Genomic DNA, 72,089 nt, shown 5'->3' on the forward strand with positions numbered 1-72,089 from the left:
GTTAGACATCAATTAAAGACTAGTCTTTCAATAAAATATTAATTTTAAGTGAAAAACATTGATTTTTTGATAATCTCTCACAGAATGTTTTTTTTGTGTCTAAATTCACTAACTTCTTATCCAGCTGACCTGACAATAGGCTCTAATTTTAAAACAGTAGGCCTATATATTTCATTACTTCAGTAGATAAAGGATTGACAGGAAAAGGAAAAGAAGCCCTATTTCCAGATGGGAAGGGGCACTCGAATTTGGAAATGACAGGGATGTGCAGACAGCAAGTTGAAACTAGGTGTCTTTCAGTGAGAGAATTGACACCAAAAATAAAAGGGAGTCATTTGATGAAATCCCCCGGTCATTCTTTGAGACTGCATGGGGAATATTTTACCCAAAAAGAGGGCATGATAAAGTAGCCCAATTCCCTTTTTGGAAGACCTAATATGCAGCAAAACTTGTTTGGACAACCCCCACCCTGGGTTTTGCCCCTAAACCTAATCTATGAGGGTGTGAAAAACCAAAACACCTGTATGATGATGCAGATTTCACAGTGAAAATTGCTTGTTTTTTATAGGGCACACAAGGACGCACACGCACACGACTAGTCCCAATGGGACATTTACTCCAGGTCACTACAGCTGATACTGGCTGCTTAAAAGTTCATAGTAGTATTTATTCCACAACTCATTTTTCAAGTAAACTACACACAAACTGAATTCTATGACTGGAAACTTTAAAATCCCATTTGCTTCATAATTGTGACGTGTCATGTCAAAAGGAGACACTTTTGGGCAGGTTATCAATTTTAAGGTTTTTACATATCATAAATATAGAGATATTTTGCTCCACAATACCGTTTTCCCCAATGAAATCAGACATTCCTAAGCGAAGATATTGCGTTCGTAAGTTATGGTATTATAAAATTGGAAATTGAGATATCGGCCTTTAAAAATGTTGTTGACAATGTTGAGAGTAGGAATTACCAAGAAAAATGTCTCAAAAAATACAAGATGCCAGTTAAATTCCGGTCTGAAACTATCAGACAATATTAAAAACATTAATAACATCACAAATCCGCAACAAACCCAAATTGTGAAAAAAATCTCCCCCGGGCAGATATTTGGCTATTTCTCCATTTGCGATCCTGCCCAAAAGTGTCTCCTTTTGACATGACACGTCACAATTGTTAAATTTATAAACAGCTATAAAGAAATGTAAATTACTTATTTACACTGTACACATTGACTATTTAGACAACATGTTCCAACTATATTGATGATATTTTAATACAAATCTTCAAAAATACAAAAATCAAATCAAGTTGAAGTTTACTGGCATTTCAATTAATATTGATGACATTTTGGATTCACTATTTTAACAGGGAAGTGCCATTTAAAGTCATAATGTACAATCTAATATGAATTTGGTTAATTTTTTTTTAAACCTGATTTTTTGGCATATTTGTAATGTTTACACATGTCACAACTTGCACCTATGAATGGAATCAGGCAAATTTGTTGTGTTTGTAGGTAAACAGAGCAAAGTTCGACATAAAGTCATAATTCAAGAAATTATGACTTTATGTCCGCCCATAGAACTGCGTGTTAAACGGCCAAAATAACAAGCAGTGTTTCTTTCACGTTACCTCGTTATTTCAGCTCAAAATGGACAGAAACCATTCCCGATCATTATTACTAGTATTATTTCAGCATTTTGAGTATATAATGACAAATTTTAAATTTGAAGGAAATCGTACATTAAGCCTTTAAAGCTATAGGATTAAGGAACACTTATAAATTGTTCGATAGATTGGAGATTACCAAATGGTGTCATATTTAAAAAAAATTATATAAGTCAAAATGACTTCCCATAAAACTGCACTGCATTTTGAATTTAACCACTTGAACCTGCAAAATTGCTCTATCTGTGGTAGATGGCAAATAATACTTACCATGTAGGCATTGGCAATGAAGAGATCCGACTTGGAGTGACAGGGGTTTCTCTTTGGTGAGGCTTTTTGCGCCACGGTTGAGGACCGGGCCGAGAAGGCAACCAAAGCGAGCACTCTGAAGAAGTCAGAGGCTGCCCTGACCAAGGGGAAGGGCAGCAAGACGAAGAAGAAACGCAATAAGTCCAAGTCTTCTGGTAAGCGTTCCTCTTCGTCGGCTCCGGCTTCAGCAGGTCGGGAAGCACAAGTCTGGGAAGCGCAAGAGTAGTGGGAAGCGCAAGATTAGTGGCAAGTGCAGGATCATCAGACAAACCCCTCAAGAAGAGCAAGCGTTCTTCCAAGGGGAGCAAGTCAGATCGTTCCTGAGGGTACGGCGGTAGACAGTCCATGCCGGCGGCAAGCCATCTCTCCGGGCGCCTGGGTATTGTCGGTAGTGAGCGGGGGTTACAGACTGGAGTTCACCAGTCCCCCCCTCGTGCGCCTGCACGTTTCAGAGGTCCACAGTAGTGCCGTCAGACGGCCCCCAGCGTCGGGCACTACTATCGGAGGTCACTCAGCTTCTCACGAAGCGGGCGATTGTCCCGTCTACCCCCCTTTCCCCAAGGGGTTTTGGAGAACATTCTTCTTGGCTCCAAAGAAGACCGGCGACGGGAGGCCCATATTGAACCTCAAGCCGTTGAACGAGTTCATCAGGCCCAAGAGGTTCAGAATGGAGACTCTCGCTTCGGTGCTAGCCTGTCCCATCAAGGGTATGTGGGCGGCATCGCTAGATCTTGGCATGGATGAAGGTTCTGGGCCTTATGAGGCATATCCAACTGCACCTTCTCGCCTTTTACAGGCCCAGTCATCACCCGATATCGTTCGCGGTTCCGATGTCGGAGATCGCGCGAGAGGAACTCTGGTGGTGGACCCATCAGCCCAATTTGACCGACGCGTCAAAGCTGGGCTGGAGGGCCACATCCACGGGGACACAGTCCCACATCAACCTTCTCGAGCTACATGTATGGGCAGTGGAGAGAACTCTCCAGCACTTCGAGGAGGTGATCGTGGGATCTCATATCGTTGTCCAGATGGACAACACAGCCGTGGTGCATGGTGGCCTACCTCAACAGACAAGGGGGCACCAGGTCACCTCGGTTGTGCCTGCATGCACTGCGCCTAATAGGGTGGTGCAAGTCCAGGCATATTACGTTGAGAGCGATGTACATAGCGGGCGTCACCAACATCCTCGCGGACGATCTGTCACGAGGGAAGGTGTCGGGACCAACAGAATGGTCCCTTGCTCCGCAGGTCGTCCAGACGATCTTCGAGGTGATGTACCACCCCTCGATAGATACGTTCGCATTTCAGCGCAATCATCAACTGCCGGTGTACTGCTTGAGGGTCGCAGACCCACAAGCGTTCGCCGTGGACGCTCTGTCCGTAGACTGGGGAGGGATGACTGCATACGCTTTCCCCCGATCTCACTACTCACGAGGGTGGTGGCCAAGATCGGGAGGGAGGACTGCAACGTCGTTCTGATCGCGCCGTTCTGGCCGAAACACCTGTGGTTTTGTCCGATGGTGGATCTGCGGCACAGCCGCGATTCCCCGAGTTACCAGATCTACTCCGGATGCCCAGATGAGAGGTACCCAGTCCACCATTAAACAAATAAATCTGCCAGCCAAAAATTGACTTGCCACCCACAACCTCCTCCCCAGGGCTCATTATTACCATGCATAATGTACCATATCTGGAAGTTAAAATCTGGTGCATTGAAATTCCAGATTTCAAAGATTTTTAAACAATTTTCATTGATGTCCTCTATCCCACCATTGGAATTCCAGACTTTTTATGGAAATACAAGTAAAAATTCCAGGATTTTTTAAACATTTCCATGGATGCCCTCTATAGGCCCCTCACTAGGCCTATACATGGAATTCCTGTTATTTTTTCACGCATCGGGAAAAAATTCCATGATTATTCTGATTATTTCATGCATGCTCTCTATAGGGGTTTGATTGAATGCGCCTGGAATTCCATACTTTTTGCGGAGATTGGGTCTGGAATTCCAGATGTTTTTTCAAAAAAAGTTTGCCCTCTATAGGGGTTTGATGGAATGTGCCTGGAATTCCATACTTTTTGCAGAGATTGGGTCTGAATTCCAGATATTTTTCCAAAAAAAGTTTGCCCTCTATAGTAGTTCTATGGAATACACCTGGAATTCCATATGTTTTTGCGGAGATTGGGTCCGGAATTCAGATGCTTTTTCCAAAACAAATTTGGAATTCCAGATTTTTTTTTCAAAAAAAAAATTTGCCCTCTATAGGGGGTCCTTTATTATCTGTAATAGCCCAATGGTATAAGCTATAGGGATGTTTTAAAGGTCATTATAACAAATAAGTAAGCTAGATTTACAGAAAAAAAAAAAACTTGCAGTATGCTACCCCCACCCTAAGAATTGTGAGGGCATGAAAAAATTAATGGATTTTGTTTAAAAAAATAAGTCCTTCAAAACTGGGAGGTATAAGGCTAAACAAAGAACATGTTGCTCTTACCAATATCTTTCTCTAGAGCAACATGTTTTTTGTTTAGTCCTAAGTATCTCCATTTTGAAGGACTTATTTTTTAACAGCAAATTTTTGCTCAAATTTGAGGATTTGGGGCAGAAATGTGCCTGTGCAGTGCTATTTGGAAAATTTTCAAGTTGATAATTATGCATTTTTTATGTTAGATTCAGTTTCTACACAACATTTCACCCTAGAAAATGTTCCTTTAGGATATCTTTCACTTTAAGTTTCCACCACTCTGTCTGATCTGCCAAACGTAAGTCAAAGCTTGAACGCTGTCATAAGTTGTCAGAGAGATTGGAGATTGAAATAAGGATATGATGTCACAGAAGTCATAATGTGACACAATCTGGTCCATAGGGGCTAAAGGCGGCAAATTTGAAACTGAGATAAAGGTAAAAATATGGAGTAAAAAACAATAACATGCATAAGAAAATAAACATCAAAAATCGTCATAACTTGAAAACCGAGAATGCTAGACCTTTGGTGTTTTCAGTAAATGATAGAGTACTGTATGTATATACGAGGGTCAATTCAAAAAGTTCTACCCATGGGTCATAACTTTTGTTTTGTTAAAGGTAGCTACTTGAACATTTGCATACATATAGTTCGTAATGTCACCCACAGGTGGTGAAAAAATATGTCAAAATCAGTTTCAGATTTTTGTAGGTGACCTGAAAAACACAGTAAGATATGGTTCACCGGAAATGGTCAAAATATGTACAATATTTATAGAGGCGTCTCAAGTACAGTGTGTTGAAGATCCCATAATTATTGCATTTGGTCATGATATACTGTAAAAACTGTACAAAACACAAGAATAATCATACAATTATATGTACTAGTTAAAAGGCTGCCACAAACTGAAAATGATGGGCATTAATATGCACAATTTCTAATAGAACAAATAGCCAGTGTAATCAAAGATATTGACTTTAATAAATCATGCTGTAAAATGGTGGCATTGTGTCGCTTTCTTTGGAATAAAATACCACAATAGATCACAAAGGGAATTAAATTTACTTTTTTGACTGAAAATGTGTTATAGTAGCTTTAACTTTTGTATTTTATCTAATAGCGCAGTTAGAAAACTCACACTGTAGAGATGGACACTATGCTGAAGCTGATTATCATCACCTGAGATGTTACAAGATATCCCTCCACAAATTGGAATTCTGGGTAATTTCTGTCCATCAAAATTTAACTTTTTCAGTCACAGATGATGTTTTGGACTGTAAGGTGTATATTCATTCAAAATTTATATTGTTACTAATATGATTTGTTTGTATAAGAGGGAAGTTCGTACATTGGCTGCACGCATGTTTTCAAGTTCAATATCCAAAGATGCATCACCGTTTCCGGTGTACCATATCTTACTGTGTTTTTCAGGTCACCAACAAAATCTGAAAATGATCTTGACATAATTTTTTCACCACCTGTAGAAGACAGGTACGTACTATATGTTTGCAAATTTTTAAGTAGCTACTTTTAACAAAACAAAAGTTATGACCCAACGGGTAGAACTTATTGAATTACCCTCGTATTATGTAATAATTACAGTAAATCAATTTTCAAAAATGCCTCCTTTGCCCCCCATGGACCAGATTGTGTCACAAATTACATGCATTTCACAGAAGTCAAAATGACTTCCCAGAAATTGCATTTGAAGGTCCACATGTCCAGGACCCCAAATTAAACCACTTGGACGTGCAAACTTCATCTATATGTATATCTGCAGTAGATAGCAAATACTTTCCATGTTGTTTCCGAATGTGCTACCAGGTAGAACCACACCCTACCCCATGTATGTATTTGTGAGTATAAACAGATAGGGCCTACCCATCTCAGGATGGGACTTTCATCCTGTACCTATATGTCAATCGATCAATCAATGGAGAGTGCTATCTTGGGTTGATAGCAAGTTCACTTCACTTGTAGGCCTATTATATAGGAGTCTACAAATGTTACCAAAACTTGCAGGTTCACTACCTTCCTTTTTTATCATTACAACCACTTGACCTTAGAGTAGTCTATACTAGGCCTAGTGGTAATGGTAAATACATTGAAAACAATATTGAACACAATTCAATAAACAGACACATTATGGAGGAAAATGCTGGAAGGTGTATGGCAGCTCTTCCGTAGATATTATAAGTTACCAAACAATGAAACTTGAAACCTAAATAAAAATGCAAGACAACAACCAATTTGAGACAATGATGATGCTCAATGAGGACAAATTAACTGTGTTTTATATTCATTAACCATAACATGAGACAATGGTGCTCAATCAGGACAAATCAATACATACAAGTGAATACAAATTTGAAAGTGAGAGTAGATCTACTCTCACTTCCCAGATGCATGTTAACTCCTCTCCTACTTCTCCTCTCAGTTACTGATCATAATCAAAACAAATAGGATGGGTTTGGGTGGTGAGTAACATATGGATCCACATGGATAACTCTTCACATGGATCCACTATCCATATAGCAAGTGCCCTAAATTTTAGCCTGGCCCAGGGCCCAGAAAAACTTAAATCTAGCCAATGCTACACAAAATGTACATATTATGCTACACTCTGTGTAGATTGTGACAGTCTCCACACTGCAGTGCACACTTTATGCCATGCACCCATACATATGTATGCATGTCGCATTCGTGCACACTATGATACAGAAAAAAACCAGCAAACTGGAAAAACATTTCAAGAATTGTCCTTTGTGGTGAATTTCAAGTTATCATGTTTAATATCATTATTATAGCTTTTATTCATCATTTATTCCCCATTCCAATACACTGACTCTCCTGCATGCACAAGTGCACACATGAAGAACTACATGTCAATGTTTGTGTGAGCATAGCTCTCCGCCACATGCTTGTGCATCGGAGTCAAATGAATAGAGTTCCTTTACCGCCATGTTTACAGAAATTTATGATTTACAGAAGCTAATAGGTAAAGTATTGATAAAACTTGGATATAGTTGTCCAGATGTGCATAATTAATGATATTATTAATCATTGTGTGTAAGAAGTTGAGATGTAACCGGAAGTCTGGATATTTATACCGCCTGGTCCTGTCCAGTATTACCTTAGAAGTAGAAGGGATGTGTGGATGATGTGCATGAAATGAACATGATGAAAGGCTCTTTATTCGGAAAATTGACAAAACAATTAAATTGGATGAAATTACTAAATGTATGTTGAAATTATTATTTGTGCAGTCTGTGTGTCAATACACATGCAGACATATTTTTTCACATGATGATTTTCACATCCCAATATATTGCTCGATTCACTAAGACCACATCAAATCTCTTTTTGTACTTGATTAATTCCACCAGATCCTGGAAAAGGATCTGATTCCACAAAATTAAACCAGTTCTACATTTTTTTTGTAAATGAGAGTACTTAGCAAGTAAAAATGTCTCAGGAAATCATGGTTCATAAAACAACTTAAAACTTACATTGCATATGATTATGACATAATACATTTCTCTTTATAAATGTTTGTTGGTGCGGAATGTAGGCCCTAGTTTTATTTATTTATTAGGCCTACATCAAGAGTGTATTAATAGCAATTAACAACAAATTAATGTTTACACCAATAGTAATAGCTTTGTTTATACCCATACCCATAATGGGACCCATACAAGTATTAATTAAGTCCCAATTTCCGTACCTGATGTACCCATGGCCCGTATCCTTACCCATACTGGGACCTGTAGGCCTATCCGTACCCGTACTCGAGTCCCAATTTTCGTACCCATACCCGTACCCGTGGCTCCGTATCCGTACTCGCACCCTATTTTGGGTTCGGGCCGTACCCGTACCCATGGCTAGGGAGCCGTACCCATGGCCTGGGACCCGTACCTGTAACCATGGTCTGGGCCCGTGCCCGTACCCGTACTCATGGCTTGGGACCCATACCCGTTACATACTTTCCCATGACCAATGATACTGAGTCATCATCTTGTGTCATCTTTTTTCTAAGTAAACACTATCCACTTGAGGTATATGCATGTCTATTATAATGCTGCAATTTAATCATTGTAAAGAAAAATTAATCTGATGTTGAAACAAAACGAGTTTATATGTTTCCTCATTCCTTTCTCAACAACACAATTATGTTTCTCTTCTTCTTCCTTATAAGTGCCTCCCTCATATGCATGATTATTATCGCACGGGTACAGACAAATTGTACTTTACTCTGGAACCTAGAGTACATGAGTGTACTTTTGAAGTACAGTCAACAGTACCGGGATGATGCCCTGCACGTTTCGAATAGCCTGTGACGTTCTTTAACATTGTTTGTACTCTATGATATTGAAACTGAAGAGAATATTCATCATTCCTCTAAATTGATCAATTAAAAATCCCATTGAAATGTTTTTGAAACGGGCAAAGCACCCAGGCAAAGCAGTGCACATTGCGAATATTTATAGAATCATGACCATGCCCATGTAGCCTAGCTTGCTTGCGTAATGTATAGGCCTATGCCTTATTTGACAGGTAATAATTCGCTGTTCCCATCAACAGCTGTTTTAACTCCACAAGCGTTATTGATCCCTTCCCTCCTTCCGCTGTTCCATCTATTCCAGTCCAATTCTTCTTTCTGATTGTATATACATATTATCAACCTCTCTTTCCACAGTATTGAAAGAGAGATGACAAATGGGTAAGTGTTAAAACACTTAGTCTTCTGTCTTTCAAAGTACTTTTTCTCCACACCCATATTTCACAAAGCTTCCAGTTTCATAACATATATCCTCTTTCTGCAGTGTCCATGTCTCAGATCCATGTCAGGCTACACTCCAAACTACTGACTTTTTACAACTCGCATCTGTTTATGTCCTTCTTGTAAGCTTTGGAAAGCAGAGTTTTCTTTTGTTTGTCATGCCAATCTTTGCTCTAGTATTCGGGCTCTAGTACGACTCTTCCCATGCTGAGTTACCTGCTTTTTCTGCTGTCCATTTATGGTGATGCTTAAAATTCGGCCCTCGTCATGTCTTCACTACTTTGAACTTCTTTACATGAATTTTCATGTCATATTCTTTCAATCTTCCATTCAGGCCTTCCATCAATCTTTGTAGACCTGTACCATAGGACTACCATACTTGCTTGGCAATCTGCAAATACCACATCATCCAATAACTCCCCTCCAAAAGTACACACTCTTGTGTTCTCCCCATCCTATTTACTCTACATATCACCTATCATCAATTAATAATATAATGCAGAAGAGATCAGTTACAGTCCTGGGTTACAGTAGACACCCTTGACACACTCCTCTCCCATCTACTTGGGTTTGGAACTCCTCTGCCACTTGTCCTATGTATTGTTGGATTATTTAATATATTCTGCCACTTCAGTCAACATGGCCAACTCCAATCCCCTTCAGAATGTCAGACAATGGCTTAAAGCTACTTGTAAACATGTGCAAAGTCCCATTGTAGGCATAATACTCCTCATGGGTATACAAATGTAGATGCATAATCATGACAGGTTTTTGAAAAATATCAATATCAGACAAAACAGTTAAAAAGTTTAAGTGTTTTTATGCCTCCACCGCGAGGCATACTGTTTTTGCAATGTCCGTGCTTCCGTGCTTCCGTCCTTCCGTGCATCCAAGCTTCCGTGCTTCCGTCCGGACGCTATATCTCGGGCATGCATGGGCGGATTGACTTCAGATTTTCAGGATAGGTGGGTCATGGTCAAAAACTCTGGCTACTTTTTTTTGGGTGAGGTTCAAGGTCATATACTGAGGTTAAAGGTCATTTGAGGTCAGGGGGCCCATTTTCCTTATTTACCTTTTTCTCAGAGACTAGGGGTCGCACGTTCCTCAAACTTGGTGGGTAGGGTGCATCTTGACCCCAGGCAGAACAAGTTTGTATTGGTTAGTGGGTCAAGGTCACCTGCAGTCACCCAGGGGTCATCTGAGGTCAAATGAGCAAAAACTGTTGTATGGCCATGATACTTGGTACATACAATCAACATTTAGAGCCAAATTTTTGGAAGGTCATTTTGGGGTCACCCAGGGGTCATCTGAGGTCAAATTAGTAAAACTGTCGTATGGGAATGAAACTTGGTGGGTACAGTCAACATTTAGAGCGAAATTTTTGAAGGTCATTTTGAGGTCATCCAGGGGTCATCTGAGGTCAAATTAGTAAAAAGTAGCATATGGGCATGAAACTTGGTGGGTACAGTCAACATTTAGAGCCAAATTTTTGGAGGTCATATTGGGGTCATCTGAGGTCAAATTAGTAAAAACTGTCATACGTGCTTGAAACTTGGTGGGTACAGTCAACATTTAGAGCCAAATATTTGGAAGGTCATTTTGGGGTCATCCGGGTCACCCAGAGATCATCTGAGGTCAAATTGATACAAACTGCTTTGTATCAACTTTTGAGTGCCACATCGCTCCTTTTGGTGGAGGCATCACGGTCGACGCTGTGCGTCGAAAACCGCGACATCCGAGAACCGCGGTCCATCTAGTTTTTTCAGGTTTTTTATGTTTGAGTGGTTTGGTGTACCTTAATTTTTGTTGGTGTCCCCGTATGTTAGTGTATGTGTGCAATGAATGTGTGCGTATGTTAATGTTGGGTGTGAGGGGGCGGGGTGTAGCGCACATGTGTACTGTTTGTATATATATTGTGGTGTGTGAGGTTGGGGTATGTGAGTTTGTTGATGGGGTGTCGTAAGTTGATGGGTTGTGCAGGGTAGGGGTGTGTAATATGTAAGTCGATATCCCATTGAATTAGACCTATCAATGCATTATTTCAGTGTAACCGTAACCTTGGGGAATAATACAGAACATGAAATGCTTTATCTAATTGGTAAGACATGGTTGGGTGTGTCATTTTGGGTGCCCAGTGTTTTGTGTACACCGGTGTGTGCACAACTATATGACATGTAAGCTTGAATTTTTAAGGTTATTAACAATTTCAAACTGTTGCGATTTGGTAGTTCAAGGCATCTTGCGAATGATAGTGAACTTTGGCAAAAACTGCATTGCTCATTTCATAGCGAGCATGTAGAAGAATTCAAATATCACAGATATACTTTTGTAGGTCCTGTGGTTCTTGAGTTACGTTGTAAAGAGCGCTGAAACAACAACACTTTAGTAAAACGTACATAACTCATTAACAACAATAAATTAAGCAAGTTTGCAAAGTATGCAATTTGTAGAATGAACTTTTGCAAAACAACAAGGTATTATTTTTCAATAATATATTGATCTAGATAATGAAAATCGATTTTTAGGTTGCTTCGACCAACAATACCTCGTCTACCCTTAATCACATTAAACATACAGAGATAATTGATTAAAAAAAATGTGCCATTTTTTCAGAAATAAAAGATATCGGTACTTTAAATGATGTCTGTGTATGTGGAGTGGGGGTTGTTGTCTGTTGTGGTGACGGGTGGGATGGATGTGTGTGTGTGGGGGACTGCTCTATAATCCGACGCTTCTATAATCCGAAGGTTCTTTAGTCCGAAGGTTCGCTAGTCCGAACATGTGTTCATAGCATTCGCTAGTCCGAATTTTAAAAGAGGTTCTCTAGTCCGAAAAAAATTTAAAAGAGGTTCTTTATTCCGACGGTTCTTTATCTAGAAGGTTCTGTAGTCCGAATTTTAAAAAAAGGTTCCCTAATCCGAATATTAAAAGAGGTTCTTTAATCCGAATTTTAAAAACGGTTCTCTAGTCCGAATATGAAAATAGGCTCTATATTCCGAATTTAAAAAATGGTTCTATAGTCCGAAATTGCAAAAGGGTTCTATAGTCCGAAACGGATACCGTGTTCTTTAGTCCGAATCAGTAAAAAGGCTCTATAGTCCGAATATTTTATAACATTAACATTTACTGCACCCTCTAGCTAGATAATAGCAGAGTTTATGGTAAACGGGATGACGCTACTTTTGCCCCCCTCCCCCATCCCGTCATCATAAACAAATCCTGCGTTCGCGCCTGATATCCCCAACTTACTGTAAACAAAGATCTTAAAAATACGATATTTGCTCCAAAAATGTTGACATATTTTTTCACCATCAGAAACGAAAAGAAAAATAATGAATAGAACGAAAATATAAAGAAACCTGAAGAAGTACAAAAAAAAAACACACACACACACACCCACACAAACAGAACAAAAGAAGGAAAGACACAATGAAAGAAAATAAATGAAAGAACAAATGAAACAATTGAATAAAGACTAAAAGGAAGTCCAAAATTAAAGAACAATGAATACAAAGATAATGAACAAAATAATGAACATTAAGAAAGAACAAGGAGAAGAAAGAAAGAATATAGGCCTAATAAAGATAGAACGAAAGAAATTTGAATATAGAACAAACAAAAACGAGAAAGGGATTTTAAGAAAGAGCTAATGAAAAAAATATCGAACGAAATCAAGAAAGAATAAATGAATGATGATTTGACAATTAAACAAATGATGAAAATAAAATTCGGACTATAGAACCTGTTTACCAATTCGGACTAAAGAACACGGTATCCGTTTCGGACTATAGAACCCTTTTGCAATTTCGGACTATAGAACCTTTTTTTAAATTCGGACTATAGAGCCTAGTTCCATATTCGGACTATAGAACCTTTTTTTAAATTCGGACTATAGAGCCTATTTTCATATTCGGACTAAAGAACCGTTTTCAAAATTAGAACCTTCGAAATAAAGAACCATCGGAATAAAGAACCTTCGTAATAAAGAACCGTCGGATTAAAGAACCTTCGGACTAAAGAACCGTCGGAATAAAGAACCGTCGGACTATAGAGCTTCCACCTGTGTGTGTGTGTGTGGGGGGGGGCTGAGGTGCGACGGTGTTGGGGTGACAAGTGGGGGGAGGTGAGTGTTTTGGGCCCATATATCTGGGTATGTTTAGGGGTGCATGATGTCCCTGTGATGGTTTGTTTAAATTGCCTGAACTCATTGAGATTCAAAATTTTGAATTATATGGACTTATTTGGAATATTTGGGAATTAACATGGACTTTTAGGGACTTACGGGATATATTAGGAGTTATTTGGAATTAGTTTGAATAATACGGACTTACAGGGATTTACCGGGTTTATTTGGAGTTACTCAGAATTAGAGGATACTTGGGAATTAAGTGGACTTATATGGACTTACTGGACTTATTAGGAGTTATTTGGAATTAGTTCGGAATAATATGGAATTATAGGGACTTACCGGACTTATTTGGAGTTACTCAGAATTACAGGAATATTTGGGAATAATATGGACTTATAGGGACTTACCGGACTTATTCGGAATTAGTTGGGAATAATATGGACTTACAGGGAACATTTAGGAATTACTGGAATAATGGGAATTACACCCTGTCATGGGGCCTATGTTCGATTCAATTTGGGTTCGGATAAAGTGTTGATGACCAGAAGAATAGGTTTGGTACAATTTTCAAGCCTTCCTATTTATTTTATTATTTATTTTATATCGCGCCTTTTGTGGATGTAGGGCCTAAGGGCGAGTTTTGCAACAAAATAAATTTACCCTTTTCTAGAAACCGTTTGTTTGTTTGCATTCCTTTAGGTAACTTGACTAATGCTTTCAAAATCAAAAAAGAAAAACTGAAATCTCATTACTTTTTAAATTATGAATTTTTCGGCAAAATGACATTTTTGAGCATTTTCGAAGCTACAATGATTTTTTTTTCAAACATAGTGACCCCAAAACAGTTCCATTTGGTTTCAATAGACATATAGTTACAGATTATTAAGCCAAACAAAAAAAAAAAAAAATATTTTCCTAAATTTTTGTATTCATTAAGTTCAGATTTCCGGATCATTTTCCTAAGATTTCCCAAACGGGAAATACACGACATCTCAGAAGGGAAAGTGGTATGAAGGTCAAACAACCACCAACATGTGTATTTTTACCCACACTATAATGTCATATATCAATAACACAATTTCAGCCATTATTATGTTTTGATGAATCCAAGTGTGTGAAAATATTGGATCCAAAACATAATAATGATAAAATTGAATGCTTTACGCCCAATATTTATTGGTCTTGCTATGAGTTTTAAAATATGGGCTCAATCGATCCAGTGTTATATCAAAAGTGGATGTATTGGGGCTTTTGCAACAGAGCTCTGTAGGGTAAGATGGGGTAAGTGGGACACTTAAAGATATTATTGGATATAAAACTCATGTAAGTGAATAAAGATTGGACTCAATTGTCCCACTTACCCCAACACTTTGGAGTAGTGGGACACATAAGGGGTAGGGTTAAATTTGACACATAATTTATTATATTTATGATATTATTACATTAAAAGAACATATTTTTTTGAGCATTTGGGCATTATTAACATATAATTATAACAAAACAATAGTAATACTACTACATGAGACAAGATTTTTTTTCTTGGTTTTTGGTGACAAAACCCCCAAAAACCACGATTTGGCGGCATTATATGCAATTTTACTTAGTAAATTTGTTATTTTTGTATCAAAAATTAATTTCAAGAACCACTGTCCCACCTACCCCAAGTGGATGCGGTAAGTGGGACACCATACTAAATAGGCCCTAATTGGCTAAATTGCATGATTTCATCATGATTTTCTGCTATTGTAAAAAGTGTTCTTTTTTATGGTAAATGAAATATATTATCTCTATATTTGGTAAGAAATAAGTACCGTAAAATGGGGTACCTTCGGTCAGCGGGGTAACTTTGGTCGGTCAAATATATTTTTTTAAATGGTCATATTTTCGTACATTGTTTTTAGTCATATTTGGTGTCAATTTGTTATTTATTTGTGAGCAAGGATATGTGCTTGATTAATTTTAAAAGCTGTCAAATGTCACAAAAAACAATACAAAATGTCACCAAAAAAAACTTGCCCATATAGGCCTACAGCGAAGATCAATTTTTTTGATTTTTTTTCCTTCATGGAATGTACGGTAATACTCTGAACAAAGTTGCCCCAAATGCGGGGTAACGTTGGTCAGGCTATTTTTAACCCCTAGGGCACCCTTACAAAATTATTAAAAATCAATTTCAACTTCAAAGTGTAGTGGGGAACCCGAATGTCATAAAAAAGAGTTAATTAGGTTTTGTTTGGAAGCAGTTGTTTAAAAACTCTGAAAAGTGCCAAAAGTTACCCCCATTTTACGGTACAGTGGCTCCCGAACCGGGGGGGCCTCAATGATTTTGGCGAGGGGGCCCAAGTACCCCCCTCCCAATAATCTGAGGTAAAATTCATAATTTTGGGGTAAAATAAAAAAAAATAAGGATCAAATTCATAATTCTAAGGTAATATTCATAATTGTAGGTATAATTCAAAATGTAAGGTAGAATTCATATAGGCCTACATAAAATGTATGAATTTCAAAAACTCCCCCTCCCGCACCCACCCCCTTCAGCGTTTCGCGTTCCGGAGCAGGCCAAAAATTGTGCTCCTCCCCCCATAGTAAAAATCTTCCGGAGCCTCTGAAGTATAATTCCTCAAAGTTGGCCGCCACATCAAGGGAGTGTTGGTCTCAATCTCCCGCAGCTCAAATACCAATAAAAAGCAGTCAAATTATAACATACCGTAGCTATACTAAAATGCAGCAAACCTTTGACGAGCGCGACTACCGTGATGTTGCAAATTCGGCGCTAACAACGCGTACGGCGCACAGTTCATTCATACATTTCCACTCAGCAACAACAGATCGCCTCAGCAGCCAATCAGAGACAAGTGCGTGCAACGCAGTCAATACGCGATGTATCCTTACAATACGCGCTCGTCAAAGGTTTTCTGCATTTTTGTATACCTAGGCCCTACAGGAAATAAATAAGATTATACATAGCAATGGGGTAAGTCACCATTCGGTATCGTATTGGTGGATTTAGTGCTGCAATGAAGATCTAGTATAGCAAGTGTCCCACTTACCCCACTGTGCCACTTACCTCCATCTTACCCTATATAGGCCTACATGTACATCATTTGCACATCCCTTTTAAAGGGATTTTTTTTATGAAAAGGCCGAGGTCATTTTCATTTCACGTCAACAAACATGGCGGCCAGTTCTGCATCTCAGGTAAATTCATCATCGAATTCAGTGGCTGATATCTTCGAATCTATGGACTATGGACCAAACCCAGAAGCACCAAGTGCTGCTCAGGTACGATTTTTAATAGATAGTGGTATTTAGTAACAAAATCATGTTTTGTATTGGGTGTGGGTGTAGCCTTTAGCTAGGTAAGCTTAAACACATGAACATTTTTAGATTTTATGATCATTTACATGAACATACATATATCTTCATATGATGTGACCCGGTGATGTGATGTGTATGTACATGTATACATGACATGTTAAAATAACTATAGCTTTCAACAGCTGTACTTGATCCAACCGCGATCGTAAATCGCATATATTTTAAGGTACAACGCGAACGCACAACCTTGGTTTTGGATACAATACTTTCTTAGAGGTTAATAACTGCGCATCGGTAATTTGGAGGGCATTGACTGTGAAAAATCCAAACATTTTGCCTTTGGAACCGAGGAATATTCCGAGGTCCAAAGCAAAATGTTTAGATTTTTCACAATGCCCGACATACAGTATATTAATACCGATGCAAAGACGTTATTAACATGATTAACCTCATTCATAACCGTCACTTTAATCTCTTCACCTTACAAAATAACACAAATTTTTGCTCAAAAGTTTATGAAAATAGATGATTTTTACATCTTCCCTAAGTTCCAAAAATCGATCAGGCTAAAATAGGACGACCAATAACAAAAGTGCGTATCACAATCGGTGCAAATATGGTAGCGCGCAATTCAAATATAGCAGCCAGCACGCGCGCAGTTTGTTCAACGCACAACACCATGCAAACGCCGGTCAATTGTGTGCGACATTGGAACAATTACGCATTTTGCGGTCAATTGTGAGATATTAATGACCTCAATTTGCATTCGCGTTTTCACAAATAACTAAATGTGCGAAGTTTGCATGCATTTTGAGCAAAATAAATGAGTTTTGTCTATTTTGTACTGTAAAATTTGGTAAAAAGCTATTTTTGATTGTCAGTGATGTGAAATTTTGGACGCTCCCAAACAAAATCACACCATTTTTGACATTGCCAACACCGAATGACCCCCTTTTTTCTGAAAATTTAGCTTCCATGTTATTTTGCTGTATTTCAGCTAGAGCGCCATAGTACTAGTAGAAACCCTACCGTACCGGTACATGTTTTTTCACTGGTCATGTCAGTGACGCGAGTACGATAGCCATCTAGTACCGGTACAGTTGCTCGAGAAATCTAGCCAAGAATTCATCACCGATAGCTTCACATTCTAGGCTAGAAACCAAAATCTAGTCGGATTCGCTGAAGCATAACACCGTGTAAAGCAATGGAATTTCAGAAGTAAACACAGCCGATCACGACAGGCGATCGCATAAAAAAGTTGCCAAAATTACACTTCAGCCAAATTTTAAGACTGTCCAAAATAGGCAAATCTTGCTCAAAAGATACAATTGACTCATCAAAATAACTTTCATCCAAATTTCAACCTAAGTTACAGAATAAATAACCTCTGTTGCAAAAAATTGCACCGCTGTCTGACCGAAAAACGATAGCAACGCACTCTAGCATGGAATGCATTTACTATCGTTGTATGCAAATTCGAAGCTAGAGTTAACTTCTCGAGTAATGGTACAGGTGTCGGTACTGTGCTGTTGTCGGCACCGTTTTTTAATGTCGACATCATCGACATGTCGATATAATTCATATACCGACGTCGACAGTGTCAACAAAATTCTTTAAATTTTTTTTTACAAAGTTGGATACAGTTGTACATTTTAATTACTTTTGCTTCTATTGAACAGCTGGCAATGCATACTAATTCAATGTGTCCCTGACTGTTCACTAGAAGCAAAGGTAATCAAAATATACAAATTTATCCAACTTTGTAAAAAAAAATTGGCATTTAAAAAAAATTTTTAGTAGCAGTATTTCTCTGGTTTCCAACCTTGAATAACAAGTAATTTTGGGCCTATAACTTGCTTTTCTGGCCAAAAATATTTTTGAAAATTAAAAAAAAAGAAAAAAGAAATTTTAGAATTTTTTTTTTGATGTCGACATGTCGGGATACGTGCCGATGTTGACATGTCAACATAAGGCATGTCAACGACAGCACTAGGTCAGTAGGTGTCTGGGATCTACAGTCTGCACAAAAAGTAACTCAGCTGTTATAAATACGCCTATAGATTCAGAACTAATAATTGTTTTCACAATATTTCAACATAAAAAGAAGGATGACTTATTTACGCGCATTTTGATACCAAATTTGTCCAATTTTGTTCAATATTGACAATACAGCAGTGTTTTGAAAGAAAAATACCCCAATTTAAAAGTTGCAGTTATTTGTATTGATTTGAAGTAAGCGCGAAGATAATGGCGGGCTTTACGTGTTTACAGTGCTGGCATTATAACCATTGATCGCTGTAAACTGCAACTTTTAAATTCGGGTATTTGTCTGTAAAAGCACTATGTGTTGTTAATATTGAACGACATTTGACGAATGGGGTATCAAAATGCGTGTAAATAAATCATCCTTCTCGCTATGTTGAAATATTGTGAAAACAATTATTAGTTCTGAATCTATAGGCGTATTTATAACAGCTGAGTTACTTTTTGTGCAGTCTTTATTTAACAATCATGACAATGATTTTATTTGGGGTGTGTATCATCGTATACTGCATATCTTTTTTTTTTTTTTTGTTATTTATTCTGTTTTAAAATATTGGTCTTTTGAGTAAAATATACCTATTTTGACCAGTCTAAAATTTTGTTTAAAAAAGTGTAATTTTAGCAATATTTTTGATGCAATCGCCCGTCGTAATCGTTGTGAGAGGATGATGTCAAACCACTTGCTCGAGTACTTATCACAATGCAAATGTACATGTTCTGGTGCCAATAATTTTAATGCTGCATTTTCATTTTCAGGCATGGTTAGAAAGTCACAATCGTAAACTTGGTCACTTCATTAATAACAAATGGGTGCATCCAGAAGGGCGCAAAGTGTATGTGACCAAAGCGCCATCTACAGGTGAAACGTTGGCAACGACAGTCCAAGGAGAAGAGGAAGATGTGGAGTTGGCGGTTGGTGCGGCACGAAAGGCATACGATTCATGGAGTAAAATGCCTGGCCATGTCAGGGCAAGACATCTGTATAGGTTAGTGATTTTTATAGTTTCAGTTTCATCTGTTGAGAGAGAGATGCTTTTAAATTTAAATTTCCCTGATGACACACCCCAAACTAAAGCCAAACTTTATGTCAAAAACCGTATATTTTCCTGAATGAGTATGATTGCCCTGACTGGCAAACAAAAGTGGGACTATTTCCCCATATTTTTGCTTCTACCACTAATCAGCATCAGCAGGACCTTTATTTTGACAGCATTTTGCAAATGCAAGGCAGAATCAACATTGAAAATTATAAGAGATGCCTTAAGCAAAAAATCACAAAGAGAACATCAAAAAGGTTCCAAAACAAGACAAGGGTTGGATTCGGCTGCCAACTTGCTGGACATATGTACTTTCTAGAAATAAAAACAGTGATGAATATCACAGTTATCGCCTCTCCTGAAATGTTTCCTTCACAGCGTGGCACGTCATATCCAGAAGCATCAGCGTCTGTTGAGTGTGATAGAGAGCTTGGACAATGGCAAACCAATCCGTGAATCTCGTGATGCAGACACACCATTAGTTGTCAGACATTTCTATCATCATGCTGGATGGGCTGAACTTATGGATACAGAAATGACAGGATGGAAATCAGTTGGTAGGTATAGATGAGTTGACCTCAATGTTTATCAACAAAGGCCAGGGACTGGTATATCGATATGCTTGAGGGAACTGCATACAACCACTTCATTGTTCAATAGCCTTATTTTGATGCGGCAGGAATTTTAAAAGTACAGGCCCTGAACAAAATATGATGCGCACGCATACTGCCAGGCAAAAAGCAATCGAAATAATTGTGAGGATGCGTACACATACTGCCAGGCATTGACGTCACAAGTCAACTTATCTATTTAGATTTATTTGTGTTTAGGAATTTTGAAAAGTTTTCAAACTTTTTTTGCATCCAGCTAAACCCACATTGTAGCATAATGCATTTTTGGATACATATACCGATACTATTATAGTATGGAATTGAAACGATAAAAAATTTGCATTTATTCCTTGACATTCTGAAAAACTCAATTCCTGGAGTGGCATTTCAAAACTAAATGAAATTTATGGATGGATGGATGAACAGAAGTAGGAACGAGGGATTTTAAAGAAATCTCTCACTCAGAATAAGCTTTTATACTTTGGCTCTATAGATGTTGCAGAATATTTTACAAACATACCAAAGAAATCATCTTTCATTTATAACAGCCTTACTCTGGTAACAATGCAGTCATTCTTATCAGACATGTAAAATCAACGTTTTATTCTTCAGGTGTTGTAGGGGCAATTGTACCATGGAACTTCCCTCTGATGTTACTAACATGGAAAGTTTGCCCAGCCCTTGCTATGGGTAACACAATCATCTTGAAACCAGCTACATTCACACGACTTAGTGCCCTGCTCTTAGCTCAGATCTGTGCTGAGGCTGGTCTCCCACCAGGTGTGTTCAATGTAGTGACAGGGGGTGGTGCATTCGGTAGTAAGCTGGCGACTCATGGGGATGTGGATAAGGTAGCATTTACTGGATCGACTGAGGTAAGATTAGCCATATGGGAAAATACATTTTTTACTTTATTATATTTTGCAGCATGCAGTGCAATCCTTGGTCTGTTCTTCTCAGAGGCTATGGTTGTAGTTAAGGGGGTACTACACCCCTGGCCAATTTTGTGCATATTTTTGCATTTTTCTCAAAAATTATATGGCATTGGTGACAAGTAAGATATTTATATTATAGGGGCAAGGACTACAACTACTGCACTGGTAAATTTATTTCAGCACAGACAGCAGTTGTGGAGTTACAGTCAAAAATGAGGGAAAACCAGTATTTGATCAATAAATCAATAACTACTTGCCTTGAGTTGCAGTAGTTGCAGTCCTTGCCCCTATAATAAACATATCTTACTTGTCACCAATGTGCTATAATTTTTGAGAAAAATGCAAAAATAGGCACAAAATTGGGCAAGGTAGTACCCCCTTAAAGGTGTAACTGACTTCCTGTTAGGCCTACATGTTGAAGAAATACTGAAATGTATATAATTATAACATAGTTCATAACCGAAGCAAGACTATTGTCCATCCTCTATTCAAAGTTATGGGATCTTGTTGTAATTTGGAAGTGTAAGAAGATGTGGAGATCACTTGTTGTTTCTGTTTGTGTCAGACCAAATTCTTGCAATGGCTGTTTATCAGTATATTGACAAATTATGCAGATTCTCACCATTTGCCCAAATCATTGGGTTTTTTTTTACAGCATAGTATTAGAATCACTGAAAGATATATAAAATCAAGTACAACCGTGTAATTTATTGTGCATAATTATTTTTTGCTGTATATAGGTTGGCCAGATCTTGAGACGAGCCACAGCAGGAACGGGCAAGAAGCTGTCTCTAGAACTTGGTGGCAAATCACCGTTTGTTGTCTTTGATTCAGCTGATTTGGACTCTGCTGTGGAAGGCGTAGTGGATGCCATCTGGTTTAACCAAGGACAGGTATTGTAAAGCTTTTATGGCATGAAGTGCAGTCAGTGAAATGAGAGAGAAGTTCATTGCCAATTTGTGCACATTTTGCAAATCACAAGCTTTCACTAAAACCATTTACATAATAGATGTGTGCTTTAAGGTTATTAATTATTTTAAACTGTTGTGATTTGGTAGGTCACAGCATCTTACGAATGGTAGTGCGCTTTGGCAAAAACTGCATTGCTCAATTCATAGCGAGCGTGTAGAAGAATTAAAATATCACATATATACTTTTATAGGTGCTGCGGTTCCTGAGTTACGTTGTAAAGAGGGCTGAAACAACAACACTTTTGTAAAACGTACATAACTCATTAACAACAATAAATTAAGCAAGTTTGCAAAATATACGATTTGTAGAATGGCCTTTTGCAAAACATCAAGGTGTTAATTTTCAATAATATATTGATCTAGATAATGAAAATCGTCTACCCTTAAAGATGTCGCATAGATGAGCCTGCGATCTCTGACTGCAATAAGTATAAACACTATTGGGCTTTCTGTCATAAACACTTTCTCCTTTTTTCATAAATGAGAAAATGACACCAGCTGCAAGGAAGTCTTGTTTATGTGTATTTGACCCCAATTATAGCTTGGGGTTGTTTGATGTGATTATTTAATTCTAACAAAACATTGCATAATTTTCAATTCTAGACCTTCACAATACAACAGCTGTCACACTAATATACGCATATATTTAATAGCTATTTTTAACTTAGATTTTCTTTTCTTTATCAACATTTTTATCTTTGTTTTCCTTTTTGTAGTCTAAAATTCTGTGTGCTCCCTTGTCTTGATCCTCACAGACAGCAATTGTCACACAAATGAGACCCTGTTTTAGAGACCCTTCTCTAAAGACCCTTCTCTTTGGCTTCCTCATTCATTGAAATTTCAAATTCATTAGGTTTCACTGCCTGAACACAATTGATCATGTCTCACCTCCTTTTTCAACTTAATCGACGGTAATAACTCACTTCCCGGGAACTAAATACCACACAAGGTCATGTAACTCATTGACCCATGTGTGTCATATACTGCCTCTAGCTACAATGACAGCCTGGTGATCTGGTCACCTCAGTGACAGATACCAACCTCAGGAGGGAATTCAAGTTGTAATTAATTATGTTCAGGCAGTGAAACCTAATGTTAATTTGACATTAAAAATAATATTTTTTTTTAAATTTCCATTCATAAAATAAGGTGTGCAGTGCAGGATCTAGACTTATTGTTCAGGAGACGGTTGCACCAGCCCTTGTAGACAAGCTAAGAGACCGGATCCTTAACCTCCGACTAGGAGACTCACTCGACAAATCAGTAGATATGGGGGCCATTGTAGACCCTTCACAGAAGAAGACTGTAGAGCAGTATGTGGAGGAGGCTAGGAGTGAGGGAGCGGAGGTAAGTGTGTATTTTCAATAAATAAATAATTTAAAAAAATGCAATATTTGCAGGGATGTGAGAGTTCCTCTTTTCAGCTGATTTCCTCTTTTTTGTTGCCAAAATTTACGTGTTTCCTGGTTCAAAGAAAGAAGTATTGTTCTCGGCTCATGATAATCAATAAAGTACAACTATATCTGATGCATTTAACTAGTGTGTAAATCAAGATAACAATGAAAACTAAAATGACATTTTGTTCTTACAGATAATACAAAACTGGGATTGTGTACCTAAACAAGGTTGTTATTACCCACCAACTGTCATCAATAATGTGCAGACATCATCCAGAGTTGTAATGGAGGAGGTAGGTATTGTGTGTTAAGGTTTAAAGAAGCCATACACAACTTAGCACATGAGAAGTTGAGAACCTTTAAGTTTTCTGTATATTGTTATAATGACAAAGGTAATCTGTCAAAAAATGCATTACACTCGGACATACATCAGTCTTATAATTCTTGACCTATAACAAGTGACTAATTGTTTAAATAGTTTCAGATATCTGAAGCAAGACGCTTGAGCTGAAATTCCAACTGAATTCAATTTCTTTAAATTCCATTAAATTGTCTCACATGATTCATGTGTACTGCTAATATAAAATTGAATCTCAAATAACTTACAAAAAACAGAACAGCTAGACTCTTTTAGTATCACTGTTACTAGCAAAATAGTATCTTCATCCAGTGATGAAACTTGTTGCAAAACCAAAAAGGCCAAAGGAAGACTTCACATACTTCACATCAAAATAGGGAAACACAAATACGATTCCGTATTAATATAATAACTAATATACATGTACAATGTACTGGTATTCAATTTGACACAAACAAAAATTGTGGCTCTTATATTAAAGAAAAAAAAAAGTTTTGTCCCACATGCTTCTTTTATTTGCAGATCTTTGGACCAGTACTTGTTGTCCTTCCTTTCCGAACTGCCAAAGAAGCAGTGGCCCTTGGCAACAATACCAACTATGGATTAGCAGCCAGTGTATGGACAGAGAAAGTCAGTCTGGGTTTAGAAGTAGCTTTGAGTATGAAAGCTGGTGCTGTATGGATTAATGGACATAATATGTTTGATGCTGCAGCAGGATTTGGTGGTTATAGACACAGTGGGTATGGCAGGGATGGAGGCAAAGAGGTTTGTACAGTTTAGGACTCATGAGCTGGTGTACATGTATACCAAGAACAAAACATTGTTTGCTTAACCTCTGTGGAAAACAGGGTCGGTCTGATTTTTGAATGAAATTTTAAAGTCGTAGGCAAAACAAGTATAGGCCTACTATAACTTTATTTTTCTGCTGTCTCACTTCATTCATGTTTAAAACAGTTTAAAACTTTCTAGAATTTTCAAATTGAGACCTGTACCTCACAAAATGAGAGTCACTGAATTGATTTCCTAGTTATAGTCCAGCTAGCGGGACACCCGCTAGATGAGTAAATGGGAGTGTTAACTAAAACAGGTAGAAGATTCCTATTCTTCAGATCATAAGCTTTAAAATGATACTGGACATGTCAATCTAAATTTCTCATTTGGTGTTCAAATGTTGACTTTTCCCTGAGATTTTTGTTTAATTTGTGGCATGTTTATTTGTCTTAGCATCTTTGGGGACTTTCCACTCATTTTGTGGGAACAGGTCTCAATTAGGGTCGGTATACTCTTTTACTCCAAATTTACAAGATTAGTGTGGATTGGGCGAGTAGAAGCAAACAAATTGGAGAAATTAAGTCTGAGCTAATAATGAGTCTCAAAGTAGGTGATTAAATAAGTAGGTGCCGTTCAATGTGCAAGGATGAAATTTGTCCAGTCTTTGCTGATTTGAGGGATAGAATAAATTGCCATCAGGTGCTGTATGGGGCAGGGAAGATTTGTTTGGTGACTATCAATATAGCAGGCCTAGCAAAAAAAGAGACAAGAACAGGTAATGAAGTATTTTTATTTGCAAAAATACAACAAGCTTGTGTATGGACCAAGATTGTCAGATTACTATGCATTGTATAGGTGGATGTCTTTTGCCCTTTAACATTCCACTTTCATTTTGTTAAGCGACGTCAACTTTTATTCAGTAGAGTTTGATATACTGTGACAAACGAATGGGTAAGTTCACAAGCTTTTGTTTTTGTTTAAATTTCATCCAGTAACATGTTCATATCCTTTCTTTAATATACAGGGCTTATATGAGTATGTGATGCCTTCCTGGTCCAAGAAGTACAGACCAACTCCAGTAGATGTGGACATGAAAGTTTTTGGTAACTATGTCCCTGCTGTCCCATCTGTTGCTGATCCCAAGAGTTCTCAAATTGTTGTTGCTGGACATCAATTGCCAAGGTTAGTGTTAGTGCTACAGGAGAACAGTGTGGTATGGTGTTTGATTTCTTTGCAATCCAATTGAATGCCCGTGGCTATCTGGATTACTGATAGCTGGACCAGATCTATCTTGTAGATGTGATGGCCTAGGCCCTGGGAAGATGAAAACCCAGGTTCAGTAAAAAATAGGGATATATGGCCAGGTTTGAAAAGTCTGAAATAAGGTTTGTTATTTAAAAGTCCAAGTCACACTCTTACACTGAACTGATAATGCCCTTTAAATGATTGTTATAAGGCCTTAATCATGACTATTAATGTACATATACTTAGTAACCATCCAAGACTCTTGAAATCAAACTCTCTATTTTGTCCTCAACAGTATTGACCGTACATACAAGTTGTACTATGGTGGAGCACAGAAGAGGCCAGATGGGATGTATTCTAGACAGGTTTTGTCTCCTTCTGGTGAAGTGATGGCTGTAGTATCCGATGCCAACAGAAAAGATGTGAGGAATGCAGTAGAAGCGGCACATAAGGCAGCACCAGGGTGAGTAAATCAGGCGTGTAGCAGGCATGAGGCTATGATATGATGTATTGCCACTTTGTTCTCCTAATTGGTCCACAGTTATTACATGATTTAGGGACTTGGGTTAAGATGATGTTAGCTGTTAAATAGGCACCACCGGGTGAGTAAATCAGGCTTGTAGCAGGCATGAGGCTATGATATGATGTATTGCCACTTTGTTCTCCTAATTGGTCCACAGTTATTACATGATTTAGGGACTTGGGTTAAGATGATGTTAGCTGTTAAATAGGCACCACCGGGGTGAGTAAATCAGGCGTGTAGCAGGCATGAGGCTATGATATGATGTATTGCCACTTTAGTCTCCTAATTGGTCCACAGTTATTACATGATTTAGGGACTTGGGTTAAGATGATGTTAGCTGTTAAATAGGCACCACCAGGGTGAGTAAATCAGGCGTGTAGCAGGCATGAGGCTATGATATGATGTATTGCCACTTTGTTCTCCTAATTGGTCCACAGTTATTACATGATTTAGGGACTTTGGTTAAGATGATGTTAGCTGTTAAATAGGCACCACCGGGGTGAGGCACCACCGGGGTGAGTAAATCAGGCTTGTAGCAGGCATGAGGCTATGATATGATGTATTGCCACTTTAGTCTCCTAATTGGTCCACATTTATTACATGATTTAGGGACTTGGGTTAAGATGATGTTAGCTGTTAAATAGGCACCACCGGGGTGAGTAAATCAGGCTTGTAGCAGGCATGAGGCTATGATATGATGTATTGCCACTTTGTTCTCCTAATTGGTCCACATTTATTACATGATTTAGGGACTTGGGTTAAGATGATGTTAGCTGTTAAATAGGCACCACCGGGGTGAGTAAATCAAGCGTGTAGCAGGCATGAGGCTATGATATGATGTATTGCCACTTTGTTCTCCTAATTGGTCCACAGTTATTACATGATTTAGGGACTTGGGTTAAGATGATGTTAGCTGTTAAATAGGCACCACCGGGGTGAGTAAATCAGGCTTGTAGCAGGCATTAGGCTATGATATGATGTATTGCCACTTTAGTCTCCTAATTGGTCCACATTTATTACATGATTTAGGGACTTGGGTTAAGATGATGTTAGCTGTTAAATAGGCACCACCAGGGTGAGTAAATCAAGCTTGTAGCAGGCATGAGGCTATGATATGATGTATTGCCACTTTAGTCTCCTAATTGGTCCACAGTTATTACATGATTTAGGGACTTGGGTTAAGATGATGTTAGCTGTTAAATAGGCACCACCGGGGTGAGTAAATCAGGCTTGTAGCAGGCATGAGGCTATGATATGATGTATTGCCACTTTGTTCTCCTAATTGGTCCACAGTTATTACATGATTTAGGGACTTGGGTTAAGATGATGTTAGCTGTTAAATAGGCACCACCAGGGTGAGTAAATCAGGCGTGTAGCAGGCATGAGGCTATGATATGATGTATTGCCACTTTAGTCTCCGAATTGGTCCACAGTTATTACATGATTTAGGGACTTGGGTTAAGATGATGTTAGCTGTTAAATAGGCACCACCGGGGTGAGTAAATCAGGCGTGTAGCAGGCATGAGGCTATGATATGATGTATTGCCACTTTAGTCTCCTAATTGGTCCACATTTATTACATGATTTAGGGACTTGGGTTAAGATGATGTTAGCTGTTAAATAGGCACCACCGGGGTGAGTAAATCAGGCGTGTAGCAGGCATGAGGCTATGATATGATGTATTGCCACTTTAGTCTCCTAATTGGTCCACATTTATTACATGATTTAGGGACTTGGGTTAAGATGATGTTAGCTGTTAAATAGGCACCACCGGGGTGAGTAAATCAGGCTTGTAGCAGGCATGAGGCTATGATATGATGTATTGCCACTTTAGTCTCCTAATTGGTCCACAGTTATTACATGATTTAGGGACTTGGGTTAAGATGATGTTAGCTGTTAAATAGGCACCACCGGGGTGAGTAAATCAGGCGTGTAGCAGGCATGAGGCTATGATATGATGTATTGCCACTTTGTTCTCCTAATTGGTCCACAGTTATTACATGATTTAGGGACTTTGGTTAACATGAGGTTAGCTGTTAAATAGGCACCACCGGGGTGAGTAAATCAGGCTTGTAGCAGGCATGAGGCTATGATATGATGTATTGCCACTTTAGTCTCCTAATTGGTCCACATTTATTACATGATTTATGGACTTGGGTTAAGATGATGTTAGGTTAGCTGTTAAATAGACACCACCAGGGTGAGTAAATCAGGCGTGTAGCAGGCATGAGGCTATGATATGATGTATTGCCACTTTAGTCTCAGAATTGGTCCACAGTTATTACATGATTTAGGGACTTGGGTTAAGATGATGTTAGCTGTTAAATAGGCACCACCGGGGTGAGTAAATCAGGCGTGTAGCAGGCATGAGGCTATGATATGATGTATTGCCACTTTAGTCTCCTAATTGGTCCACATTTATTACATGATTTAGGGACTTGGGTTAAGATGATGTTAGCTGTTAAATAGGCACCACCGGGGTGAGTAAATCAGGCGTGTAGCAGGCATGAGGCTATGATATGATGTATTGCCACTTTAGTCTCCTAATTGGTCCACATTTATTACATGATTTAGGGACTTGGGTTAAGATGATGTTAGCTGAGTAGTAAATCAGGCTTGTAGCAGGCATGAGGCTATGATATGATGTATTGCCACTTTAGTCTCCTAATTGGTCCACAGTTATTACATGATTTAGGGACTTGGGTTAAGATGATGTTAGCTGTTAAATAGGCACCACCGGGGTGAGTAAATCAGGCGTGTAGCAGGCATGAGGCTATGATATGATGTATTGCCACTTTGTTCTCCTAATTGGTCCACAGTTATTACATGATTTAGGGACTTTGGTTAACATGAGGTTAGCTGTTAAATAGGCACCACCGGGGCGAGTAAATCAGGCTTGTAGCAGGCATGAGGCTATGATATGATGATGTATTGCCACTTTAGTCTCCTAATTGGTCCACATTTATTACATGATTTATGGACTTGGGTTAAGATGATGTTAGGTTAGCTGTTAAATAGACACCACCAGGGTGAGTAAATCAGGCTTGTAGCAGGCATGAGGCTATGATATGATGTATTGCCACTTTAGTCTCCTAATTGGTCCACATTTATTACATGATTTAGGGACTTGGGTTAAGATGATGTTAGCTGTTAAATAGGCACCACCGGGGTGAGTAAGTCAGGCTTGTAGCAGGCATGAGGCTATGATATGATGTATTGCCACTTTAGTCTCCTAATTGGTCCACATTTATTACATGATTTAGGGACTTGGGTTAAGATGATGTTAGCTGTTAAATAGGCACCACCGGGGTGAGTAAATCAGGCTTGTAGCAGGCATGAGGCTATGATATGATGTATTGCCACTTTAGTCTCCTAATTGGTCCACAGTTATTACATGATTTAGGGACTTGGGTTAAGATGATGTTAGCTGTTAAATAGGCACCACCGGGGTGAGTAAATCAGGCGTGTAGCAGGCATGAGGCTATGATATGATGTATTGCCACTTTGTTCTCCTAATTGGTCCACAGTTATTACATGATTTAGGGACTTTGGTTAAGATGAGGTTAGCTGTTAAATAGGCACCACCGGGGTGAGTAAATCAGGCTTGTAGCAGGCATGAGGCTATGATATGATGTATTGCCACTTTGTTCTCCTAATTGGTCCACAGTTATTACATGATTTAGGGACTTGGGTTAAGATGAGGTTAGCTGTTAAATAGGCACCACCAGGGTGAGTAAATCAAGCGTGTAGCAGGCATGAGGCTATGATATGATGTATTGCCACTTTAGTCTCCTAATTGGTCCACAGTTATTACATGATTTATGGACTTTGGTTAAGATGATGTTAGCTGTTAAATAGGCACCACCAGGGTGAGTAAATCAGGCGTGTAGCAGGCATGAGGCTATGATATGATGTATTGCCACTTTAGTCTCCTAATTGGTCCACATTTATTACATGATTTAGGGACTTTGGTTAAGATGATGTTAGCTGTTAAATAGGCACCACCAGGGTGAGTAAATCAGGCTTGTAGCAGGCATGAGGCTATGATATGATGTATTGCCACTTTAGTCTCCTAATTGGTCCACAGTTATTACATGATTTAGGGACTTGGGTTAAGATGAGGTTAGCTGTTAAATAGGCACCACCGGGGTGAGTAAATCAGGCGTGTAGCAGGCATGAGGCTATGATATGATGTATTGCCACTTTAGTCTCCTAATTGGTCCACATTTATTACATGATTTAGGGACTTGGGTTAAGATGATGTTAGCTGTTAAATAGGCACCACCGGGGTGAGTAAATCAGGCTTGTAGCAGGCATGAGGCTATGATATGATGTATTGCCACTTTGTTCTCCTAATTGGTCCACAGTTATTACATGATTTAGGGACTTGGGTTAAGATGAGGTTAGCTGTTAAATAGGCACCACCAGGGTGAGTAAATCAAGCTTGTAGCAGGCATGAGGCTATGATATGATGTATTGCCACTTTAGTCTCCTAATTGGTCCACAGTTATTACATGATTTAGGGACTTGGGTTAAGATGATGTTAGCTGTTAAATAGGCACCACCGGGGTGAGTAAATCAGGCTTGTAGCAGGCATGAGGCTATGATATGATGTATTGCCACTTTAGTCTCCTAATTGGTCCACATTTATTACATGATTTAGGGACTTGGGTTAAGATGATGTTAGGTTAGCTGTTAAATAGACACCACCGGGGTGAGTAAATCAGGCTTGTAGCAGGCATGAGGCTATGATATGATGTATTGCCACTTTGTTCTCCTAATTGGTCCACAGTTATTACATGATTTTATTGGGATTTTGATTATCATATATTAGGGCTAGGGCCAATGATTTATGATGTTAGGTTTAGCTGTTAGGATAGATTCTGGGGTATGGTTACAGAACAAAGTAGCACATGGATGAAATAGGAAAAACAAATGGCTTATATGAAACACTGTATGCAGCACAGTACTCCTCTAGAGCAAGGGCATTCAATCTTCAACGTTAAGGTTCTAAGAAGGTTGAAATCCTTTGCTCAAGAGGTTATGAAAATGACACAAATTTGAATAAGAAGCATTGGCACATTCATATCACTGGCCAAGCATTTTTTCTTGTCTAGAGTGAAGTGTGTATGTGTCATACATAACAAGAAGTATGTTTTACATTCCCAAGCATACATTTCACATGTTATAAGAACTGGATAACACGAACTCCTGATAACAAGAAGTAAAATTTGAATTCCGCACAACTTCGTGTTAATGAGTTTCCACTGTACCAATCAAACTTGGACTTTGATTTGATTTCTTTCTTTGTATACTATACTGTTTAAAAGCTCTAACAATGTTAGTGAATCTTTCACATAATAGCCCCAGGAATAGCCTTTAGCTAGAAATGTATGGTATCAGGAAGTAGCTAGGAGGTTATGGGTTGTAGCTATTAGCAATGTCTCCCAAAGATACATGGGAAGTTAATCATAATTATGTGAGTTTGTATATATTTTGTATCCACATTGACCAGATGGGGCAAGAGGGCAGCACACAACCGAGCACAGATTGTGTATTACATGGCAGAGAACCTGGAGCTACGACGTGAGGAGGTTGCCAAGGAGATAGCCCAGATGACAGGACATACGCTAGAGTATGCACAGCTTGAGGTGGATCTGTCCATACAGAGACTGTTCTATTGGGGAGCATATGCTGATAAATATGGAGGAACTGTACAAGTATGTAAAAGATGACATTGTTTAAATATCAAATGGAAAAGGAATGTTGCAAATATTGGTAGTTAAATTTACTTGAATACCTACCAGAATGTCTTGTTGATTATTCTTGTATAATTATTTGACGCATCACATCAAAACACAGCAGCTGTTGGTTGCCTAATTTAAAGATACTAATGATGCGTATCGAACATACATAAAGTAATAAGGAATGTGTGCAACATTTCACACAAAAATCTCTCTATAATTACATCTGAAATTGTGAGGCATTTTTGGAGATGGCCACATGGTTTGATGTGATGAGTTATATTTTGGTATTTTTATTGAAAATCATTAAGGGATGGGGTATGAACATATCGAATTGCATTCTGAATACGAAGAATGTCCTTCTGATATCAAATAATTTTTATTTGTTTTGAAATTCGCAATGTAATACACATTTTTTTGATATTTAACAGTCCTCGAAGTAAATTTTATAAATCTAATGATATATTCTTAAAGTGTATGTAGCTGAGAGGAAAAGCCGACGATCAGTTGAAAATTTTGACCTTTCGTATTGAAGACCTAATTTTTTTTGGTGTTTTGGGAAAAAAAATCCATATCTTCAATATGAAAGGTCAAAATTTTCAATTGATCGTCAGCTTTTCCTCCCAGCTACATACACTTTAAGAATATATCAGTAGATTTATAAAATTTATTTTGAGGACTGTTATATATCAAAAATGTGAAAAATATCAAATTTTAATAATTTGTCATGAAAATGTTATTATATCGTGAATTTCAAAAACTGAAAATTATTTGTTATCAGAAAGACATTCTTCGTATTCAGAATGCAATTCGATATGTCTGATGTGCTCTCATGTCCCACAAAAATACTATCAAAACGCTCATTCCAGATCCCTTAATGAATTAATGACTTGTAAAATCAATGTACTTACTCAAGTGGATATTGTTACAGACTTTTTATTTTGCAATCTGGGTAGAAGCACAATGTACATGTAGTTAATGCCTGGCTGGGATTTGGTGATCTGTGAACTTTAGTGTATATGGTCCAGGTCCATATACATTGGGTGGGCGCTGTGTCCATCAGGTACTGTTTTCCAGTATTGCAGGTCTCCTAGTGGTCATGATCATCAGATAAATCATCATAATCTTTATATTTATATTGCCTTGTTTTTGTAATATGATTCCAGTTTTATGCAACCCTTGTCCATTTGATTATTTATGGCCATTTTATTGTGTTATTTATCATTGTGACTGTACCAAATGAAACAGGTGACCTGTTTTCTGTGGGCCACTTTTCATCTTTGGATTTGCAGGTGACCTGATTTCTGTGGGCCACTTTTCATCTTTGGATTTGCCACTAGGCCCCGCGTTCTCAGCTGAAAAAAAATGTGAAGCCTTAACAGCAATTGAACCTTTAGGTCCGAATGCACAGAACAAGTTGGATCAGATCTAACTTTAGACCTGGTGTAGCTATGGAGGTTAGTCCTACGGAGAAGGAAATTTTTGGTATTTACATATACTTTATTCTATATTTTCGTACATCCTGTTTTGAGCAAATACATGTAGCTTAATATTAGATGGAAGCAGTTTAACTTTTACTAGTTAAAACTAGTAATAGGAGTAAAGGAGGAAAAGAGTAAAAGGATCCCTCCCTAAGTCTAACCTACATAGTTAGACTAGGTCTAACGTTAGACCTGGTCTGACTGACCCTGATCATTAAGTTTTGATGTTGACAATGACCTTTGTTCAGGTCCCACTATAAAACGCCATTCTGTATTAAATTTTTGTAGGAAACCTTACTCTATGGAGCTACAGTGAAAATCCATGAGCCAGTAGGTGTTGTGGCTATAGCTTGCCCAGACCAGTACCCACTCCTGGCATTTGTCTCTCTGTTTGCACCAGCCGTTATCAGGGGTAATACAGTGCTTATTCTACCCAGTGAGAAGTACCCACTGTCTGCTATGGGATTTTACCAGGTAAGTGTATCAGCATAGTTTGAGAGACTGAAAGTTAGTGAAACAAATGGCTAGTGAAACCATAGAACCCAAATGATTCCCTGAACTGAATGATTTATTGAAGATTGTTTGGGGGGATTGCAATGTTCACAGCCAGCCAAGAAGAATGGTGTTCCCAAAGTGTCTGGTATTGTCATACTAATAATATTATGTTTCTGTAGCCGAAGGGGGTAAGGGGGTTCTGTGCAATCAAAAATTCACCCATAATGCAAATTTGAAATCAAAATATACCACAACATTTTCCCTAACACCCATTTCAGCATCCACTTGCAGGGACTTATAATTAAGCCATAATGTGTGATTTACTCCACAGTGATACCCTCAATTTTGCATAAATTTATACTTTTCGCATGATTGTAATAAAATAATAAGCCTTAGTCTGAAGTGCTTTAATTACAGTAAAATTTAAGGTTTTATAAAATCCTGAGATCTCCGGGTTTATTCCAAGTTCACCGATTGAGTGATGGCTGACACGCTTGTGCATGTGTATCATTGAAACACTTAAGAATCAGTGACGTATAATCTGTGTTTATCGCTATTAGTTTTACATCGAACGTAAAATTTATTCGTAAACCCCAGCTGCATGAAGCTCATAATGATCGGCGAGCTAATACACGCATTAACAATAATTATAGGTGCTGGAAGGAAACTAACATTTTGTAGAAAACAAATAAGAATCTATTCTTTATTTAAATGGCACATTATTGCTTTATAGCTGAAGACCAAATTAAAATGACTGGTTTACGTATGACGTTCTGACACCAAAAAATGATGTACTGCACAGGTCTGCAATCAATCACATCATGCTTTTGCCCTGACGTCAGATGCAAATTAGTCTTTTTTATTCGGTCTTCAATGTTGTTGTTTTTTTCATATTATTTACAGGTGTTTGACACATCCGACCTACCAGGCGGTGTGGTAAACATCCTCACAGGCAACCGTGAACACCTCACAAAGTATCTTGCCGAGCATCAAGACATCCAGGCCATGTGGTACTTTGGCTCAGCTGAAGGGTCAAAGTTCGTGGAGTGGACCTCGGCAGCTAATCTGAAGCGTACATGGGTGAACTATGGATCGGATAGGGATTGGTCAGATAGGCAACAAGGTCAGGGTGAGGAATTCCTCTACCATGCTACTCAGGTGAAGAATATATGGATCCCCATGGGTGACATCTATGCTAATTAAATAACATTTTGAGTCTGTATAATGTCATGGTCATGATGTCAGTAAAACAAAGGTTGGATCTTCTTACCATACATCAAGATATCAAAATCCTGTACTGTCAAAAAGAAAAATCTCTTTGTGCTACAGGCCCAATTGCATGACCCAGATTTTGGGGATTTTTTACCTGTTTTTGATGAAAGTGGATTTTTTCCTTCAGATTTTCCAAGCTTTTTTTCAGATTTTCCAAGCTTAATGTGATATTTAGAGCCATTTAGCCTCTTTCAGAAAAAAAACCAGTTTTTTTAATCCATCACCTAACCATCCAGAATTTGATCTGGGATATTCAATCACTGTGTATAATACTCTAGTAAAATATCTAGCTTCTAATTCAACTGGGGAAGATACAAACATATGATCTGACATAATCGTGTGTATTTTCAGTTCAAACATCCTGCAGGAATTTTGATTTTAAGATTATCAATTTGGAAATTAAAAGGTCATAGTTTTGATACCCTTTTATTTAGGTGTCTGTACCATTGTTTAGCCTCTGCACATATGTAAGCTATAGTTGCCTATGATCAACATATAATAAATTCAGCAGTGCAGCATTTGTATATGCGGTGATGTCCGTGCCGTAACCCATCTTACGTGCAATGATTATTCTTCATAACATGCATTGTGAGCAGTTTCATATTATTCTTTTAAAATGCATTTTGGATGTGCAGCAAAAGGATTTTCTCCATGTATGGGCTATGTTAAAAAGAAGTTAAACAACCCAGAGTGAGAAATGACAGGATACAGTACTCATATAATGATATGCTAGAGGAGAGTGTTCAGTGTTTGGAAAACAGTATTACTTCCAGGGTTATATTATGTGTAATTAATAATAAGATGATAGTTTCTCTTAAAGGAGTATTTCGTGATACTAGCATCCTCTTTTTATGACATTTTTCAGTAGTATCCACAAAAAAAGCTTATTCCCCAAATTTCAGTTGATTCTGATTTTGCGTGTGCGCGTTATGCATGATTGTGTGTATTACACTGTTTCATAGACCACTGTTGTAATTTTGTCCTGGTATACCAGAACGTAATTCAAATTTGACAATATTTTTGCCAAATAAATTATCTGCAAGAATTTTTTGTACATAAACATTACATAGCCAGAGGTTTCCAGTGGTATAAAAATCTCTTGAAAAGTGGGGGATGAGGCTGTGAATCACGAAATGCCCCTTTAATCATAATGTTAAAGAAATGGCCAAGGGTAAAGTATTAACACATCCACATGTACATTTGAGCCATGGTGAAACAAAATGACAGTGTGTAATAAGTGGTGTTATAATACTCTTGGAAAAGTTTTTGGAAAGTGGAAAACTTCATGATAAGTTTGTTTTCCATTTACACGAAATATGTTTTGTCCAGTCCGTTAACTAGCATAGCCCAGAAAATAAGCAAAAGACAAAATGCCTATGTGTGATGATTAATTTGAAAATGTATTTTTCCACTAGAAAATTTGAATTTGTTGTGTACCCATGTAGGGATTCTTATGAGGACGTACATGTAGTATCAACAAGATATGCCATATTGTGGTTTTAGTAAATAGACAAAGGTTGCTATACCCATTTAAAGTTCATACAACCTGTGTGGGAGATTAAAGTCTTGTCTTCCATTTTACTTCTGGCAATCTTCTGAGATGATTTAATAGTAGTATGCATTAACTTCCAGTACTTATATTGTAATATACTATCCAAATTTTACTTAGCAGCATGTCTTCCCAACCTCATTCCAAAAGTACTAGATTTTATTATTTCACCTTTACTGATTGGACATAATGTTCAGTATAGAGACTCTTATTCAAGCATCGTGTATAAACTTGAAAGCATTTAAGTATGACTTGTGCTTTTGTTTCGCAAACCAAAAAAATTGTTGTGTAACAAATAAGAATATAAATATCTCACCATAGCTGTAAGCAAATATCTATGTTCGGTAGGAAAAGCCGCCTATGTGCTTTTGGCCCCTGAACATGTTTAAAACAAAACTGTCAATAGGTTACATAGGAGGTTTTGCTTTATACATGTTCAGGGGCCAATGACAAATACCGTGATTTAAGTCAAATAAACGCCCCAGGCGTTCATGGGGGGGCATTTATTCAAGGTCAATTTTAGAACGATAATTCCCGTAAAATCATTAGGTTTAACTTAAAACTCACACTAAAATGACAAATATGAACTAGAAACACTGACTTCTGGTTCACTTCTGGGTTTCTGATCAGATTTTCAGCAATTATTGATGCTATTATCGACCATGTGGGCAACTTGGTAAGCTTACTACACAAGATAGTATGGAAATATCGTCATTTTTGAAACATCTTGGTTGAAAAAAAGTGGTGGGGGCGTTTATTTGAGGGGCGGCGACTATTTGACTAAATACAGAAGGAGGTTTTTCCTGCCCAATGACAATATTGAATTGTAGATAAAGGACTGTTTAAAATGTATTTTGTGCCCCAGAATTTTGTTTGAAACATAAGAGTGCCTTATATTGATTCTATTTTTTTGCAAGTACTGACTGCAATATTTGAAAACAATTATTTTTTAAGAAAGGATTTGTGGTGCTTTGTCCATGTTAACCAAAACAAAGCTTCTGTTTGTTCGGAGTACATGTAGTGTAGGAAATGTGTTAAGCAAGAGGCTGATGAGTCAACATTTTGAACATCACGATCTTATTTGATAAGAACTATTAGATTTAAATAAAAACATAATCAAAATCATTTCAAAAACATAACAAATCATTGCCACATATATAGAAATGTATATATTTATCTGTATTCGTTGTGCCGTTGAAATTTCTACATTAATTATACTCTTTATTTTTAAGTATATATTTTAGCATGTTTTTTCTGTTCTCTTTAGATCTTTTGAAATGTCAATGTCATTATGCCAGATCTATGCCACAGATTACCGTACGGGTACTTGATTTTTCAAATCAGTAAGTGACAGGGATGGGGAATTCACACACATAATTAATTAGCATTTATCCAAATTAGCTCACTAATTATGCAAATTAGAGGGTGGCTTCACTACATAATAGTATAATACATTAGAACATATTAGAAAACCAAGTTTCAAGGCAAAAGTAGGCAAAATAAATGTACCCTGAACATTTATGCATGGATTTTAGCAAAATATTGGCAAAATTGCATATTAATGAGCCTCTCCAGTCATTTAAGCTCATTAACTTGATTGATTATTGGTAAAAACAATAAGATACAAAGAAAATATAACATGATATATTTTGAAAACCGTATGTCCTATTAACTTCAAACAAAAGGCATATTGATAAGTGTGATTTGCCCTACTCCATTAATCTGTTTAAAACATGCTTAGAGCACTTTCATAATGCCTCCAATACCACCTTATTGAATTTTAAAGTTAACATGAACTTTTTAAGGATGACAATAAAGGGAAATGCAACTGTATTGATTTGCCAGCTTCCCATCCACAAGATGGCGAAAGGCTGACGGCTTCGATATCATGAACATTTCATCCTGAGGGACGGTGTATTATATGGATAAATTATGGGGACTTGATCAAACATTATTGATGGATTAACTTAACATTATGAACTTTTTGAATTTATTCATCAAGATTAATTTTTGTTGCAAAGCAAGATTTGTAAACAACATATATTGTTAATTTGTATTTTACCTGTAGTTAATATTTTCCCATTGTGTGTGTGCTGATAGTAAATTAGAAAGAGTAATTATTAGTAGGAAACACAAATTTAAAGGTAAAATGATGTCTTATCATATGTTATGTAAAGTGTGCTGAAGCTTGTGGATCAAACGTCTACGCATTGTGCCTGTCCATAGCACACTCTTTTTTAAATTTAGATAGGAGGTTCATCATTGTACCAAAGAAATATAATAAATTCATATTCCTTTTAGATGTCATGGAAGTGACAAAATCGGATACGGCAACAAAAAAACCCTGTTTTATGGGCGGATGGTAGGGTTGGTCGGTCAGGATTTTGATTTAATATTTTTGCAAACATATTTTGAAAAATATTTCGAATTTTTTCAAAAAATTTCATAACAAATTTTGAACCAAAAACGACAGATTTTACATGATTTTAGCAAAACTAAGAAAAAATAAAAAATTCTCCCAAAATCTGGGTCGGTCGGGCCCTTAATAGGGTTTTTCTTTTGTGTCACCTAAAGGTTAAATATAACATCACATTAATTTCTAAAGTCCTGACATATGCATGAATTCATACTGAACTCTTTGGTGCAATCATTAATTTGTAATATCACTTATGCAAGTCATTGTCACAATGGTACTTATGAAGACTTCATGTATCTTTAATTACAAAATTCACCCGGTGCTTCATGTCGTGAGTTGGGTCAAAAACGCACAATATGTACTAGAAAATGACTTGATTATTCACTGTTTGGTGTTCTTTTCATTTTACTTTCTTTTTTTTCAAGTTTGAAGTAACCCATCATGTATCTTTAATTACAAAATTCCCCTGCATGCTTAATGTTGTGAGTCAAAAACGCACAATAAAATCAAAATGTACTAGAAAATGACTTGATTCACTGTTTGTTGTTCTTTTCATTTTACTTTTTTTTTCAAGTTTGAAGTAACCCAGCAAACATAGAAAACGTTTAAATGTTGATTTATATGAAGGGTATAAAGTGTTAAAGAACATGCAGAAAACATTTGAAAACTTGTCTCTAGTTTAAATTTTATAAATTTTGTCTGTTAAATTACTGGTCGGTAGGCTCTCAAGAGTATTCAGTCTTATCAAAATGCCAAAAAATATTTTGGAAATAAAATCTCATATAAAATGCTTTAAAAATGTTTACATGACCTTCATATAACCTGACATATAAATGTTATTCAAATGTTTTGACACTAAAACCAGGATGCGTTAATAACACGTTTACAATGTTTTTAAAACATTTCTGCTGCCATACATGTACCGAAACTTTATCCTGAATCATCATATTTGGATTAAGGTACGCAAGAGCTTTCCATCTTGCCATGGTAACCGAATCCATTGCACCTTTCTCTCATATTGATACAGATATATAGATGCAGAAATGTGAAAGGAAAATATAGTGTATATACACATCAAGCAAACCTGTCAGATACCATTATTTTCCTCTTGATTATGGTATTAAATGATGATGGCATATTAAATGCAAGGAACATTCAAAAGAATTCTGCGAAACACTAATTCTGGCCAAGACATGGCCAAGATTTACTCTGTAGAGTGAAGGTGTGCAGCATTCACCAAAACAGTGTATGTTGAGTAGAGATTGCAAAATATTGGATGATTTTATCCATTAAAACAATTCTGCAATGTATCTTAACTTATAGGTTAGCCTTGATAATGTATGGATATCACCTTGCTTTCAACTGAGGCAGACAAAAGTTATAAAATGAGTCCTCCAAGAAGTCATCCACTGGTTTCCACGACAACCATTTATCTTCATGAAGAATGGAATTGGTAGGCGTACCCCAGAAATGTGGGTCCTGTAGTAAAATAGTGGGAATATTTTGAAATATTATTTTACTGAAAAAATAGTGATAAATTTTGGAGAAAGAAGAAGTTCATATTTATATTAATACTAAAAATTGTTTGTCTGAAAGCTGATGTGCCCATTGGTGAAACATTCCGCATGCATGCATTCTTGATTAGCATTAACCAATCAGAGCAAACATTAGAAAAATGCAAGGAGTGTATTGAATGTGTATAATGCATAGGCAGGTACTGTTGGACACGTTCATTTTTCTTGCAGGTTGATGCATTTATATTTGCTCACATTTACAGTGACATTTGGGTTATAAAAATAGCAAAAATCACAGAATTTTTTTCCCAAATGAAATAGGTTAATAAATGCATATCACTTGTTGCATGAGAAATTTTACAAAATAATGCAAAATTGTACTGAGATGTTGATGTGTCTAATGCACCCCCCCCCCCCCATTGCAGGGCTTGTGCATATTAAACACTTCAACGTCTCAGAACACATGCATTATTTTGAACAATTACACTCCCAATAAGCGATATGCATTTTATGAACATATATAATTAATTTTTTACAGCTGCTATTTCATTTTAATAAATCATGATATTTTACACAAGTTTCATTCAACAACTGCAGACAAGCATAATATAATAGTTTAAATAAGGGCCTACATATAATAATAAAATATTAATTTATACAGTAAGCATTACAAAATTTTCAAGCACTGGAACTGAAAAATACTGTAAGTGACTTACTAAAACTAAAAGATAAGATTTAGTTCCGGTGCAAACTCCTAGTATTCCTTTAGATGATGAATCTGTATCGCCACCTGTATGTGATAAAAACGTAATTCAATTATCTCTTGAATTCCAATTTGATAGGCTGAAAAATATTGTTGTCTCAAAGCCCATGGCAGTTTCTAAAACGAATGCGGAATGAGGGGTTTTATTTTAAGATTTTTTTAAAAACTAAATTTGAATTAAGATGTCATTTTTGAGTGTTCAAAAGCACACAGCATAAAATTGTGGTTGATTAAACACAACTGAAGTACAAACATCAATTGCTTTATAACTACAATCAAGAAACTTTTCTTTTAAATTTGTCTCAGAATTTCATGATTTTACATCCAAAAAACTAAAAAAAAATGAATTCGGCATTTTAGCTGACATTGACGCACTAAGAGAAACGAACGTGCGTGGCGGCTCTGAGAAATAACTTTTTTTAAGCCTAAACCTATAAGAATTCGGGTTTATGGAATCAATATGGTTTTGTACCTTGCAAGTATTTTTAGTTAACAATATATAATTATATATCGGATCTCCTCTACTGTCATCATTTTTGAATTTACCAGTTGAATTTTATTTATCAAAAACAGTAATTGCTTCACCCCTATACAGACACTCATGCATGGCTCGAAAAAGTGGGGAATTTGCGAAGCTCCTTTCAAGGAAATGTTGGTGTTTGGAAGGAAATTCTGGTATTTGGAGGGAAATTGTGTCTTATTTGATTTGGAGGGAAATTGTGTCTTATTTGTATATAAAAACATGCTATATATTAGTTAGAAATTTAGCTTGCTTCCCGGGAAATTAACATTTTCTCAAGCCCTGCTGACTCATGTACCCATAATGTGCATACATTCAGACATGTCTCATTGTGGCATGTCTCAGTGTGGCATTTTCCCTTTAATTATAAAGTACATTAAAGCCATATTATTATAACATTTCTGTAAAAATAGATTAGTATTTATTTTCCATAAAATGTTAGCTTTTACTGTCAGATATGTCCCTTTTAATTTTGAGCCGAACAAGTGAGGTAAAGCATAGAAAATTGGAATTTACTACTAGCGCCCATGCATGTTACTCCCGCGGTTGTAATACGGTTCGATCCTTGGGGGGTGTGTGTATGTGTATCCCGCACGCCGTGTACGTACTGTGCATACGTGTTCGACTTATATTTCCATCGTAATAATAAAACGCCGGTTCCATCGTTTTATTCAAAATCTCGGATTCAAAAGTCTTGATTTTTGCAGAGTACATTACAATCGTGTAAAAACAGAATTTAAAAATATTTTGAGGGCGTTCTCCTCAGCAAATGTTATAATATGGCTTTAATTATTTCATCTTACCCATCATAACAGGACTACCAAACTGCTGGAAGTGCTTCATCAGAGCACATATTGTTGCTTGAAATTCCCTGCCACTGTTGATATGCATTATTTTACATGGTACCTGTTGGGGAAAAATATGAATAAACATCGTAATTTCTTTTTGCATTTGTAAGTAGAGATTAATTTATTTACATATCCACAAAGGATTTGTATAATGACTAAGGTGCCATAGACGATCTGTGAATAAGACTTGTTATTGCTTCTTTAATATCTGCAGACCTGAAACTTTTCCTCTTTTCAGCTGATTTCCTCTTTTTTATTCCTGAAATTTACATGTTTTCTTTTCTTTTCAGTCCTATTTTAGCCTTTTTTCCCCAATTTTTTCATCATTTTTTGAGCATTTTCAGCTTTTCCCTCTTTTTTTTTTTATAAAGACCCTGTTTCAGGTCTGTATCTGGTAATAATAATTTGGTAATGCTAAAGAGAAAACTAACATGTTTGAACAATGCTCTTTAACTGTCTAGTAAAACAGTCAACTAACCTTGACTAAACAAGATTGATTAAGTTGAGATTGGATTAAGAATTTCTTTTCTATTGGCTTCAAGGCTGGACAGTACTAAAATTGTTCACTTGATTGGCTTTCTTGTGTTGTCCTTGATCTTGCTTTTTAGCCTGGCGTGAGCATTGGGACTCTACCATTTGAAATCCATACACCCCTGAAAGACATGACCTTAAACCATACAAGAGTGTGGATTGTGGAAGATTAAGGTGATGTCTTAGGGAGTGTATGGATTTTAACTAGAATAGCTCAATTTGGTTCGAGCCTGGACCCAAGCCTTGTCTCAACATAGAGTTCATGTTTACACAAACAAGTGTGAACATGGGAAAAACAGTGACATGATCGACAGGAATTGTATTTACAATAAGCATAACTTTTCACCAGGTTCGCCGTTGCAAATAATAAACCAGAGGTCCTAGGTTTGATTCCCGGTCGGGATCACTTTTTCTGCTTGTCTCCTTTATTATTTGCGACGGCAAACCTGGTGAAAAATTATGTTAATTTAACAAGTGTGAACTTACATCGTATAGATGATCTATAGTTATGCACACCTCAAACGACCCAATCCAATTTCTGGACCCAATAAATGTGTCTGGTTTATCTCCCATAGCTACCAAACCCTGTTGAATCACGGGTAATGATGGCACTTTGTTAACATTCTTCTCATCTTTGTCTTTCAATTTCTGTAATCGAATCCAAGAGCACAATGTCTGCAAAGTTCTGTAGCCACATCCCCAGCCCTACAGAAAAAAAAAAGATGTGTCCCTGTTAAAATATGTTCTCATTACGGGCATCTAAAACTATAGTGACTGAAAATTATTCAATTGTACAATAAATAGATGTGAGCAAAATATTCTATCAATTATAATCAGCCGTAATTAAGTTAGTCATTAATTGTTGCAGAAAATTGATTCCCACAAACTCCTCTGTGAGGATTGACTAATCACCATATAACTTAACCGCATACTGAATGGATATGATTTGGGAAGAATCATTTGTTTGCCGGATTTGACGCCCTGTGTTGCACAATATCAATTTTAATTACCGTACTATCCTTGCTAGTTTTTTTCCGTTTCTTTTCAATAATATATTGATTTATATTGCTTCAACCAACAATACAATCTACCCTTAAAATGGTTACTTACTCTATCATCAAACTTGTCACATCCATAATGATAATATTTGTATGAACCAGTTACTATGCATGATGTAGAAAGGGATGCATGATCCTCTGGCAGTGCTAGTCCATGATGGACATCTGTTAAGAGTTCTTGTACATCATCCATTGCATTTGCTTTCATCTGAAATGGAGATTAAGCATAGGAATTAGAAATAAAAAGAGCACGGTAGACGGTACACCAACAAGTAAAATACAGACTAGACAGTAAGCAGAGGGTAAAAAAAACCAGCAAATGTAGGCATTTTATATAGTACTAAGTTTGATAGTCAAAAATTAACAGCTTCAACTTCCAAGGCCCATATAGAAGTGCTATACCTGCAAAAACGAAGTAGGAAAAATGGGAATACAAAAGTGCAAGTGATGAAATTTTCCCCATTATTATCTAAATGAATACATGAATCGAATCCATGCATTGGTTCCTACAGTCATAATGAATGATAGTAGCATGGTAAGCTTATTCAGTTATTGATTATGCATGCGTGCCCCATAATGTGCTCATCAGACGTCCGACATCGCAGTCGCCGAGCCGACCAGCAAAATAAATAACCCCTCCATCTAATCAATTTGTACAGAATAAAAAATTTTTTTGGGACAAAATGAATGTGTGACGGGTCACTGCATGTGCTTACCCATCATCATTATGCTCACATACTCCGTCATACGTTCGTCAAAAGCCATGCATAGCTTGTTTATCTTCCGCGGTTGACTTCCCATGTATGACCCGCTCTGGTATAACACAGTTCTCATTTGCACAGTTCAGTCGCTACGCTCAATTCAACACACTGTTTACACCTTGTTCTCAACGGATGTGACAAAGGGGGCATGTCGGGGGTGTGTCTAGGTGTCTAGTTACAACGTAAACAAACCGTGGAAATAAACCAAAACCACATTCTTTAAAGCTAATGTGGTCTCAGCTTTAAAGAAATATAGGCCTAATTATAACAAAGAAATGGGCACCAAGCCAGAATCAATGCACTTTTTAGCAAATTAAAAATAATGCTCGTTTACTATTAAACAAATGAAAAATAATAAAATAACAAAATGGTTACTTTTCTCACTCACATGAACTTTAATTATAGACAGTTAATCTGTCTCTCCAAACACACAGCCAATTACCTTTTGGTGACATTTTCAATTATTTTTTTTTAATTATTTTTTAATCACTGCAGACACAGAGGGGAAAAGTAGCTATCAGCCTATATGCATGTAAATGGAAGATCCAAAATTGTGGAAGGCCATGCACTGACCTCCATCAATTAACAAGGTTATAGTATAATTGATGTCCAGCTGGTAGCTAGTAGTAGCCATGGCCATGAACCATGTTAAAAACCATGTTAACCAGGGAAATGAGATACTGTAAAGCTATTTAATTTCGCTAGTACTTAATTTCGCTAATTGCCAATGACCACCATTTTTGTGGGTATTTAATTTCGCTAATCCAGCAATTTATGTGTACAATTCAATGTAAAACTGTTCAATTTGCGGGTATTTAATTTCGCGAATTAAGGCTTCTAGCGAAATTAAACGATTTCCGTCAAATTTTAATTTTGTTATTCTTTATTCAAAATGTTGAAATAACATTATAATAACTACCGGGAATGGTTGCTGTCCATTTTAAGTTGAAATAACAAAGTGAAAGAAACCCCACTAGTTATTTTGGCCATGCAGTGCTATGGGAGGATATCATAATTTTTAAATTATGATAAGTCGAACTTTGCTGTGTTGACCTACAAATACAACAAATTTGGCTGATTCCATTTAGGTGCAAGTTGGGACATGTGTAAACATACCTACAAATATGAAAAAAAAAAAAAATCAGGTTTGAAAAAAATTAACCAATTTCATATTATTAGATCGTACTTGGCTTTAAAACATAGACAGTTCTGAGTTCTTTACTGTCTATGCTTCTACCACATGTGCTTCTACTGTCTGTCTACGTGCTGTCATCCATATGAATCCATGGTGATGGTGCTGTGCTTTTAAAGTTCCACATTTTGTTGACATGGCCTCGACCTCATGATGCGGTCATTCATGGTGCCGGAGGATAAAATACCAAAACAGCTGCTGTACAAATCCACACTAACAATTTAATTGGCATACATGTCGTTCACCAGTTTACATGGTTCTGTACATAGGCCTACACAAAAACAAGAAGTTCGGATATAAAATAATACATGCTGTTGTACTTTTGGTTTCGTGACCTATGCATGTCCGTCCTTCAGGGATCTGAATAACTATTGATTTATGTACAAGCGAGGGAATTTCCAGGTATTTCGTTGTTTGCCGATGTCAAGTCATCAATGAAGCACCTTTAGTATCGCGAGACAAGGACAGAGACATCAATATAATAAAATCGGAACTGTTTACGCTGCGCTGGCAAGATTCTCGTACTCACGTTCTCTCGTGTTCTATATTTTTGGATATAACATTAAAATAAAATGGAGAACGGGAATGCTAGGGATCACAAAAGCTGTACATCATTTCGTATGCCAGACATCATAAGGAAGAAACGAGATGGACACGAACTAACAACGGATGAAATAAACTGGTTTATTGATGGGGTAGTGAACAAACATGGCGCTTGTGAGGATGCACAATTAGGTAAAGGCAACGTAAAATTAAGGTTTGGTTATTGTCTGGAGGATTTTCGGCAATTAAAGTATCTTGACAAAGATGATTCTTATCATTTCCCTAATAATAATGTAATAAAATTAAAAAAGCACAAAGAAGTGGATTTTGAAAGTCTCATGATTTCAGTATGGGGGATTTGATGAATTGAAGAAAAAACGTCTCCAATGAATTATTCTAATGTTTGACTTTAATGTATAGAAGGGTTTCGAAATCTATTTCTGTTGTTTTGTATTTCCCATCACAGATCCTGGAACTGTACGTGTTCCCACATATATTATAGTCCTACAATACGAAACAAAAGAATAAAGTTTGTTTTCGAAATACCTATTTCAAATCCGCATAATTACCCTCGTAAGAAATTTAAGCAAAGTCTAACATAAAAATGTGGGTTTTTTTTGTTTACAATATATAATATGAGAGAAATTATTAGTCAATTGAAATAAACATCGTAAACACTTATTCTTTCTTTTGACTATGTTTTATAGTGTTTCAAAATCTATATATTTTGTTTTATATTGTCTTTATGAGGGAAATTATGATCTGTAATAAACATCTAGTAAAAACTGATTCCTTTGTTTGACTTTGTTTTATGAGGCTTTAAAACACCATTACATTTGTTTCGTATTGTATATGAGGGAAATTATGAGGATTTGATATTTAAACCTCTAAACAAAGCGTATTTTGTATGTTTTTCATGATCTATTTCTTTTGTTTTATATTATATTGTGAGGAAAATTGAATTGAAAGAAGCATCTCGAAAAAGTGGATTTATATGATTTCCTTCCTAATTAAAAACACGATATAAGCCTCATATTAAAAAATCCAACATAAAAATATGATATAATTGTATGAGGGAAATTATGAGGAATTAAAATAAACGTACTAAAAAACCTATTCTTGTGTTTCACACAGTTTCTGAGCTTTGTTTTATGAAGATTTCAAAATATATTTCCTTTCTTCTATATTGTGAGGGTTTGTTTGAAATAGTCATCTCGAAAAAGTGGGTTTTATGTTAACTTTGTTTTGTGAGGGTTTTAAAATCTACTATTTTGTTTATTATGATAAAAAATTATTAGGATTTGGAATGTTTCAATAAACTTCTTTTTATGTTTCACTTTGTTTTATAAGGGTGTCGAAAGCGAGTTCTTTTATTGTATTATGTGTTAAACTTAGTGTAGTTTACGTCTTCTATTGGTCCAAAATATTTATTATAATTCATAGTTTTAGTATGATGTATGAGAGTTTCTTTTGAAAAGGTGTTCGTGTTTGTTTGTTTTGTTTTTTTTTTTATTTCGTGCCATAGCTAATTTAGTTTCTTATACTTATAGGCGCTCTTTTGATGGCAATATACCAGAATGGGATGACTCCCCACGAGACGGAGATATTGACATCAGCAATGACAAAGAGTGGCGACATTCTTGATTGGCCTGATTCATGGAGAGGGAAACTTGTAGATAAACATTCTACAGGAGGAGTAGGGGATAAAATCAGTCTGGTTTTGGCTCCTGCTCTCGCAGCTTGTGGAATGAAGGTGTGTGTGTGTGTGTTTTTTTGTTTTGTTTTTTTTGGCTTGATAATTTTAAATACCGATTAATTTTGTCCATTGACGATATATGATTATTCCACACACAAATAATTACTAGCATTCCAAGTACGTCAATTCAAAATTATGAAACATGATCTTCATCCATGCATGGCGTTGTCTTTTCGCGTCTGGCCCCAAGGGGCCAGATGCATTTAGTGTCGGGATTAAATCCCCAGGGAGTTCCAGTGACACATTCTAGAAGTTATCTGTTATAACTCAGCTGAAGATGTGATCATTGATACTGAGACAGAGACTGAGACAGAGATGGGATTTGACCAACCAGCCTTTTATGACTCTTTAGGGTAAGGCGGCTTATGGTGTCATAAATTTAGTAGGAAGAATTGTGGCCATAATAGGTTCATAGGTCAACGCTATAATAAATCAGAAGATTTATACATACAGCTTCAAAATTACATGAACATAGTCGTGTGTTGCCATAATATTAATGTATTACATTATATTGCTGTAATTTTTGTAATAATGTTCCTCCAAACTTAATGATATCCCGGGAATGATATGAAATAGTATAATTTGAAACTATTTTTTGTTCTCTAAAATCCAACGCTAATTATATTACACAAATTGTGAAGCACGCTGGTAAAGTAATGCACTTCATTTCACAAAGTGATCATTGACATACTGAGACAGAGAAAGCAGAGATGGGTTTTGACCAGCCTAGATTTAATTAATTAATAATTGATTAATTAAGATTTAATTAATTAATAATTAATTAATTAATTAATTAATTAATTAATTAATTAATTAATTAATTAATTAATTAATTAATTTTGTGACAGGGATTGGTTAAATATATTAACCCTTAATAAATGGAGACAGAAAGAGTTTTATAAATAAATAAATAGATTTAATTAATTAATTAATTAATTAATAATTAATAAATTAATTAATTCCATCCGAGGTCAAAGGTCATCAATCAGAAGTCATCCTGGGTCAAAGGTTATATGGAGGTAAACGGGGTGAAACAGTACCACTCTCATGCCGCAACTAGGATTATACCATTTTGTGCCCGGGTTGCATTATAATGTTAACCTTTTCTTGAGTACATATGTCCAATACCATCAACAATAAAAAGTAATAATTCTCAAAAAATTATTTAAATACCACCAACTATATTCATTTTTATATTTATGTCGATTAATAAAAAGTCATGAGAATATACTAGTACTTGGATCCTGATTCGTCAAGTCTGTTTCCATGACCACAACGCATCCAATCTTTTCTCTGGACCAGACGCATCCCTTTTAAAGGGATTTTTATTTAAAGACAGTTCGTGTTTTTTTGTTTTTGTTTTGTTTTTGTTTTTTTCATTTTTTTACTTTGTTCTTTTTTCGAGTTTGTTTGTTTTATCCAGTTTCTTTCACGTTCAATTTTTTCATTCGGCCCCTCGTGTTCAGATGGAATTAAAACCCGAGGAGTGTAAGGGAGGGGTATGAACGTTTGGACAGTATTTATTGTGGGACATTAGAGCACATCAGACATATCGAATTGCATTCTGAATACGAAGAATGTCATTCTGATATCAAATAATTTTTGAAATTCGCAATGTAATACACATTTTATGGCAAATCATTAAAAATTGATATTTTTGATATTTAACAGTACTCGAAGTAAACTATAAATCTGATGATTTATAGGGGCCTACTTAACGTGTATGTAGGTGGGATGAAAAGCCGACGATCAATTGAAAATTTTGACCTTTCGTATTGAAGATATGGATTTTTCCCAAAACACCAAAAAAAATTAGGTCTTTTTGGGAAAAAATCCATATCTTCAATATGAAAGGTCAACATTTTCAATTGATCGTCGGCTTTTCCTCCCAGCTACATACACTTTAAGAATATATCATTAGATTTATACAATTTACGAGGGGCAGTCAGTATGTTTTAAGAGTGGACTCGTGACGTCATTTGTGGATTGTTTTCATGGCATTTCTCAATGATTACATAAACACTGTACCTTTGTCTTTCAAACAACACATGTAAAAATTATATCATACACATGATTACGTAACAGCATTAGCATAAAATCAATAGTCTATGGACACTGCCAAATCACGCAAAAAGGCGGGCCTTTTAAATTACAGAAAAAACACGTGTTTACAATGTCCGAGAACGGCAAAAGTACAAGGTGCATATGGCTAGTTTTGGGCATGAATAAACACTAGGTCCTCAGTTTGTATTTGGTAAAATATGAGAGTTGCCATTGAACTTTGGTGGAAATGGGACGTCTGGAAACTTCAACAACTTTAGGGCTTGAATGGAAGCGAAATTATTCTGCAAAAATGGCGAAAATGAAAAAGCAGTTATTACAAATGACATCAATTATCTCCAAAATGAAACGGACTAAATTTTAATGGCTGGTCACGTGTGAGAGCTGGTACTCAGTGCGATGATAACTGGTGCAAATCAAACAACAATCTGCGCATGCGTAGGTGGGATGACCGATACAACATGGTGGAAATGCACGAAAATTGCAAAATTCCATGTAAATAGGGCCTAAAATATTACAAAATGCTATGAAAATTGTGATTTAAATATTCATATGAATTTTTATGGATGATCTCAACCTGAAATGTACAGAAAAGTTTTAAAATAAATTTCTCATTCAAACGATGGACTCTCTCTTTGTACCACTACTTTTTGTATAAATGTAACAATGGTAGAATAACAGTTATATTTTAATCACGGATTCAAATATTTTCTAGGAGTCTCCCGTTTAAATGTTTGGAGATTAGTCAACAGAACTGGCAAAAAAAATTAAATTTCCACGTTTGCTATTTTTGGGAATATCAAGATTTTTAAAGAAAGAAAAGCCTTGTTTTTGTCAAAAATAAGACATATTTGACCACGCATTTTAAATAAACTAAAACCTTTACATCCCAACAAACATGGTTTAATAAACTGGTAGTTTGTGTTCTATTACTGTTCCAAAAGGCAGCATTTTCCATTCTTTAATTCCCGAGAAAATATAGAAAATACAACAATACCTCATTTCAGCCTCTTATTTCCCTTAACAAAAACGACTCAATTTCACCAGGTGACTCTAGACCATTGATTTTATGCTAATGCTGTTACGTAATCATGCGTGTGATATAATTTGTACATGTGTTGTTTGAAAGACAAAGGTACAGTATTTATGTAATCATTGAGAAATGCCATGAAAACGATCCACAAATGACGTCACGAGTCAACTCTTAAAACATACTGACTGCCCCTCGTACTTCGAGGATTGTTATATATCAAGAATTTGAAAAATATCAATTTTTTATAATTTGTCATAAAATTTGTATTATATGATTTTCAAAAAATGAAAATTATTTGATATTAGAAAGACATGCTTCGTATTCAAAATGCAATTCGATACGTCTGAGGTGCTCTCATGTTCCATAAAAAATACTGTCGAAACGCTCAAAACGCTCATTCCAGATCCCTTAATACATTGTAATTTAAGGTTTAGTGATATCTTGAAGGCCTTTGACACAATCGATCAATCGGCTGCTATACAATTTTAATGAGATCAGCAATCTATATCGAATGACTTCAACATATTTTTGTATTTGCTTCTATTTTAATGACGAGGTATGATCTAATTGTTTTCTTAAAGGTTCCAATGATTTCAGGAAGAGGACTTGGTCACACCGGAGGAACTCTCGACAAACTTGAATCTATACCGGGGTACAATGTGCTATTCAAACACCAAGAAATAATTCAAATCTTGGAAAAAGTGGGCTGTTGCATTGTGGGACAATCTTCCAACCTTGTCCCAGCAGATAAGAAATTATACGCGACACGTGATGTCACATCGACTGTTGAAAGTTTGCCACTGATTGCAGGTAGGCCTATATAAATTCATTCAACTTAAAATTTAAAATTAATTTAAGGTGGTACTGCACCCCCTGATAAAATTTGTGACTAATGTTGCATTTTTCTCAAAAAATAACTATAACACACTGGTAACAAAAGTTATGTATATTATAGGGGCAATTACTTAACTGAAATTTCAGTGATTTAAAACAAGTGGTTCATATTATATGTTAAGAAATGAGGTACATTCTAGTGGCACCTCTTTTCTTATCATAAACAACGTACCGCTTGTCTTGAGTCACTGAAATTCCAGTGTATAGTAACTAGATCATGGTAACTTTTGTTACCAGTGTGTTGTAATTTTTTTAGAAAAATGCAATAATATAGTCACAAATTTATCAAGGGGTGTAGTACCACCTTAAACTTGACAATTTCGAATTTTAGAATTTCGCCATTGACGCGCGCTGTAAGTATGACGTCAAATTGATGTAGTCACATGCAGCTATATGATATCAAATAACGTTTAATGATAATGATATATATATGCCCACTTTTGAGAACAAAAAAGTTGGCATATTGTACTTCTTTTAACAAATATAAGGCGTGATGCACTGAGAATAAATTTGTATTCTTCTGAATATTAAATTTCTTGTGGAATAGCTTGTATGCCCTATAACTACATGTGTAGATCATGTCTGTAAGTTTTGTTAATTGTGTTTTGTGTATGAGTGCATTATGTGCTTGTTTTTGCTTATTTCAAAACTACTGTACCTTTCAATTTTATTTTACAGCATCAATTATATCTAAAAAGGCTGCTGAAAGTGTAGACGCGCTAGTACTGGATGTGAAATTTGGAAAAGCTGCTTTCATGAAGACTGAATGCGAAGGGCGGAAATTAGCGAAAGCACTGGTAATGTTAATATCTATTTACAAATCATATTAATCGCTATAGAGGCACAGGCGTAGCAAGAGCATCAGGGGCCCATGGACATGGAGCAGTGCGGGCCCTTTCAACACCTCAATCATCAGCCTTTATCCTTTAACGCTCAGTTTGCTCGGGGTCGCTAAACCATCGGGCCCCTGGACTTCATCCACCCTGTCACCCCGCTTGCTACACCCCTGGCTAGAGGTTTCCATTGCACGAAAGAACAGGGGAAACAAATTGAAAAGAAACAACTACAACAATTAGAACAGTTAGTCTGAAGAAATCTAGTATTATTATAGCATTACTAATATGACGCATTTTTTGTGAATATTTATTCAACGATCACTAAAGTGACTAAACCAACATATGGCATAGCTATAGGGTTTTCCGAGAGAAGGAGGGAATGATATTCAGGAGGATGGGGCAAGATTTGAAGACGAACGACGGTACCAAATTCAGAGAAGATAGTATTGGGCTAGACAGACAATTTACCCAGCAAACACAAAAATGTTATTAAAACCTTTATTCAAAACGTTTTAAGGGAAGGGGTATGAACGTTTGGACAGTATTTATTGTGGGACATTAGAGCACATCAGACATATCGAATTGCATTCTGAATACGAAGAAAGTCCTTCTGATATCAAATAATTTTGATTTTTTGAAATTCGCAATGTAATACACATTTTATGGCAAATCATTAAAATTGATATTTTTGATATTTAACAGTACTTGAAGTAAACTTTATAAATCTGATGATTTATACTTAAAGTGTATGTAGGTGGGATGAAAAGCCGACGATCAATTGAAAATTTTGACCTTTCGTATTGAAGATATGGATTTTGTTCCCAAAACACCAAAAACAAATAGGTCTTTTTGGGAAAAAAATCTATATCTTCACTATAAAAGGTCAAAATTTTCAATTGATCGTCGGCTTTTCCTCCCAGCTACATACACTTTAAGAATATATCATTAGATTTATAAAATTTATTTCGAGGACTGTTATATATCAAAAATTTGAAAAATATCAAATTTTAATAATTTGTCATAAAATTTGTATTATATCGTGAATTTCAAAAATGAAAATTATTTGATATCAGAAAGACATGCTTCGTATTCAGAATGCAATTCGATACGTCTGAGGTGCTCTCATGTCCCACAAAAATACTGTCGAAACGCCATAAACGCTCATTCTAGATCCCTTAATAACATTTAAATGTTGGGGTTATATAATGATCATGAATATTCGTTTTTAAAACGTCATTGTAAAATAAGATATTTTGGATAAACATTTTTGCAAAATTGAGTGAATATAGATCCATCAGGTTTGTAACATCAAGTCAATTTAATAGTAATTTTGCTTGACAAAACCAGTAAGTTTTACTTACTAATATTTCGTCCATCTCGTCAGATCTGATGAAGTCCTCCGACGAGATGGACGAAATATAAATAACATAGGCGTTGGATGGGAGGATAAATCCCCCAATATTTTGCCAGGGGAATCACCCCCCCCCCCTTCCAATGTTGACGCCTGTATGTGGGTTTCTGACCAAATTAACCTCATATTTCGCCATTTTAGCCCCCAACGCCCCTTTTTCGCGCAACGCGCGAATTTATTCCACTTGCACAATATTCCATCAGTTTAGCAAATGCCGCATTTGTACCATAAACTTATCCCCCCCCATGGCAAAAAAAGACTGAAATCTACGCCACTGGTAAGTAAAACTTACTGGTTTTGTCAAGCAAAATTACTAATTGATTTTTGCAAAATGTTTCGTCAACAGTTAAATAACATTTTGTTAGAATGTTTTACATCACGTTTTCCTTTTCAAAAATGTTTTATGAATGTCATTAAAACGTTTTTTATACCCTTTTTTTTGTACAATTTGACATTTAACCATTTTCTGTAAAACGTTTTGTGTTTGCTGGGAGGTATAGAGTATTGTCGGGGTATTGTAGAGGGAGGGGTTTCATTCGATTCCATAATCTGACCAAAATAAGAAACAACGCAGTTCATTTTGTATTTATAACATTGTCACTTGATTTCACCACAGGTAAATGCTAGTGAGGGCCAAGGGGTCAAGACTATTGCATTACTCACAGATATGGAAAGTCCAGTTGGTAACACAATTGGTAATGCTTTGGAAGTAGCCGAGGCTTTGCAATGTCTGCAAGGAAGTGGTCCTGATGATCTTATGGAACTTGTATGTCAATTAGGTAAGTGTACATGTGGATACATAAACCAAGACATGTGTAACGATAATATCATTACAGGTTTCATACATTTTTGTGGCAAATGAAAATATAGCTTAAGGTTATTAATTATTTTAAACTGTTGTGATTTGGTAGTTCACAGCATCTTACGAATGGTAGTGAGCTTTGGCAAAAACTGCATTGCTCAATTCATAGCGAGCGTGTAGAAGAATTAAAATATCACAGATATACTTTTGTAGGTGCTGTGGTTCTTGAGTTACGTTGTAAAAAGGGCTGAAACAACAACTCTTTTGTAAAACGTACATAACTAATTAACAGCAATAAATTAAGCAAGTTTGCAAAGTACAGGATTTGTAGAATGAACTTTTGCAAAACGTCAAGGTGTTAATTTTCAATAATATATTGACCTAGATAATGAAAATCGATTTTAAGTTGCTTCGACCAACAATACCTCGTCTACCCTTAATATTATATTTTACGCGGAATATATGTCAACTTCACCTTATTTAGCTATCACACCATTAATATAATAATTATAACACAATAATTATAACACAATTAAACTACGAAGGGTTTTTATCCGTCATTAAAAACGCATGCTTTACGCCCAAACGACCTAAGCTAAGCGTAGATCCATCCTTTGCGCTCATTTTGGTGATCAAAATTTTACCCCAGCACCTTACCCGGGGGTAGGACCCGCCATTAAAGATGACCATAGAATTCTGATGAATTATGTGCGCAATTTGATAATCTGTTTCAGGAGGTTGGTTGTATGCAACAATGTACCCTTAATAATATTACTTGCCTCTTTACAGGTGGACATCTCTTAGCCCTGACGCATAATGCCCTCTCTGAAGACGACGGCGTCAATGACATCCACAATTCTCTGTGTGATGGAACTGCGCTCAAATGTTTTGAGAAGATGCTGGTGACTCAAGGTGTAGCTGCTGATCTTGCTGAAAAACTATGTGCTAAAGAGATGCAGGATATTGACGATGTGTGGAAACAATTGAAGAGAGCAAAACACTCGACAGATATTAAAATACCGAGGACGGTAAGTGTGAAGATTTCCCGCCATTTCTCTCTCTTTGTATTAAAAGCGTAATGCGTGGTCGTTTTTAATATTCAAAATTATCCCTTATGTCGGTCCTATTTCTACAGTATTTAAACAAGTTTTACCCATATTTTACACAATAACGGGTTATAAATTGGCTTTAAGAAGGATACAAAAAAAGCAAGTGAGTTTAGTATAAGAACATCCAATTGAATTGAATGAAAACAATTTAATATAAGAAATTACAAACACAAGTACAATTAAGAGATATTATGTTTTAGATTTTTGAAAATAATTCCTTATTTATAAAATCAAAGTCAACTATAAATGTTCGTGAGACTTGAAAATTAACTGTTTTTTTCGCGAACGATCATTCGTACACATTTAGTCAATGTTAAGTCAATAGACATGAGAGAAATGGACTAATGTTTCTTCATAGGTTATTAAGTAAGGACGTGATAAGAGTTTGAAAGAGCAATCAGTGGGTGGAATTTATAGATGGTTGTACCAGGGACCTCCGATTGCAGTTGAAAGTGTTTGCATTGACTGTCTACATGGTCTATACATAAAGGGTGGAAGAAGGATCTAGGGCTTAGTTTGAAAATATGAGATCTGTACTTTAATTAGCATTGGGTTAGATTTCCCAGCCCGGCGGGTATGATGAGGTCTGATGGTCAGACGCAACTTAGCAAGTTGAAATAAATGTAAGTTCCAATATTTGAATTAATTCAAAACTTTGTCATCGGGTTAGATCTTATACCTCCTTTTTGTTTTTGACAATGTGGTTATTTATAACTTGGTTATTAGCGGTAGTCGCAAAAAAAGTTCATTTTTTACTGATTGTGATGACAATGACGTGAAATTATATTCCAAATTATTTAAATTACTATACTGATACATAATTCTCGTTGTACTTTGGACAGGTTTCATAGAATCAATAGATGCCTACGAATTAGCCGTTGTCTCACAGAAGCTAGGGGCTGGTAGAGCCAAAGCCACTGACAATATCGATCATGCTGTTGGTATTAGACTATTCGTTGGTCAGGGATCAAAGGTCAAGGAAGGTAAGGATTGACCTCAAAACACCAGTACGGAAACTTAAAGTTTAAAGATATAACCCCGGGGACATGTATCGGGCATATTTTGCAATGTCTTTAAACTCCCCAATTGTCTTAGCAACACAACGCATCATTTCGACATTTTCTGGTGCAAAATATTATTTGGAAAAGAGCACAATGTCTAGTCTTATATTAATGATAATGTCCATTTGATGTTCATGGGGAAGAAAACTAGAATTCTCTCTCTGTGTCAGGTGGCGCTGTGTAGCACTGCTGTGGTTTTCACAAGAGTACGCCATCTCACTCGATCTGATGCCAAGTGTGTTGCACCTTGCATTCCTCCTTGGTTAGAAATCAGCTTCACGTCATTAGTCCAAGATGTTGGTGGACGTCCTCTTCCTCGTCTGCCTTCCATAGCCCCTTGCAAAATCTGTTTTTCTACACCTCCATGTTTCATGACAATATGGCCAAAGTACTTTCTCTCCATTATGCCGCTTCTGATGGTTAAACTTGTACCAATCTTGCCGAGGATCCAGGGATTTGTTCTCCTGTCTTTCCATGTCACTTGTAGAAGCCTCCTGTAACACCACATCTCAAAAGCATCTACTCTTTTAACTAGAATTTAAAAACCAAAAAACAACTGTGCACAATAAGAATTCTAACACTTGGAAAAGAACCAATAATTTTTTAACGAAACAATAATGTTTTCAATATATCCTGTAAATTTTGACATCTCTTTGAATATCTTGTGATCTAACCAAGCAAAGTTACACACACACGAGTAGAAGAAGGTTGGATTTTAAAACTGACAAACTGACCTATACAAAAGCGAAACGATGCCATCAGCATGAACATATGGATATGACACATTTTCGTCAGTCAATCTTTATTGATTCAGTAGGTTTGTGTGTCAAGTTTTCTTGTCCGTACTTTTCACAGCGTTTATGTTTTCATTGGTTTTAGTTTTCTTTTAGTAGGCCTACTTTCGTTTCCTTCAGTAAGAAGAAGTGAAACAAAAAGCTACTGCTGCAGTAAATATTGACTGATGAAAATGTGTTAGTCTTGTCCCAGTTGCCATAATTGGTAGTACGCGCAACCAATCAATTACTGGCATTATGCGTGACATATATGGTATTAAGTATAGTTTTTCACCGTATTTTCAATTTCAGGAGAGACTTGGATTCGTGTGTATCACAACGAAGCAGCTCTACCGATTGAAACAGTCGAAACAATCCAGAAAGCTGTAACAGTAGTAGATACAGAGGTGCTGAAATCTTCACGTATAATTGATGTTATCAAACCTGATCATGCTGATTGAACACATACACACTTATGATCTACCTGATTCTACGGCTATTTCATTTCAACAATATTAAAGCTATTGCTGTTGATAACTCTGATATATGGTTAGCCTCGATATTTCTGTTAAACATGAAAATGTTGACCATGATGTTTTAGTTTGCATGTTTCGAATATAATTCGATTTCTGTACCATAGGTACGTTAAACCCACCAAATATATTTTGTACAAAAGAACTGATTTAACTGAATATGAGAACTATTTTTGTATAGTGTACTAATTATATTCTTGTTCAGTTTGTTCGCCACGAATGATGAATATGATCTATTGTAGCTATAGACCGTACTACGTTTTCATATTTGCCCTGTATTTATTTATTTATTTATTTATTTATTTATCTATTTATTTATTTATTTATTTATCTATTTATTTATTTATTTATTTATTTATTTATTGTTATTTCTTACTTTTTATTTGTTTTTTTATTTAGTTATGTACTTATCAGTGTTTATATTTTTCATTTATTTGCTAAATATATTTATGTACTTGTTGTTTATGTGTGCATTGGCATATATTTTGTTTGAGTGTTATGCATGTATTTACAATAAGTCAGATATCTAGTCGGTGGTTGAGGCACTGAAAAATACCTTTAGTGACAGTAATTTGAAAAGCAGATCCCCGTCCATGTTTCCAATACCGTACTTCCACTACTTGCAGTGTCTTTGATTGTTTTGTTTTTGTTCATGTTGTTTGTTTGTTTTTAATGGTGCTATATACTGCTATTGTTATGCGGTTTAATTCTAAGGCATGCTATATATATTCGGAGCCTTCATAATATGATATAAGTCTAGTATAGTAACTACCCAGCAAACACAAAAACCTTTAATAAGTTATATTTTGGCTTTTGGTTTATGTAAAACGTTTTAATAAAATGTCGGGTTATATAAAGGTCATGAAAACGTTTTAAAACGTTTTGTATGAAAACACACTACAACAATATTTCTAAAATGTTTTCAAAAATGTTATTGTAAACTATTTTTGCAAACATTTTTTGCCAAATATTTTGTCAACACTTAAATAACATTATGTTAAAATATTTGCCCCCAGCAAACACTGAAATGTTCTTAAAATGTTTTCTTCAAAACGTTTTAATAACATTTAAATGTCGGGTTATAAAAGGTCATAAAAACGTATTTAAAACGTTATTGCAAATATTTTGGGCAAACATTTTTCGTAAAATATTTTTTCAACCTTAAAATAACATTCTGTTTAGAATGTTTTGTATCAGGTTTTCAAAAATGTTTTTGGAATGTTATTAAAACGTTTTTATACCCTTTATATAACCCGACATTTAAAAGTTTTCTGTAAAACATTTTGTGTTTGCTGGGCAGTAGATTATCAAAAAATGTTTTTCAATGTTATGAAAACGTTTTATACCCTTAATATACCCTTTATATAACCCGACATTTAAACATTTTATGACAACCTTTTATAACCTTTTGCGAATGATGTCGAAAACGTTTTGTGTTTGCTGGGTAGGGCTCAAACTCATGGGCACCAATCATACACAAACCCTCTGATCTCAGAAGTCCTGAGACTGGCCTACCAGTCTACACTAGTGTTAACTAATGTATAAACAGTATTATTTAAGTGCATGTACATGTATACCCGAACATGGAAAGTATTCAAGTGTAATAACCAATATAGTCAATGACACAGTTAAATACAAAGGCGTACCAAAACATGGAAAGTCTACAGTAGGCCTAGCATTATCCAATGTAGTCAGTATTATACAGGTAAATACCAAGGTACCAAAACCCCGGGGGGGCACTTCAATATGAAATGGATATAGGTGTAGGGCTGGCACTTTCGCACTAAGGGGCATTCGGTGAGAGCAAAATGTAAAAAATATGGGGTCATTGGGTGAGAGCATGATTTTTGGCATTCGGTGAGAGCAAAATGTAAAAAATATGGGGTCATTGGGTGAGAACATGACCTTTTTTTTAAATGGAATATTTGGGTGAGAGCCGAAAAAGCGCCACAGAAACCTCGAAAATCGAATTTCTAGTTCTAAATGGCTTCAAATTTCTTTGTTTTTTCTAAATAAGCTACAAAATCAGTGATAAATGAAAGTTGCTGTTCAAATTGAACTTATAAGGGTCTTTGGGTGACAGATCAAATGGAAAAATATGGGCTCTTCGGGTGACAGAGCATGTATTCGTAAAAACATATGGGGTCTTTGGGTGACAGCGATGCTGAAAAAGGGGGTCTTTTAAGACAGCCCTACATACGCGTCACCTCCAAAGTTGGAGTGCCCCCCCCCCCGGACCAAAACATGGAAAATCTACACTAGCATTAGCAAATGACGTACTAGGACATGAAAAGTCTACACCAGTGTTAACCAATGTAGCCTGTATTACACAGTTATAATACAAAGGCATACCGAAATATGGAATGTCTACACTAGCATTAACCAATGTCAGTCTCTGCTTTGGTAGCTGCCTTGCAGTATAATATATAAATTTGTTTTGGGATTGGAATTTTGGGTGCTGTTTTCAATACCAATTAATGCACTGATGAATAGATATAAGGGGCTTGTATTTCTTATTGTGGTGCAAATCTATGGTTGTTTAAAAGACTGGCGACAGGGTAGGCCTATAGCTCGATGCAATGATAAACTATGATATAACTATGACGTGACAGTACTCGTGGTCCTCTTCAAGTCTTCAACGCCAGTAGGCCGCATAAAAATAATAATTCGTTTCACGTCCTCCTCCCCGGGCCTCCTCCCTCCTCACTTTCTGGGATCACTTTTTTTTCTTCAATTTTTAAAGTTTTTAATACTTTATTCAAATGTTAATGCTGATAAAGTGAATCACTTTCAAGTTTTTTTGTGACACAGAGGTCTAACCCTCATAATCTTATGAAATAAACTAAGATCTCGTTCATGGTATTAAGGAAATTTCGCTATTAATATTAATATTTTTTTCCACTTTTCCAAAAATATGGGGACGTGAAACGAATTTTTAATTTTCTGTAGACTAACATGTATAGCATATAGTAGCATATACATGTAGTAGTATTTCTTCTGGCAAGCACTCCGGGCAAGTACTGCCTTTACCATTCAGATATTTATGCGTGGACATCTTATACAACATGTAAGATATCATTTTATTGTATTAAGAAAGTGTATGAGATTTAAAATATTTTGAATTTAAAGGGTTTAAACTTTATAATTTCTTTTGAAATGTTTTCTGCCTTCTGCATTAACAGGACTCTGAATATAAAGCAATATAGACTATTGACATTTCGACGATAAGTGACCTTTTTGCTTTTGTATTTTTTAGCGCAGCACTCAGGCTTTAACGCTTTACAAATCTATTCAGTATTACAAAAACATGATATTTTCTTATGATCATGGTAAACAATTATAAGTATAAGATCAAAGCAATAAAAGATTGAGACCGATGTTATGCGGGCTTTCCGGGCCTACGTGTAACATGGATAAAGGTAGCTGTCATGTGATATATTTTGTTAAGAATAAATTATTTTGTTTTGAGGAGCAAATATCTTTGTATATAATACTTTCATGTTATTTTTTGGCAAACATGTTATGTTATGTTATGTTATGTTTATATGTTATGTTATGTTATTTTATGTTATGTTATGTTATGTTATGTTATGTTATGTTATGTTATGTTATGTTATGTTATGTTATCATGAATTCATACCACGACAAGACTATAACTTTTGGTTAGCATGATGATAGCTCGTACATGGATTGATCCCAGTATGAATTAAGATCAACACAACTCATGTTTGAGAAGAGAAATCATCACTCTTTTATCTTCAACATGATTAAGATGGCATGTGATCGGTCTGTGATGTGATAAAAAAAAAAGGAAAACAATAAATTACAATGTTGTGTTTTCATAGGTTTCATATTTGGATATTAGAGTGAAAACAGTATCCTATATTTTGCCATGCATGAATGTTATCAGTCGTATGCGATCAAATTTAATATGGAATTCCAAAACTAATGTTTTGCGTTTACACAGTGTCAATAACTAACTTATTAGTTACTGAAAGTAAGTTAATTATTTATTTATTTATATTAATTATGGAATTATAGTTCGAGGACACCACTCATCTTAAGCAAAGTAAGCAAATGGAATTAAAATGTTACTTTCATTGCCAGTATACCGTAGTTAGTGTACGGGATACATTATACGGATTCATTTGAGCGCGGAATCGGGCATTTTTGAGCGCAGAAGAGGAAATTTATTTTACGCGGAATTTGTAAAATGTTTGCGGCATTGCGATGTTCCAAACGCAGCACGTGGACCGTACATTTTCACGTACGTTTTTACGTACGTTAATACGGTGTTAAATATTGCTAGTCTCGGTTCCAAACTGGATTGTGCTCATTCGTCATGAAGGAGAACAAGTCGGCCGGAATAAAGACTGTAAATCTGATCTAATCTAATCTAGGTCGATAGAGGGTATAGTGATTGAAAAATTAACAGTAAGTGGAGGCTACTGAGTCTAAAAGAGGTATCAAAATGCGCAGGAGAAAGCTGCGCTTTATATACATTAAAAAGGTTTTTGCTATGTATTATAATTCCCGATATATCTGACCATCTATAATCGTTTCGATACTTTCTGGGTTGAGTTTATATTATATAGGTATGTAACTATAATGGTTATAAAGTTTACTCCCAGAGGTTTTAATTTGAATTGATGCAATTGATGGTGAGATATGCGATTTGAGGGACCGTTCAATATTTACGCCAGGGTGAGTAGGATCTTTAAGTGGGATTTTTTTTGGGGGGGGGATCTTTTTTTACTTTTTTTTTACTTTTGACGATATTTTTGTCAAAACTCCCACTCCTCCTGAACGGTCCCTTATTGGAATACATGTAGTACAAATCCATTTTGTGTCATTTAAAGGTGGGTGATCCACAGTGGCGGCACTACGGGGAGGGGGGGGGGGCAAGGGGGCATTATTCCCCACAAATATTTTTCTTCCCCCCCCCAGTTTGCCCCCTCCCCTACTTTTGAGGCAAAAAAACCCCAAAATTATGCCAATGCCCCCCGAAAAAAAAAAAATCCTGGTGCCGCCACTGTGATCCAATCTTGTTTATGGTATTTTTTAAACCTGACATTGAGGCCTATCATTAAAACAATCTGATTCCAAGTATTGCGGTATTGGATAGGCCTATCAGAAGCAAAAACGTAGGCCTATGTCTATATACATTTTACTGGGAATACATGAGCTTTTCTTATATGCCAAAATCTTAATTTTGATGGAGTTCAGTGCGGGGGATGAGGATATCAGTCAGCCAGTGGCGGCGGAAGCAATACAATTTAGGTGGAGGTCGGGTAACGAGTATATTAAGTTCCGGGTTTGCTGCTCGGACGTTTCTTGCCAAAAAAAGGTCAATTTCAGCTCAGTTTAGCCAGACGTTGCAAGATATTGCAATTTTACCCTTTTGTGCCCCCCCCCCCCCCGCTTCCGCCGCCTGTGCAGTTTTTAGAGACTAAGATGTCAGCAAACATAACTTGATATGCGTATCAGTCTATCAAGAATTAGTCCAGGAGCAAGATCCCACAGGGGGCCTAAATAAGGACTTGGTTCACCCTCCACTACATACAAGGTTTGACACCATAGGTAGTTAGTATGGACCCTCTAGATCACTGCTAGGTAGGTAGTGGACTCAAATTGTGGTATCACTTTTTTTTACAGGTCATTTTATGTATGGACGTATAATCGCATAAAATCACCAAAAATAGGACAAAATTAAGGGGTAGGGGAGATATAAATTCCAAGAACTCAACTTTTACTCGTGATTTTGAATTCATTTTGGTATCAATATGTAGCTAAATGATTTTCCTAACTTTCTAGTATTATTTTTAAGCAAAAACAGGTTTCATTTGAGCATATTTGGAAGTATATAGTCCATAAATGAGTGGTAATCTGATTTTTTAAACCATATGTGTAAAGTTTGACATTGGCCTCAAATCTCACAACTATCTTACTTTATATTTTCAAAATTGATTCAGTTTCCATTTTTAATTTTTTTAATTTAAATTTTAATGTTTTATTTTGTTTTCAATGTTAAGCATATCAAGGGAAACATTATTGTAACAGTTCCAATCATTATAATATGTATGAGTTCGTTGGGGTGTCTGTGGGACGAGGTGGGTGTGTGTGGGGGGTGCTGGGTGTACATAGGGTATGTGTGGGGGTGAGGGGATGAATGTGTGTGTACATGTCTTAATATGTCACTTCACTGCACCAACTTCCATTTACAAAATCCGTTAAGTTTCCATTGATGTGAATATTTATGTGTAGGACGTGAGTAACCACTGAGAAAAAGACAAAAAATGTTTAAAAAAACCCAAAAAACCCAACAAAAACTGATGTTGATTTCCCTCGTATATCAGCATAACAGAGAAAAATATTAAGGGGTAGGGGAAAATAAATCATCAGAACTCAATATTTTACTCATGATATTGACTTCATCTTGGTATTAATTCTATTCAATTCAATTTAATATGTAGGCCTATATCTAATTGATTGTTCTAACTTTTTTGTATTATTTTAAAGCAAAGCGACCATTAGTTGTCAGGTAGACACACAGAAACTGTGAGAAAAGGGTACGTTTTCTATGTCTAACAGCGTAAATATGACAATATTAAGGGGTAGGGGAAATATAAACTCCCATAACTCAACTTTTACTCATGAAAATGAATTCATCTTGGTATCAAAATGTATCTAAGTGATTGTTCTAACTTTCTAGTATCATTTTAAAGCAAAGCAACCATTAGTTGTCAGACAGATATACAGAAACAGTGAGGAAAAGGTAACTTTTCTATGTCTAACAGCGTGAAGATGACAATATTACGGGGTAGGGGAAATGTAAACTGTCATAACTCAACTTTTACTCATGAAAATGAATTCATCTTGGTATCAAAATATATCCAAGTTATTGGTCTAGCTTTCTAGTATTATCTTAAAGCAAAGCGACCATTATTTGTCAGGCAGATATACAGAAACTGTGAGGAAAAGGTAAATTTTCTATGTCTAACAGCGTAAAATGACAATATTAAGGGGTAGGGAAATTTATAACTGCCATAACTCAACTTTTACTCATGAAAATGAATTCATCTTGGTATCAAAATGTATCTAAGTGATTGTTCTAACTTTCTAGTATTATTTTAAAGCAAAGCGACCATTATTTGTCAGGTAGATACACAGTATTTGTGAGGAAAAGGTAACTATTCTATGTCTAACAGCATAAATAAATATGACAATATTAAGGGGTAGGGGAATATAAACTGCCACAACTCAACTTTTACTCATGAAAATGAATTCATCTTGGTATCAAAATGTATTTAAGTGATTGTTCTAACTTTCTAGTATTATTTCAAAGCAAAGCGATCATTAGTTGTCAGGTAGATACACAGTAACTGTGAGGAAATGGTAAATATTCTATGTCTAACAGCGTAAATATGACAATATTATGGGGTAGGGGAAATGTAAACTGCCATAACTCAACTTTTACTCATGAAAATGAATTCATCTTGGTATCAAAATATATCCAAGTGATTGGTCTAGCTTTCTAGTATTATTTTAAAGCAAAGCGACCATTATTTGTCAGGCAGTATATACAGAAACTGTGAGGAAAAGGTATTTTTTCTATGTCTAACAGCGTAAAATGACAATATTAAGGGGTAGGGGAATTATATAACTGCCATAACTCAACTTTTACTCATGAAAATGAATTCATCTTGGTATCAAAATGTATCTGATTGGCTGTTCTAACTTTCTATAAACAAAGCGATCATTAGTTGTCAGGTAGATACACAAAAACTGTCAGAAGAAGTCATTTTCTATATCTAGCAGCGTAATGGACCGTTCACAAACACTTGTAAGGGGGAGGGGCCTGATGCAAAAAAATTTCATCGCAAAATATTCTTTTGAGCCCCCCCCCCCTTTACAGACCTCAAAAATTGTAGGGCCCCCTTTTTGAAATGAAAATTATGGGTCAACCCCATAGAAAATCATATAAACTCAATTTTTCCAGGAAAATTTTTGATCATTTTTTTCAGGCCCCCCCCCCCTTAGGAGGGTCAAAATTTTTCAGACTCCCCTTTTTGCATCAGGCCCCCCTTACAAGTGTTTGTGAACGGTCCCTAAATATGACAATATGAAGGTAGGGGAAATATAAACTCCCATAACTCAACTTTTACTCTTGATAATGAATTCATCGAACGTTCTGGTATCATTAGTTGTTATGTAGATACAAAGGAAATGTGAGAAAAAACTTCCATGTGTAACAGTGTCAAATATGATAATATTAAGGGTAGGGGAAATATTACCATAACTCAACTTTGGCTGCATTAACTGTGAAGGGGAACACAGGAATACAAATCGTTGCACCAAAATTTGAATGTAGTATACAATTGAGGTTTCTTACGTTAATTGGTGCAATTGGACCATTTTTAAAATTTGACCTTTATTTATGATATTGATATATTCGACGTTATAACCCCTGAAATAAGCTTCGTAGAACTATGACAATTGTCTTTTTTTAAATTCTTAGCGATGAGAGGAACAATTTGAGATTACAACATGATAGGATAATTTTTAGTATTGGCCCCATTATGACCTTCAACCCCTCGTGGGAAACTTAATTGCTTTTAAAATAATGCCAGAAAATGAGAACAATCAAATAGCTACATATTGATGCCAAAATGGAATTCATTTTCGTCAGTGAAACTTGTGTTTTGGTGATTTGTATGTCCCTTTACCCCTTAATATTGTCATATTTTACGCTGTTAGACATTGAATATTAACATTTTCATACATTTTATGTCTATCTACCTGACAACTAATGGCTTAATTGCTTTTAAAATAATACTAGAAGGTTAGAACTATCAAATAGCTACATATTGATACCAAAATGAATTCATTTTCATCAGTAAAACTTGAGTTTGGGTGATTTGTATGTCCCCTTACTCCTGAATATTGTCATATTTTACGCTGTTAGACATTGAATATTAACATTTTCATACATTTTATGTCTATCTACCGGACAACTAATGGCTTAATTGCTTTTAAAATAATACTAGAAGGTTAGAACTATCAAATAGCTACATATTGATACCAAAATTAATTCATTTTCATCAGTAAAACTTGAGTTTGGGTGATTTGTATGTCCCTTACCCTTAATATTGTCATATTTTACGCTGTTAGACATTGAATATTAACATTTTCATACATTTTATGTCTATCTACCGGACAACTAATGCTTAATTGCTTTTAAAATAATACTACAAGGTTAGAACTATCAAATAGCTACATATTGATACCAAAATGAATTCATTTTCATCAGTAAAACTTCATCAGTAAAACTTGAGTTTGGGTGATTTGTATGTCCCCTTACCCCTTAATATTGTCATATTTTACGCTGTTAGACATTGAATATTAACATTTTCATACATTTTATGTCTATCTACCGGACAACTAATGGCTTAATTGCTTTTAAAATAATACTAGAAGGTTAGAACTATCAAATAGCTACATATTGATACCAAAATGAATTCATTTTCATCAGTAAAACTTGAGTTTGGGTGATTTGTATGTCCCCTTACCCCTTAATATTGCCATATTTTACGCTGTTAGACATTGAATATTAACATTTTCATACATTTTATGTCTATCTACCGGACAACTAATGGCTTAATTGCTTTTAAAATAATACTAGAAGGTTAGAACTATCAAATAGCTACATATTGTTACCAAAATGAATTCATTTTCATCAGTGAAACCTGTGTTTTGGTGATTTGAATGTCCCCTACACCTTAATATTGTCATATTTTACGGTACTACACATGAAAAATTGACATTTTTTAACATTTTATGTCTTTCCAGCTAACAATTAATGGTTATTTTGCTTTAAAAGATTACAACAACCAAATAGCTATATATTAATGCCAAAATGAATGAATTATAATGAATAAATGTCGAGTTACGTTGGTTTGTACGTCCCCTAACCTTTAATATTGTCAAATTTTACGCTGTTACACATTGGAAAATTAACATTTTTATCATATTTTATGTCTATCTTATGGTTTTTCTGTTAAAAATAATACTAGAAAGTTAGAACAATCAATTAGCTACATGTTGATACCAAAATGAATTCATTATTATGAGTAAAGGTTGAGTTATGGTGGTTTTTATTTCCCCTACCCCTTAATAATGCCAAATTTTGACATGGTTATACATAGAAAAGTAACCTTTTCTCACATTTTATGGCTATCTACCTGACAATTAATGTTTGCTTTGCTTTAAAAATAATACTAACACGTTTGAACAATCAATTAGCTACATATTAATTCCAAAATGAATTCATTATCATGAGTTGAAGTTGAGTTATGATGGTTTATATTTCCCCTACCCCTTAATATTGTTACACACGCTGCTACATGTGGAAAAGTAACTATTTTTTTACATTTTCAGTCTATTTTCCTGACAAACAGCGGTTGATCTCACCCCACACATATAAATATTCAAAATATTACATGAATGGCAACTTAACAAACAAATTTTGTTAATAGAACTTATATAGTTCAGCCGAGTGACATATTAAAACATGTAAAACACCCCATCCCTGAACCCTATACACACCCCGCACCCACCCCCACATACCCACACACACCTACCCCAAACCCACACAACACAAACCAACATGCAAGCAAACATGCACATACATAAATATTTGAACCAGACCATCAAAGTTTGCCTAGATATGCTTGATATTAAAAACAAAATTAAAAACAGGAAATTTAATTAATTTTGAAAATAGAAATTGGCACAATAGTAAAATTTGAAGCCAATGTCACAAAAACACCCACCCTGCGCATTGTTGTGAAAAATCTGATTTTTCACTAGTGTATGGACTGGCCACTTCCAATCATGATCAAATGAAACCTAGGTTTGCTTTCAAATAATACTAGGCAGTTAGAACAATCAATTAGCTACATATTCATACCAAAACAACTTCATTATTATGAGTAAAAGTTGAGTTATGAGAATTTATATCTCCCCTACCCCTTAATTTTGTCCTATTTTTGGTGATTTTATGCGATTATACGTCCACACATAAAATGACCTGTAAAAAAAAAGTGATACCACAATTTGAGTCCACTACCTACCTAGCAGTGATCTAGAGGGTCCATACTAACTACCTATGGTGTCAAACCTTGTATGTAGTGGAGGGTGAACGAAGTCATTTTTTTGAGGTTGCTGCTCCTGTACTAAATAAATAAATACGAGGGGCAGTCAGTATGTTTTAAGAGTTGACTCGTGACGTCATTTGTGGATCGTTTTCATGGCATTTCTCAATGATTACACAAACACTGTACCTTTGTCTTTCAAACAACACATGTAAAAATTATATCACACATATGATTACGTAACAGCATTAGCATAAAATCAATGGTCTAGAGTCACCTGGTGAAATTGAGTCGTTTTTGTTAAGGGAAATAAGAGGCTGAAATGAGGTATTGTTGTATTTTCTATATTTTCTCGGGAATTAAAGAATGGAGAATGCTGCCTTTTGGAACAGTAATAGAACACAAACTAACAGTTTATTAAACCATGTTTGTTGGGCTGTAAAGGTTTTAGTTTATTTAAAATGCGTGGTCAAATATGTCTTAGTTTTGACAAAAACAAGGCTTTTCATTCTTTAAAAATCTTGATATTGCCAAAAATAGCAAACGTGGAAATTTAATTTTTTTTTGCCAGTTCTATTGACTAATCTCCAAACATTTAAACGGGAGTGTCCCTAGAAAATATTTGAATCCGTGATTAAAATATAACTGTTATTCTACCATTGTTACATTTATACAAAAAGTAGTGGTACAAAGAGAGAGGCCATAGTTTGAATGAGAAATTTATTTTTAAAACTTTTCTGTTCATTTCGGGTTGAGATCATCCATAAAAATTCATATGAATATTTAAATTACAATTCTCATAGCATTTTGTAATATTTTAGGCCCTATTTACATGGAATTTTGCAATTTTCGTGCATTTCCACCATGTTGTATCGGTCATCCCACCTACGCATGCGCAGATTGTTGTTTGATTTGCACCAGTTATTATCGCACTGAGTACCAGCTCTCACACGTGACCAGTCATTATATTTTAGTCTGTTTCATTTTGGAGATAATTGATGTAATTTGTAATAACTGCTTTTTCATATTCGCCATTTTTGCAGAATAATTTCGCTTCCATTCAAGCCCTAAAGTTGTTGAAGTTTCCAGACGTCCTATTTCTATCAAAGTTTAATGGCAAGTCTCATATTTTACCAAATGCAAACTGAGGACCTAGTGTTTATTCCTGCCCAAAACTAGCCATATGCACCTTGTACTTTTGCTGTTCTCGGACATTGTAAACACGTGTTTTTTCTGCAATTTAAAAAGCCCGCCTTTTTGCGTGATTTGGCAGTGTCCCTAGACTCTTGATTTTATGCTAATGCTGTTACGTAATCATGTGTATGATATAATTTTTACATGTGTTGTTTGAAAGACAAAGGTACAGTGTTTATGTAATCATTGAGAAATGCCATGAAAACAATCCACAAATGA

General features: G+C 36.0%; 3 protein-coding genes across 4 annotated transcripts; 2 read left to right on the plus strand and 1 right to left on the minus strand.

Moving 5' to 3' along the window:
• Positions 1–16,509: 16,509 nt before the first annotated feature.
• On the plus strand, positions 16,510–36,513 carry LOC140145043 (aldehyde dehydrogenase family 16 member A1-like). The gene is made up of 13 exons (XM_072166830.1): positions 16,510–16,640; positions 19,476–19,705; positions 20,135–20,313; positions 20,980–21,242; positions 22,043–22,195; positions 23,423–23,620; positions 23,865–23,963; positions 24,551–24,793; positions 25,824–25,981; positions 26,340–26,507; positions 32,083–32,287; positions 34,081–34,266; positions 35,191–36,513. Exons 1-13 carry the CDS (start codon positions 16,533–16,535, stop codon positions 35,488–35,490), a joined length of 2,490 nt encoding a protein of 829 aa, XP_072022931.1. The 5' UTR covers positions 16,510–16,532; the 3' UTR covers positions 35,491–36,513.
• A 2,160-nt stretch (positions 36,514–38,673) lies between these two features.
• Positions 38,674–45,544, minus strand: LOC140145046 (ufm1-specific protease 1-like). Of its 2 annotated transcripts, none has more exons than XM_072166835.1 (6): positions 45,475–45,544; positions 44,811–44,966; positions 44,187–44,405; positions 43,125–43,227; positions 41,755–41,828; positions 38,674–41,003 (listed from the first exon to the last, which is right to left on the minus strand). In XM_072166835.1, exons 2-6 carry the CDS (start codon positions 44,964–44,966, stop codon positions 40,872–40,874), a joined length of 684 nt encoding a protein of 227 aa, XP_072022936.1. In that variant the 5' UTR covers positions 45,475–45,544; the 3' UTR covers positions 38,674–40,871. The 2 variants fall into 2 exon arrangements, with proteins under 2 accessions (XP_072022936.1, XP_072022937.1); XM_072166836.1 differs by lacking the exon at positions 45,475–45,544 and adding an exon at positions 45,161–45,341.
• Positions 45,545–47,163: 1,619 nt separating this feature from the next.
• LOC140145045 (thymidine phosphorylase-like) lies at positions 47,164–59,680 on the plus strand. The gene is made up of 9 exons (XM_072166834.1): positions 47,164–47,446; positions 48,805–49,007; positions 52,686–52,914; positions 53,677–53,795; positions 55,862–56,024; positions 56,837–57,075; position 57,647; positions 57,999–58,139; positions 59,303–59,680. The coding sequence occupies exons 1-9, from the start codon at positions 47,284–47,286 to the stop codon at positions 59,449–59,451; spliced, it is 1,407 nt and encodes a 468-aa protein (XP_072022935.1). The 5' UTR covers positions 47,164–47,283; the 3' UTR covers positions 59,452–59,680.
• The last annotated feature ends 12,409 nt before the right edge of the window (positions 59,681–72,089 follow it).

Source organism: Amphiura filiformis, unplaced genomic scaffold (genome assembly GCF_039555335.1).
Source record: "Amphiura filiformis unplaced genomic scaffold, Afil_fr2py scaffold_121, whole genome shotgun sequence".
NCBI lineage: Eukaryota > Metazoa > Echinodermata > Ophiuroidea > Amphilepidida > Amphiuridae > Amphiura > Amphiura filiformis.

Coding starts and splice junctions, on each gene's coding strand:
- LOC140145043 (XM_072166830.1), top strand. CDS start 16,533: ATGGCGGCCAGTTCTGCATCTCAGGTAAATTCATCATCGAATTCAGTG. Junction 23,964..24,550: donor CCAGAGTTGTAATGGAGGAG/GTAGGTATTGTG, acceptor TTTTATTTGCAG/ATCTTTGGACCAGTACTTGT. Junction 26,508..32,082: donor GCACATAAGGCAGCACCAGG/GTGAGTAAATCA, acceptor CACATTGACCAG/ATGGGGCAAGAGGGCAGCAC.
- LOC140145045 (XM_072166834.1), top strand. CDS start 47,284: ATGGAGAACGGGAATGCTAGGGATCACAAAAGCTGTACATCATTTCGT. Junction 47,447..48,804: donor TTGTGAGGATGCACAATTAG/GTAAAGGCAACG, acceptor TTATACTTATAG/GCGCTCTTTTGATGGCAATA. Junction 56,025..56,836: donor GGAACTTGTATGTCAATTAG/GTAAGTGTACAT, acceptor GCCTCTTTACAG/GTGGACATCTCTTAGCCCTG.
- LOC140145046 (XM_072166835.1), bottom strand. CDS start 44,966: ATGAAAGCAAATGCAATGGATGATGTACAAGAACTCTTAACAGATGTC. Junction 41,829..43,124: donor TGGTAGTCCTGTTATGATGG/GTAAGATGAAAT, acceptor TATCACATACAG/GTGGCGATACAGATTCATCA. Junction 41,004..41,754: donor AATCTTATCTTTTAGTTTTA/GTAAGTCACTTA, acceptor ATTTTACTACAG/GACCCACATTTCTGGGGTAC.